The 72,089-nt window shown below is 36.1% G+C and overlaps 2 protein-coding genes across 4 annotated transcripts; one reads left to right on the top strand and one right to left on the bottom strand.

Annotated features, from left to right (window-relative positions):
• Positions 1-5,895: 5,895 nt before the first annotated feature.
• Positions 5,896-7,252, bottom strand: LOC117427205 (protein reprimo A-like). The gene has a single exon (XM_034045678.3). It carries the CDS (start codon positions 6,925-6,927, stop codon positions 6,601-6,603), a length of 327 nt encoding a protein of 108 aa, XP_033901569.1. The 5' UTR covers positions 6,928-7,252; the 3' UTR covers positions 5,896-6,600.
• Positions 7,253-12,249: 4,997 nt separating this feature from the next.
• Positions 12,250-59,473, top strand: LOC117426955 (polypeptide N-acetylgalactosaminyltransferase 13). 3 transcript variants are annotated; one of them, XM_059033797.1, is made up of 14 exons: positions 12,250-12,729; positions 17,233-17,513; positions 28,682-28,850; positions 35,543-35,709; positions 36,650-36,857; positions 37,302-37,472; positions 39,035-39,152; positions 40,963-41,143; positions 45,695-45,834; positions 48,718-48,816; positions 50,429-50,563; positions 51,828-51,857; positions 52,785-52,989; positions 56,206-56,339. In XM_059033797.1, the coding sequence occupies exons 2-13, from the start codon at positions 17,372-17,374 to the stop codon at positions 52,968-52,970; spliced, it is 1,746 nt and encodes a 581-aa protein (XP_058889780.1). In that variant the 5' UTR covers positions 12,250-12,729; positions 17,233-17,371; the 3' UTR covers positions 52,971-52,989; positions 56,206-56,339. The 3 variants fall into 3 exon arrangements, with proteins under 3 accessions (XP_058889780.1, XP_033901114.1, XP_033901115.1); XM_034045223.3 differs by lacking the exon at positions 51,828-51,857; XM_034045224.3 differs by lacking the exons at positions 51,828-51,857; positions 52,785-52,989 and having other exon boundaries at positions 56,206-59,473.
• Positions 59,474-72,089: the final 12,616 nt, after the last annotated feature.

Below are 72,089 nucleotides of genomic sequence, written 5' to 3'. Positions count from 1 at the left end.
TAATTGGAGACTTTAAGCTGATGAGAAGCAATTACCCTCTGCAGTACGAATTAAAACTGTGTGCTGCTTTTTATATGAAAAATGAGAAAAAGCAGGTTGCATAGGTTGCGATTTATATTGGACCCTGACACCCCCGATAAAACGAGGGAGTGATTGTACAGTATTTGTTAGCCTATGTGTTTTTCTATGGGTCTCTTGCTATATCGCGGCCCTCGATATCTAGCGGATTTATATTGGACCCTGACACCCGTGGTGTGTGTGTGTGTGTATATATATATATATATATATATATATATATATATATATATATATATATATATATATATATATATATATATATACTGTGACACAGCAATAGCTCTGCATGTAAATAAAGTCTGGGTGGTGTTTGTGTTTTGGTGGTGGTTGGCAGGGCCGGGGTTATTTCCTGTCCCTGCCAAAAACATATGAGAATGTGGCTGTTCCCAAACGAGATAATTGGTGTCAATTGGGAACAGCAACATACTATAAAAGAGAGCTTCCAGCTCCATTAGAGAGAGATCATCCATTAGAGGAAGCTGGTTTATGAAGTGCGGTGGTCAAAGAAAGGTATTGTGTAAAGTTACACTTGTGTTTGTGGCTGGTAAACGGCTTAGCTATCCAGTCTGATAGTTAGAGACTGTTTCAAGTGCAGTTAGGCTCTACGTTTGAGCTAGGCTTTTGTTTTGTTTATTTTTGTTTTGTAAAAATACATTCAAAGATTTTAAAATTTGAGATTTGAAAAAAATATATATAATTCAAGACTACTGAATCCTAGAATAAAGCTGCCCCTAACCATTATCATCCAGAACACTTTACTGCTTTGGTACAGTATATGTGCAAGAAATTAACATAGCAGTAAATTAGGAAAAATAGTTGATTTCACATACAGACTTAAAGAATAATGAAGGCTGACAATATAAATCAAAGCTGTGCTTCAAGGAAACATTTTTCATCAAATGATCTCATCCAAAAATATTATCACTTACTGCAAAAGTTATTTAGTATCTCTAAATCACAGCCTATTGCCTGAGAGATCAGCGAATGAAAGAGATAGTAAAGGATAAGTCTTCAATTAATTGCAATGTGACTGTCTATGACTATAGCTTGAAGCACAGTTTAAGAAGGATGTGTCCTCTTGTCACCTATAGTACTGAACACAGGTGGCAGCGCATTAAATTGGGCAATGGGGTGCAAATACAATAAGACACATTGCTGGTATAACACTATTCCTGTTTGCTGAGAACAGGGTCTAGATTTGCATACTGGAGAAGCTCAACTTAATGTATGGAATGACTGGTATTAGAATGGACAGAAACTAGATTTAAATTGATATAAAAGGAGAACAAGTGTAACATTTAAACTCGAATTACTTTAAACAGTTTGCTTAAGTTCGGATTATCATTTTTTTTTTTTTTGTTTAATAATTTAGTAGTTGCCAATTATTTTATTTGTATTATTATTTTCTCCCAATTTGGAATGGCCAATTATTTTTTATTATGCTCAGCTCACCGCTACCACCCCTGCGCTGACTCGGGAGGGCGAAGACGAACACACACTGTCCTCCGAAGCGTGTGCCGTCAGCCGACCGCTTTTTTTCACACTGCGGACACAGCCACCCAAGAGCTACAGCGTCGGAGGACAACGCAGCTCTCGGGCAGCTTACAGGCAAGCCTGGAGGCGCCCGGCCAGACTACAGGGTTCGCTGGTGCACGGTGAGCTGAGGACCCCTTGGCCGACCTAACCCTCCCTCCCCCCGGGCGACGCTCGGCCAATTGAGTGCCGCCCCCTGGGAGCTCCCGTCCTCGGTCGGCAAAGGAATAGCCTGGACTCGAACTCGCGACGTCCAGACTATAGGGCGCATCCGGCACTCTACGCAAGTGCTTTTACATATTTAATATACAATTATATCTTAGTTATATTAATTGTAGTGTATATGTAATTGATGAGCTATTCATTCATAATATGTGTAATGATTATGTAATAAATGGCCAACACTACCAGCCATTGGAGTAAAGTAAACATAGTCTCCATTACTGTATCGTGACAGTTGTGTGATCTACTGTTGGTGCAGAAAGAAATCCATTGCATTGAAGCTAATGGGTTTTGATTACTTTTGCATATGCATGGGATTGTTAAAAGCTGTTTACTAAGTTTCTCGCAGTGACAGTAGTTATTAGTGGGCTGTATAGACATTCTGTACTTTCAGACATACAGTCCTGGATCAATTAACTGCAATTAGTTTACCATTTTATTTGAAATACAGAGTCCATATATTGGAAACACCTAGCCCTCAAAAACCCAAAACCTAATCTCACACAATGTAAGTGTTATGATAAGCCTGTTGTATCACACATACAGTGATATAGTGGAGGCAGTCATATGTACATCATAAACTAACAACTCTACTTGCCTAAAGACAACAAAGGGGTAGATTAAATCTAATTCTCAGACAGATGTGCATTCTGAGAAGCTAAATGGTGTAGCTTTATAGCTTGTGGTTTCTCTTATGCAGCATAATGGGAGGAGAGATATAACCTGGGGATATTTTACCGGGTTTTTCAGGAATCAGACTTTTACCCTGGCTCAACAGTCAGTTGCTAGTATGCCCAGAGTGGGGGGCCAGACCACCAGGTTAGAGTTAGGGTTAGGTTTAGGGTTAGATTTAGGTTTAGTGTTAGGGGGGGCTAGGGCTAGAGTAAGGTTAGGTTTAGGATTAATGTAGGAGGCTGTGTGGTCCAGCAGTGGTTAAAGAAACAGGCTTGTAACCAGGAGGTCCCCGGTTCAAATCCCACCTCAGCCACTGACTCATTGTGTGACTCTGAGCAAGTCACTTAACCTCCTTGTGCTCCGTCTTTCGGGTGAGACGTAGTTGTAAGTGACTCTGCAGCTGATGCATAGTTCACACACCCTAGTCTCTGTAAGTCGCCTTGGATAAAGGCATCTGCTAAATAAACAAATAATAATAATATTTAGGCTTTGGGTTAGGGTTAGGTTAGGGTTGGACCTAGGGTTAGGGTTGAGCTCAATTTTTACTGCAAATTTACCATACCCATGGGACATTACACAGTATATCTGATTATAAGCTTATTTGTTAAAAATAAAAAGTATTTGTTTTAGACAAAGACTTAAAAATCGTGCTTGATTCCAAAATAGACAGGTTCTGGATTGTCAAGGGTATCTACCACGACAACAATCAATCCAAACCCTGTTTTGTTCCCTTTATACTTGTATAAGCTGCAGTTGTGTTTGGTGTTCTTTGGTATGAAATATTGCCCATTTTATATTTTGTTTATGTTGTGTTATTGTTTTTTTAAACATGGATCTTCAAGTGTGCTGTATAAGATGAACTTTGAAGCTAACTTTAGAAAATGCCCTGCGTTACCTAATATATGTTATTGACATTGTAATCCATTATAGGTTGTATGCATTAGATATGCTCTATATCTATATCTGTATCATTGAAATGTTCTATTTACGCATAAACCATTGTGACGGGATGCCCACCCCTTGTATATATAGGGGGGGAAGTGGCCTTTGAGGCCATGTGTGCTGCACACAAGGGGGGGGGGGGGGGGGGGGGAATGTAACAGGGAGCCCCACCCCTATGTATATATTGTGTGCTATTATTATGCTTTATTTGTGTTATATAATTTATGTAAATATGACGGCGAAAAGCCTATATTATTTGTATTGTATTATTAGTAGTATTATATATATATTGTGTTTTGTGCAGATGGATGAAAGCCGTCCGTCATTGTTATTTACTATTTGAGACTGGCAAAAAGCCGGTCTCATAAAGTGTAGCTGGTGATAAAGCCCATGGGAATGTGGTTGGAGCCTTAATAAGGTATTTGTTTAATAGGTAATTAAGACTCCAGCCACAGTGTAAAAGACCCACTCTAGGCTCAGAGCAGTTGAGAATTAAGAGGAGTTAAGAGCAAGAGCGAATGCTACCAGAAAGTGAACCCAGGTACTTGTTTTACTAAAAGTGTATTTATAGTTTGTGTTTGTTTTACTTTGGCCAGAGTGCCCTTTTCTTTGTGTATTTTGTTGAACTGTTTAATTAATAAAAAGCTGAGCGCCCTTGCGTCTCAGTTTAGCCCCGTACGTTCAGTGTTATTATTTCATTTCCCTGGCGTGACGTCACCCCTGCAGCCAGCTCTGCCGCAACCATTTATAATGGAGAACAGTTTTTTTTATAAATGCGTAATACATGTTATGATTTGCAGTCTCCTGCCATTGCTTTGAATGGATGATAATTGCTCATTTATTTAAACTGTTTCAATGCTAACTGGCCACATATTTTTGAAGAATGTATTTGTTAACACAATGCTGTGTTGTTAATAATATTATTGGGATCAGGTGGACCAGTCTAATTAACACCTGCTGAAATGAATCACAATGCAACAAGCTATTATCTGTGCCCACCTACAGTCACAAAATAATGCTCACTACACTGCAAACATGAGACAAGGATGTCAGCAACAGCAATGGACACAAATCTGAATTCAATTTTACCTGTTTAAAAAAAAAACGCAAAACATGACAACTTGAAACACTAGAATGTTCATCAGCAGAACGACTGAGATGTAAAGTGCAAGTTTTGAGATCCTTGGTAACACATGCCATCGTGCCTGCCGCTGCTGGATTCAATAAACTAAATAGTCTTCCAAGTATTTTGCTCTTTAAAATCTGCTTGGGGAGCTGCACAATCCAAACAAAGAGACTTTAAACACAGAAAAGGATAATAGTTTTGTCAAAAGCATTTCATATATTGTTTATATTACTTGACTTATTTGAAACAAAGGTAGATTCTATTCCACCGGTTTTCAGAGAATGGGAGCAAACATTGTTTATATCAGCATACCAGTTACTCGGGGTATTCTGTAAAATCAAATGTAATAATAGAATTATACATTCAATTATTCAAAATAACAAAATGAATCTCTCTTGAATCAAAAGCCTCTGGCAAATTATGGTAGAAATGACCTTCACCCCAAACACTAGTAATCTATAATGTATTTCAGGTGTCTTAGTTGATAGAAAAATATTCTTATCTTATGCATTTAGCTATTTTATGCCCTGATTCCTATGTATTGAACAAAAAATAAATATGGTTCACTTGACTGTACTGTACTTTTCATACATAATGGAACTTGGAACTGGATTTGTCCTTGAAGTCATCTTATAATTATAGTGTACTTACTTCAGACCTTATTTGCACACACACACACACACACACACACACACACAAGAGCTGTCCATGTGGAAACCAATCAATATAATGTTAGATATTATCAAAACAACTACTGAATAACAGAATAGACACATTAGGGTAGACTTTAGAATGAAGTTGCTTACATAACAAGAGCCTGACTTCAACCTATAGTGACCTAAAGTACAGTGCTAAAACAATAATGGAATGGTCATTTCAAAGTTTTATGTTTCATTTTAAACAGGCTAAACAACTATTTTTGTTTCTTTAATAAAAACACAACTCTTTGTCTTGTATTGCAAATACCATCCAACTGATAATTTTCTTTAAAACAAAGCATGTTTATTTCTATGAATTCTATGAATTATTATTATTATTATTACTATTATTATTATTATTATTATTATTATTATTATTATTACTACTATTATTATTTATTACACTTTCTAGTACATGTGTATTTTTTGTTGTTGTTGTAAGGTTTACTTGAATTTTAACGCTTATGCATAAGTATACAATATGTTTCTGTTTTATTAAAGCAAATGCTAACATGATGATTTTATATTTTAAATACTAATTCTTCAAATGATTTTGTTTACTAATATTGTATGTACTAAGGTGCCGTAAAACACTTACTGTACTAAAAAAAACAGCAACCAAAAAAGACATTTCTGAATATAATCTCGGGAGGCATTTTATTAAAATAGACCAGTAACATAAACGTTTTTATTCACAATACAATAGTTCGTGCAAGAATAAACAAAGTGACGAAAGCTCAGAAAAATACATGGTGCTGTGCCACCACAAAATAGTGAAATATTAAAATTGAACATTTTATAAAAATGCAATGGAAACATTCATCTTTTTTTCTGAAAAAGGAGAAAGCAAACATTGTAGTCAAATGACGCAATCTCTTACATCTCTTCGTTTAATAAATAAAATACACAATTATGATTAATTTAATAAGAAAAATAAATAAATAAATTAGTTCTTCCTTGCAATTTCCTACTCAAGTTTGTGTCCTTTGCGTTTTTCTTTTTTTTTAAATCTACATTCTTTACAATCTGCTTTGGCCAAAGGAAAACAGTTGAACCTTTCAGGAAAGAAAGGAGAGCTAACGAAGTCCTATACAGAATACCATAGAACCCATCTCCCGGCTTCAAATTGATTTCTAACATTCAAAGTTCTGAACAGCACTTCAGAATTCGCATTATCATGTGACTCTCGGCGATATCTAAAACAGATCTGGCTTTGTCCAAGTTTGTGGCTTCTCTACAATCATCAGGATGATCTTGCGGATTAAGTCATGGGAAAGGCAGCAAATGACATTTGCTTTCGTCCAAAATTCTCCTCAAATCAGTTTTCTAGTAAGGACCAACGTCGACTGCTTCCACTTCTTTAGAAAATCTTCTGTCCTTCACTAAAAAGTTGATCATCCCTTCCGACTTAATTAGTAGGTTGCAGCCCAAAAAGAAGATGCCAAAGACGACAGTAAGTGAGAGAACACACATGACTGCAATCTGGACAACTCTCATGATGTACAGACTCCTTTCATCTGGAGTTGTATTAACCACAAAACCATCATCTGTCACAACTGACGTGAAGTTACAGCATTTGAGAATACCTTCCAGAGTGTCATTTGTGTTCGAATAAAGCCCAGGATCTGTCTGGTTCACAAATGTAGAATTCATCTCCACTTACTTTAAGTGTTGCGCTGACGGAAGAACAAGCAGTCATGAGTTTGGATCAGAACGTTTCGTAAAATCAACTTTCTTCAACCGCCAATGTTGGACTGTCTGAGTAAGTAATGTATAACTGGCATATATCAAAGCTGAAGATATAGGACAAAGTTGTGGATGTCATCGGGTTTGCTGTGTCCTGTTTTGATTGTAACATCCTATCCCTAACAGCCGAGCGACGAGTAATATTGCAGGGTCTGCGTGGAAGCCCGTGGTTATTATACCTGTCTGGATGAAACCATTTCCAGAAAGAGGAGACGACATTCGTTTTCGAAACTGTGTTAATGGAAAGAGCGTGCACAACAAATGCAAAACTCGCCTTTCAAAGCAAGCTCTTGAGGTCAGACATCAGTTAACCAAGGTTACTGACGTGTCAATAACTATGGTTTGAAAGGTTTTTTTTTTTTTTTTTTTTATCTCACCACAATGGGAAGCTCCCTGGTGCTAAACTAACTATTGCAGTTATGACGTTCCAATACCATGAACAGGGGTACGCAATACATCCCTTTTTATTTTATTTTATTTTATTTTATTTTTTAAAAGCACTGTTCAACTCAAACTGATATATATATATATATATATATATATATATATATATATATATATATATATATATATATATATATATATAATGTGGTTGGCTTGGCTTAGCTGTTTCTTGTTTCATTCATTTGAGTACATGTCCATTCTTATGAAAGAGGGTTTATATGGGCGTTCTTTAAACATATTGGTAGAACCTTCTGTTGATTATTATATAAGACTAGTAACTTATAGAACTGTATCATATAACCGAACCGAATGCATCTTTTATTTATTCATTTATTTTTACCAGTAAAAGTGTTAAAAATAAATACAAATAAATACATAACTAAATAAATAAATGTTCAAAAGAATATAACGCGCACTGCAAAAAAAAAAAAAAAAAAAAGATGTTGATTGGGACAATACACAGTTTGTGTTACAGAAACTGTATTCTTCTAAATACAAACTGTCTTGGATGAGAAAATATTTACAGAAAATGCATCTTTTACAGACTGTTGCCAGGACCCTAAACAAGGTGCTACACTGACACCACGTGGACAATGTTATACTGTGCAAGTTGGTGGTTTGCATTCGAGTTTTCTTGTTTATCCCTCTCTGTAGTTGTTACTTATCTAGTAAACAGTTAAGTACAGTAAACTATGATGTAATAAGGTATATGAGAAGATATGTTACAGTCTTTATTAAACGTCATTTTTTTAACTAAATTACATTTGCTAACACAAGTGATCCACTACACATAAAACATTTAAAAGTAAATAATATACATAATTATTTTATTTTTGTTTCCGTTAAATGAAGGCATGTAAATGATACTGTGGTGAAAGATACATATAGAAATACAATTAATAAATATATCAATGCAAAGTGATCAGACTGTGTGCTTTCAGAATATGGTACCAGAAAACATTATTCAGAACACGTCTTTGCGGTTTCAAATTACAGCACAGATGATCCACAGATTGCACATTCACAACCGTGTTAATGTAGTTTAAAAAAAAAATTCTGTCACCTTTTTGGTTTCTGTCCCCATTGACATAAAATCACATAAAGAATTCAGTGTCTCCAGGATCTGATTTCCATGTGAGAACTGTCAGATGAAAGATCTAGTTCTGTTCTTCACCTTCCTTTCCATTTTAAAATGCAATAAATATATTTTAAAAAATATGTTTTCCTGGTTCGTTTCTCCAAATCTCTGTCTGCCTTTTCAGCACTGCATTCCCCCTAACCCCACTGGCCCTGTTGTATGTTGAAATTTGAATGAGCTGCAACCCAGAAATCAACTTATTTCATGATATGTATGGTTCCAACAAACCACATGCTTGCTGTTGCAATGCTTTTCATCATAACCGATTCTCTGTAAGTCATAATTATATTGCTTCTTATTTCTTATTTCTTTTTTTTGCTTTTATCTTTTTAATTCATATTTCTTTAAACTAAATAAAACATCTGTTTCAATTGATGTGCACCAGTGTGTTTGATACAGTGCCTTGCAAAAGTATTCAGACCCCTGACCAATTCTCTCATATTACTGAATTACAAATTGTACATTGAAATTTCGTTCTGTTTGATATTTTATTTTAAAACACTGAAACTCAAAATCAATTATTGTAAGGTGACATAGGTTTTATGTTGGGAAATATTTTTAAGAAAAATAAAAAACTGAAATATCTTGCTTGCATAAGTATTCAACCCCCACACATTAATATTTGGTAGAGCCACCTTTCGCTGCAATAACAGCTTTAAGTCTTTTGGGGTAAGTATGTACCAGCTTTGCACACAGTGATTTTGGCCCATTCTTCTTGGCAGATTTGCTCCAGGTTGTTCAGGTTGGTTGGACAACGCTTGTGGACCGCAATTTTCAAATATTATTATTATTTATTTCTTAGCAGACGCCCTTATCCAGGACGACTTACAATTTATTTTTTACATACAATTACCCATTTATACAGTTGGGTTTTTACTGGAGCAATCTAGGTAAAGTACCTTGCTCAAGGGTACAGCAGCAGTGTCCCCTACCAGGGATTGAACCCACGACCCTCCGGTCAAGAGTCCAGAGCCCTAACCACTAATCCACACTGCTGCCCAATGGGATTGAGATCAGGACTTTGACTGGGCCACTGTAGGACATTCACCTTTTTGTTCTTGAGCCAATCCAATGTTGCTTTGGCCTTGTGCTTGGGATCATTGTCCTGCTGAAAGGTGAATTTCCTCCCAAGCTTCAGTTTTTTAGCGGACTGAAGCAGGTTCTCTTGCAGTATTTCCCTGTATTTTGCTCCATCCATTCTTCCACCATACTTCACTGTAGGGATGGTGTGTTTTGTGGCATGGGCAGTGTTAGGTTTGCGTCACACATAGCGCTTTCAGTTTTGGCCAAAAAGCTCTATCTTGGTCTCATCTGACCACAAAACCTTTTCCCACATCGCAGCTGGGTCACTCTCATGCTTTCTAGCAAACTCCAGATGTGCTTTCAGACGGTACTATTTGAGTAACGGCTTCTTTCTTGCCACCCTCCCATACAGGCCAGTGTTATGCAGAGCTCTTGATATGGTTGACTGGTGCACCATTACTCCACTCCCAGCCACTGAACTCTGTAGCTCCTTCAAAGTGATTGTTGGCCTCTCTGTGGCTTCTCTCACAAGTCTCCTTCTTGTTTGAGCACTGAGTTTTGAGGGACGGCCTTTTCTTGGCAGTGCCTGGGTGGTGTGATGCAACTTCCACTTCCTGATTATTGATCCAACTGTGCTCACTGGGATATCCAACCACTTGGATATTATTTTGTACCCTTTCCCTAATCTATGCATTTGTATTACTTTATCTCTAACTTCTGTAGAATGCTCTTTGGTCTTCATTTTCCTTCAGATTCACAGCCTGACCAATGATCCTTCAACAGTGGGGTTGTTATCCAGAAAATGTGACAGCAACTTTAATGGTTCACAGGTGGAGGCCAATGGTAAGGTGATTGTATCCTTGTTAGGGCAATTTCTTTCATCGGTGTAAACTGGGAGCTTCCACAGCGCAGGGGTTGAAAACTTATGCAAGCAAGATATTTCAGTTTTTCATTTTTCTTAAAAATATTTCCCAACATAAAACCAATGTCACCTTACAATAATTGATTTTGAGTTTCAGTGTTTTAAAATAAAATATCAAACAGAACGAAATTTCAATGTACCATTTGTAATTCAGTAATATGCGAGAATTGGTCAGGGGTCTGAATACTTTTGCAAGGCACTGTATATTGCTCTAAAATAACAATCACTGTTGCTGGCACCTTACTGAAGACTGACCGTCACAGTGTGTGTACTCCTGAGTTTGATGTACAGCATTGGGCATTTCTGATCTTCTTGTAGCTATCTTTAGCATCCTACTCAAGCCACTATCTGGCAGATCTTCTTCAAGCTCCATGAAAATGTCTTCTCTGCTGTCAGTCTTAACATGCTTGCCATATTTCAAGGTTTGCTAGAATTCCATTTTGTAATTATCTTAATAATAAAAAAGACAACATTGCATAAATCCTTAATGTTCAATATTTACAGCACATGCACAAAATTGTAATATTAAGCTGCTACATTAGGAAAGTGTGTATGGTTGATAACCTTAGCAATTATTCATGGGTGTCAATACTATATATTATATAAACTATGTAATTCTGTCAAGACATGTAAAAAAAACCAACAAATACAAATATATCAAAATAAATCAATAAATAAATAAACAAGAATTATTTGTACCTGCATATTAGTGCAATCTACTGGTTCATTAATTTATATATAAAAAAAAAAAAAAAAAAAAAAACCAAAAAAAACAATACCATTTTGTTTTATTATGAATAAATTCCAGCATTCTACAGTTCTATTCCAAGGTTTCCATCCTACCTGTAATAAATTAATATTATTTAGATGACCTTCTATCACTGCCTCTACTTTAAAGCTCAGCTGGCTACGCTAAAAGATAAGTAAGTATTGTAGCAGGGTGAATGGTGTATTATCATCAGGGGTGGGGGTTCTTAACTCTGAGGCTTATGGTCCATAATTGCAGAATCTTATACCTAACAGTTTCAGACTTCAAGACTTTTAAAGTGAACACTCTATTACAGCACGGGGCTACAGCACTAGAATCCATGGAGCAGTTGGGATATATTTTTAATAAGGTTCATATTCAATTGAAATGATTTCAGAAAACGCCACAATCCTTTTTTGCAGTAAACTCATTTGTAAACTAACAGTATTCATTTTGTTTAACCATGTCTTTATTAACATTGTTAAGGTGTATGCTAATAACAGTTAGGAAAAAAAAAAAAAAGAAAAAAAAAGACATGTATTTACAGTAAAATTACACAATTAATTTTTTGGTGTCTTAATAGGATGTAGTTGCTGTACACATGCGCTGGATATTTTTAGACCAGTTTGTGTATTCAGATCCCAAGCAGTTGCGTTCTTAACAATACGGGGTATTAAAATTTGTGTGAGCTGCATTTAATAGCATGCAGCAAGATTTTGCTTCTGCACTTGTACTGGGGTACCCTACGCCTGATATTTCAATTCAGTGATTTGTAAAGCATTAGTGATTTTATAAAGCAAAATTTAAAAAATAAATAAATAAAATGTCCCATGTGCAAGTAAACATATTGTTACCTTATAAACTTCAATTACCAGAGTGCTTTGCAATTCAACAAAAGCAGGTAGTTAATGATTGACATTTACTGCAGCCAATTATACCATAGTGAAGGCAGTCTTTTCTTTTAGCCTTGCATTTTCAGGGTTGTCTGTGCCAGAGCGTAGCTTTGCTTTTTTCCGTTATCTTTTGGCTTTGGTCAAGCGAAGTCTATAGAAGTCGTCCAGATTACAGTATACTTATTTCCCCTGTGCATTGAATTCTTAAAGAAATAATGTGCGTGTTTTGATAATCGTGCTGTCAGTGGTAGATACGAAGGGATGGCGGAAAAGACGCAGAGTTTAAGGCTGTGTCTTGCAAGAACTGTCAAGCTTTCTTAGAGGAACGTCATTTTTGTTTCCGAAAGAGACCATGACGGTCTCTCCGCTTTTAACATCTAAATACAAACACAAAATCCTTTAATCTGTTTTTTTAATTGATTTTGCATTTAATACTTTTTTTTTTGTATTGCACCTTGGTTTTGCTGGTGAATAATGTGTAAAGATATGCAACACGTTGTTTGTTGCCAAGACTGTGTACTGCACCATTTAATCTTTTCCAGTAAGTATTACATACTCTATATTACTGTATAAAGTAAGGCTATAATATATACAACTCAATTATCTTTGCCATTAAAAGCAGGCACACTGTGCCTTTAAACAGGTTACCCCAGTATTTCTGTGAGTGCAACTGTGTGGCATCTGAGGAAGGTAAGATGTTTGATTTTAGATCTTGATGTTTGAGTGTCATGTTACATATTAAGATGACAAAGTTAACGTGGCTATTGGTTTAGTAGACTTATGGAGTGCAATGCATATGAGCATGACAAAGGAAAATATTAAGTTACAGCAAATAACTTATGATTTTAGCGAATCCAAAAAGGTAATTTTCACTGGTTTGCTGCATTTGCACTCCGGTTGAGTGTCTTTGAATACAATATGCTTTCACTCATTTTTAATTACATTTTATCATTGATGTTTTCATAAACGATGATTGGTCTGGCATTAAAAAAAAAAAAAAGTATCATTATCGTCACATAAAATGTAGCAGTATAATGTATTCGTGTGTCGCCTACTCTCGATTGTAGATTCTCTCTGCTGGCCAGACAGGTTTCATTTGATTTGTAGACTACGAACTGCTGTGCTTAGAGAGACAGATTATGGACCCATTTTCAAATTAATTGATGAAATATAAAAAGCCATTGTTTGGAGTAAAGTATTTATTTTCGGTGTCAGAATCTCGTACAGTAAGTGTTCTGTCAAGGGGGACTTCATGTAGCAGAACGTATACACCAGGACCAGGAGCTATGTACCGTATATAATATCATATGTTAGTTACTTAATGTGAACATGTATTCATATTTTATAGTTGTCCCAATGCAGATACTTTATTGTTTCATTATAATCTATATGCCCATCCCTAATCCATATATTGTTAAAAATAATTTGATGACCTACTTTTTCATGTTATTAAGACCTGGTTCCAATATATGAGAGGTGTGTAGTCTGGAAACCCTGTTATTCTTGACTAATTAAACCAATAATTGGTGCAATTAAGTAACTGAGAGCTTGGTTGAAAGAAAACCAGGAGACCCTGTAGCTCTCTAGGACCAGGGTTGGAGACCCCTGGTCAATGGCATGGGTGTCCAATCACAGTGCTGGAGGGCTATTCCAGTCTGGGTTTAACAGGTAAATTAAATGAACTACTTTAGGGTTTGGATGGGGGTTTAATTGGTTCAATTTAAACCAGGGTTGGAACTAAGACCAGGACTGGAAGTACCAACTTTGGCCACCCTGGTCTATGGTTATCCTCTGAAAAAAGTCAGCATGGTTGCAGATAGAAACCAGCGTAAAGTATTGTAGCAATTGGGTGGACAAAAGTTAAAATTGCAGAAGTTTGGGTATATGTAATAAATAGGAAACATTTTAAAACTTTTTTTTTTTTCCTCCAGATTTTCAGTTTTGATACCATTCATTTAGGAGAAATTCTGAAGTAGATCAATGAGTTACTGACAAAACAAATTGACAAACCTGTTTAGGATGAGTTATAGTGGGGATTGACACCTCTAGCACAATTACCCTGTCCACAGTAAGGGGTGAAAATACACCCCAGTGTGTTTAAATTGAACATATTGTATAACTCTTTGAAGATTGCAGGATAGCGTTACATATATATGATTAACTGTTAATTGTCCTTGTCCGACTCGGGGAAACATGAGTAATCCTTATTTAAAGTGTGCATGGTATATTCTTTCTGCCTCCCGAGGGTTGCAAAAAATATACGTTTTTCACAAACCACAATATTTGTCACATTGACATAATGACATACTGGTATTTATTTAGTGGTTTTAATTCCCAGGATTAATCACAAGACAGAAATAGGGTCAGATGCACCTGTTGCATACGATGACCAAAGTAGCATTGAACAAAATTACATTCTAATTCTGCCCAATTCTTTTGTAAGCTTTTACTGCCATACAACCATTTATCTGAAATCCTGATTGCACTGCTTAACAGACAAGAAACTTCACCTCTCCAGCTAATAAAGCTGTCTTTTTAAGGGTAGGCTGTTTGTTTGCAATGCCTGCAGCTAGGTTTATAGCACTAAAACCTTTTTGCAAATCTGTTGCAGAGCATGAACCAGATGGAATGAAAAGGCAGAGGAATTTGATTTGAGAATTAGAATGGAATTTACAGCTGCAGTCTTAAAGGTTGTTCATTATTGTCTCTAATCATTTACTGTCTTACAGTAATGTTTTACATTATTTCAGTGTGTTCCGTCGGTGATTACTTACTTACTTACTGTTCTCGATATCTGACAATCATGTATTATTTAGGTACAGTAGTATGACAAGACAAGCTATTGCAACCTGTGACAGAGCATAGGCTCTGCACATGGGGGTGCACGTGTGTGTGTGTGAGTTTGGAGGCTTACATGGTGATGGCATTGTGTGATTGTGTAAATGTAGGAGTGATTTGGTTGTTTGTTTAATTGTTTGATTGTGTAAGTGACTGGGAGAAAAGTGTGGCCAGGTGGTGATTCAATAATTAATTGTCAGTCATGGTATAAAAGGAGACTGAGTGGTTGGTTGGAGAGTGTGTAGGAGGAGAGTGAAAGCCAGTGTGGTACATTTATTTGGAACCAGTTATAGTTTATATTTTATGGCCCTCAAGCCAGTCTTTTGTTTGTAGGTTTTTGAAAAAAAGTCTGACTTTCTTTTGTTCCTGAAAACCAAACTCTGTACGTGTTTTTGTGTACGGAGCCCCTGAAAACTGCACTAGGCAGGCACAACAAGCCCTTTTGGAACTGACAACATCACAAACCCTACTAACACGACTTAAATAATGCATGATCAACCAGCGTTGAAAACATGTGATTGTCATTCACTTAATTTGTGTTTTTAACATGTGTTGATTGTGCTCTATTTAGGTAGCGTGAAAAGAGTTTTTGTTTGGTTTTGTGAGCTTGGCATAAAAAAAATATAATAAATAAATCTTAGAAAAAATGTAGCTCAACTGTAAGAACATAAGTAGCAATTTAAGAATGGTTGTCTCCTCAGGATAGTAATCAAATTAATAAAAAGAAGGACTCCAGTGCTCAAGATAAATACCAGTAGTACTCTCATAAAGTACAAGTATATATATTTAATACAACAGTGAAACAAAGTATGTTGTCTTACATTCTCATGGTGGATTACGGACATGAATGCAGAAATATACAAGAAGCCATCATTAGTTAAATAGCAAACCACAGAAATGCTTTTAAAGTGTGGCAAATAGATACCATTCCAACAAAGAATATTGTTGAGGAGATTGATTTGCATTAACCAGTACAAACTAACAACTAATGTTTTGAATACAAATAGTCATCTTCCAAGTGGATAAGTGTTAAGGTGTTATTGTCCTTGTGTATTTGCTTTCTGGAGCTTGGAGGGCACCATTCATAGCAATCCAGGGCCTTCCAGCTATCTGTTTTGTAGCAGGGGGTTCTTATGGAATCACAGGGCAACTTTAAGCAACCTGATCCTTCTGAGAACAGCTTCTTTGATTCGCATTAGCACTTTAAAATGTGATAAGGGGTAACCTAGATCAAGCGTGACATCTTCTCTGATAGGTGTATACCTCTGGAGGGGTCTTGTGGCTGTATGCTATCCAGGCAGTGCACTGCAAGGGGAAGATAAGGAAGCAAGGTTGTCAGAGCTCCTTATGAAAAACCCAGAGGGTGTCAATGCTATAATATTGGAGACAACACACATTGTATTGTACCTGGTGGTTATAGTTTAAAGGGCTCAGTTTTTACAGTAGGGGGCAACTATGTGTGTGCCAGGTTTCCCAGGTTTTAAAAGCGTATGCATTCTATTGCTGTTACGCAGTGAAAATGTGGTTGTCATTTAATTTGTGTATAATATAAGAAATAAGGAATGTACACCCAACAGCACATAACAAGGCTGTAATTCCATCAAGCATTTCTTATAATATATAAACCACAAGAATGTTTGCTTAATTTGATTAATATTTCAGATCTTTTTGTAATAATAATTATAATAATAATAATAATAGCAATAATTTATAACATATATTTAAAAACATTTAAAACTTATTTTCTGATGCTGTTCATGGAGTTACTGTAGCACTGTAGCTGGTTTCTTCTCAATTTAGAAATTTCAAGTAATCAAGGCATTTTTTTAAATGAACAGATTCTTGAAAGAACAATTCCAGATTATATTTTAAAAGTATCATTATTATTATTATTTAGATCACGGTGTGCTATAAGGCTGCATCATAGCACAACTGACCAGAAATGTTAAAATATGATTTCTCTATAGTGTGCAACTGGCAGTGTCATTTCTTATTACTGTAGGGTATGTACCAAGTGTCTTCTTGTTTTACAACTAAAACACTTATTCTGCAATGCATGGTACATCTTATAATTAAGAAGGATTGTACTGTAGAAGGTCACATTCTCTAGTGATTTTTGTGGTTGCTGATTATAGTGGAGAGGGGGTTGATTTATTAGTTGAATTATATTAGTTCTTTGTTTCTATAATTGTTTTTTCATTTTCAGACTGATGAAGCTTGTCCAACATCCATGCTCTGTGGCTCCTGTGTTGCCTTCTGTCATCACGGTACGGTTTCTCCATCCCAGAAAAGGAGGTTGCTGATGTGGATTGATTCCATAGCAAGCGTATACATCAACTAAAGACATGAGAAGATTTGTCTACTGCAAAGTGGTCCTGGCCACATCTTTGGTTTGGGTGCTTGTAGATGTTTTTTTACTCCTGTACTTCAGTGAGTGTAACAAGTGTGACGACAAGAACGACAGATCACTGCTGCCTGCTTTGAGAGGTAAGTATTTCCCACTTCAATTTCAGGCCCTTATTCAGTTTCTTGGCCCACAGCTGTGCACTTTACAGCTCATTGATGTGATGAAACATATAAGGAGTGCACAGTCCACGAAACAGGCATACCATCCCTTTAAGCTATTTCATTTTGTATTCTAGGACAAACGCTTCCTTTTATGTTGCTTAAGGGGTTTCAATGTATAATGGATTCTAAAATGATGCATATTGTAGTTCACTTCTGGATAGTTGAGTACAGCAAGTGGCTGTTGTAAAGTGCAATTGCTTCAAATATAACATTGCACATCACCTTTCTCACAAAGCCATATATTTTGCAAGTGTCTGATGTTTAAATGGATGAACACCTTACTTTGGATTGCTTTTCCCTAGTTTGTGTTCACTGATGAGGTTATGAGATACTACTTAAATAAATAAAAACACCCCTGCATGTTTAACAAATATCTTAAATGTGATTACTCAAAGTCTGCAAATCCTGCAAATGATGACACTTTTGTTGTTGTTTTTGCAAGTACTGTAAAATCTTAGTTGCTGACTTTATCATTTAAGGCCTGTTTTTTCTTTCTGTCTTCTTAGCATTACTTGTCTTCTTTACTGAGTCCAGTGCCATGTGGCAGTTAAGCTGATTTGCAAGGTTATGAAAGGATAGAAGTCTCGAGTGAAAAAATGAGAGATGTTGTTTTGCAAATGCTATTCTTGGTACTTGTGCATTATTTTGTTATGTGAATGTCCTGTCATTTCAGTTGAACTAAGGGCTATGATGTATGTCTGGTTACTGCTGTAGTACTATATTCAGAATCTAAATGTGTTTGTAAGCTTTTGCGAATTAGATTATGTCAAGTGAGGTCTAAGTACTAATTCTAGCCAGAAAAGCATGGGATTAGGCATTTGGCAGTCTGTCATTTATTCATTAAGTCTTTCATTCTGTGACCTGAAGGATACAGGAATTAAAAGCAATGTGTATATATATATATACAGTACTGTGCAAAAGTTTTAGGCAGGTGTGAAAAAATGCTGTAAAGTAAGAATGCTTTCAAAAATAGACATGTTAATAGTTTATATTTATCAATTAACAAAATGCAAAGTGAGTGAACAGAAGAAAAATCTACATCAAATCAATATTTGGTGTGACCACCCTTTGCCTTCAAAACAGCATCAATTCTTCTAGGTACACTTGCACACAGTTTTTGAAGAAACTCGGCAGGTAGGCTGGCCCAAACATCTTGGAGAACTAACCACAGTTCTTCTGTGGATTTAGGCAGCCTCAGTTGCTTCTCTCTCTTCATGTAATCCCAGACAAACTCGATGATGTTGAGATCAGGGCTCTGTGGGGGCCATACCATCACTTCCAGGACTCCTTGTTCTTCTTTACGCTGAAGATAGTTCTTAATGACTTTCGCTGTATGTTTGGGGTCGTTGTCATGCTGCAGAATAAATTTGGGGCCAATCAGATGCCTCCCTGATGGTATTGCATGATGGATAAGTATCTGCCTGTACTTCTCAGCATTGAGGAGACCATTAATTCTGACCAAATCCCCAACTCCATTTGCAGAAATGCAGCCCCAAACTTGCAAGGAACCTCCACCATGCTTCACTGTTGCCTGCAGACACTCATTCGTGTACCGCTCTCCAGCCCTTCGGCGAACAAACTGCCTTCTGCTACAGCCAAATATTTCAAATTTGGACTCATCAGTCCAGAGCACCTGCTGCCATTTTTCTGCACCCCAGTTCCTGTGTTTTAACCATAACAATAACCATAACAAGTAGTATCGTGCTGGTGCAAAGCCAGCATGTGTAGCAATTGTTATCTCTATTCAATCATTTTACCTTCTAACTCGTTCTCCACTCTCGAACACCATTCCGAATAATGAGCTTGGAGTGAGTCTTTTATATCTGTGGCTGGAGCCTTAATTATTCAAAGTGAATTAGCTGCAAGTGGGACTGGGGTTTCCATTTCAACTATAGGTCGAGTATCGCATGGTGAAGGTTTCAATAGTCGCAGGCAAAGGAAAAAGCCTTTCTTAGGAAAACGTCACAAGGACAATCACTTAAAGTTTTCAAAATGGCATTTGAATGATGGATATGAGTTTCTGGTCAAAGATTTTGTGGAGTGATGAAGCAAAAATCGAGCTATTTGGTCATGCTGATAGCCGTTACATTAGGAGAAAGTCTGGTGAGGCATACAAAGAAAAGAACACCATACCTTATGTAAAGCATGGAGTTGGTAATATCCTTCTATGGGGCTGTTTTTCCTCTAATAGCACAGGAAATTTAGTTCCAATACGTTGGTAAAATGTATTCCATAGCATACCAAAAGATGTTGGCCAATCATCTGAAACTCTCCGCTACAAACCTTGGTTTGAAGCGCAACTGGACGTTCCAACACGACAACGATCCAAAGCACACATCAAAATCTACTTCAGAATGGATAAAGAAGAATAATCAAGGTTCTGGAATGGCCTAGTCAAAGTCCTGATCTAAATCCGATTGAGAATCTTTGGTATGAGTTGAAGCAGGCTGTGCACGACAGAAGTCCTTGGAATTTGAATGAACTAACTGGTAAATCTACACGTTTAGCGGTTAATATATAGATTTACTGATTTTACACAAAAGTCTTATGGCTCTGACTCTTTGGAAATCTCCCAGCTTTGGTGCGTGATGCTCCCACCGTTTCTCGCTTTAAATCAACTCTAAAGAACCTCTTATTCTCGCTTGCTTTCCATGCCCTTTAAGCCTGATATCTGCCGTTAGCTGCTGTGCTGTTTGCTACTATTTCATGTATTATGCTGCTACATCATATATTCTGCATTTTCACTGTATTTAATGTATTATGCATTGTTTGTTTACTGTGTATCATGTATTATGCATTTCTCTGTATTTAAAGTATTATGGATTTTCTTGTTGTTACTGCATCTTGTAAAGCGCTTTGTGATGGTGGTCCACTATGAAAGGCACTATATAAAATAAAGATTGATTGATTGAAAGATTGATTAGACATGTTGCATTTTCTACTCTGATGCATTATGAGCATCAACAATTTACTCAAAGCCTCCACTAGTGTTTTCTACTATTATAACAACCTTGACTTGCATAAAGAAGAAAAAACTAAAATAGCTCGCATCACTTTATTTTCAAGGTGTGGTATCCAAAGCATAATCAAAAAGTACAGAGAAACATCATCTGTAATTGACAAACCCAGGACTGGAAGACCCAAAAAGCTGTCCAACAAGGATGAGCAATACTTGAAGATAATATCCTTAAGGAATAGAAAGAAGACAAGCGTTGAATCGGCAACAGAACTGGCAGAAGGCACAGGTGTCGTTGTCCATCCATCAACAGTCCAAAGCACCTTTGACCATTGTTCCATAGTCCAATTTCTATGTTCTTGTGCATATTTTAGCCTTTTAATCTTGCTTCCCTTTCTTAACGGAGGTATTCTTACTGCAACACATCCTTTAAGTCCTGATTTCAAGAGTGACCTTTGTACTGTTAATTTGATGGACAACGACACCTGTGCCTTCTGCCAGTTTGATTATCAAACTTTCTCCCAGTTTGATAATTATTTGTGAATTCAGATTAACACGTATATGGCATATGTGATGTGTTTCATATATTACAGTTCTTTACAACTGTCCACCTTCATTAACCACTATGGTATATACATTCATATTTTAACAATGACAACATTAGAAATAAACATGGATCGCCCGATTACAGTATGCAACAAATAATTGAGAGTTGGGGAGCTACTTTGATTTTGAAAGGAAATATGAAGCAGCTGTAATGAGAATAACAACCACATTTTTTTTAGAGCTGTTTGGGCTATTGTTTAACTTTCAAAAATGATTTGTGAACTGAAACTGAAAAATTGTGTCTTCAGTTCCATTTAAAATGCAGCATATGTAATTCAGACTGTACGTGATATAGAAATAGATTTCATGCTCTTTCGTTCTCAACAGCCAGAGCTGGCAGATTCTGACATGCTAAAATGAGGAGTAATTTGCATAAGAAAAGTGGCAATAGATTATGAACGAAACCGATTCCAGCAGCATTCTTCTTGTCCTTGGATTCTTTCTAAAAACAGCTGTTCAGCATTCACTTGTCATACAGACACATGTGTATTCATAAAAGTAACATGTAGTTTAGCAATGGCATTGCTTTATGTTCGATGATACAGCCATTTTAGTTGAGCTGCATTTCTGTGAGAAAATTAAAATATACTTGCTGTGAAAGAATTGTGGAAAAGAGGATATAGTCTGAGACATGGGGAAGTGTTGTATTATTCAATATTTTGTGAAAAGCATACCTGGTGATGACTTATTAAATAATTTTTTTTGCAGCTATGAAAAAAAAAGTAGAGCTTGAAGGAGGAAAGGAATGACTAAGCAAATCTGAAGAAAAATAAACATATTTGGACCATTTCTTGTACTGTGTTTTTATAAATGAAACTGAACAGCTGCAGCCTGGCACACAGAAAATAAATGTGAACCACCAACTCGGACTGTCCACAGGAAGGGCATGCAGTGTCCGAGTCGGTGAAGTGAGTTCTCTGTACAGCACCCTCCATCCCAGGTCCCCAGCTCCTCTAGAGACTAAGAGGGAATGCTACTACTACTACTAATAATAATGTACACCCAACTGTGCGTAATAAGGCAGTAATTCTGTCGAGGGTTTCTGGTGACATGAGAGTGCTAGCTCAATTGATTTATGAATGTCACCAGAAACCCAGACATAGAATTACAGGCTTATATGTGCTGTTTTGGTGTATATTATTTGTTATAATACATGGTGACATAACAGACAGCAATTGTAGAACTACAGTAGCAGTGTTTATTTTTAACAATTGAAGAAATTTTGAGAATAAAATTGGAAAACAGAATTTTAAAACATGTAAAAAAAGCTAATTTATTAACAATTCATTTTAAACTTCAGAATTTTTTTAAATGTACATTTAAAAAAAAAAAGGGGCAGGAGGATTACATGTATTATTACTAAGAGTCAAAGTAGAAAATTTGTTTGGCATTTTGGAGGGTGGAGTTGAATGATTTCTTCATCACTTAAAAGCCTCCCTCTGCTTTTTGAGGGCCATCAGTCTACAATGCCGAGCATGTCACAGAGGGCATGTGGCTCAGGTAATAACAGTTTATTACATTTTAATTTAAATAATAAGAAAATAGGAAAACTCTTAATGTGGGTTTACGGATTTTGCTCTCTCTTTATGAAGATGGAATGCAATGTCAGTGGTTTATAGCTTGTTTTTCTAAGGGAGAATGATATTGTACTGTCTTGTTTAGAACAAGGATTGTCAGGTTTAATGGATGCTATGGGGAACTAGGGAGATGGGAGATCAAAGTGGGCACAAGTTGAAAGGTATAGCAGAAGCATACTGGCGTCCCACTAAAAGTGAAATAGCTGCCTTACCATTACAGTGCAATTTTTTTTTTTTATGTTCAGAATACTTAATAACAAAATAACAAGGCATGGCAGGTTTAGAGTTCTGGAAAGGGAAAAGCATGTCAGGAAAATGAAAATGTTAATACTGTGTAGCTAGTGAACTTGACAGTAGCGGTTTTGCAGAATAAACCAGGCGAGTTTGAACTGGTACCTATTATATTGCATGGTTTTGCAATGCATAAATATGTGCTCAAAAATTAAAACTGAATTGGTGGAATCCACATGTCTTACTTACTCTTTTTGAATCAATACAATGAATATGTATTTTACCCCACTGTTCATTCTTTTCATTATTAATAGTACTAAGCATGGATTAGTGTTCCAGCTTTTAGGTAAGAGAATTATATTAGTACAGAAATGGTGGTAAATATGTTTCTAAATGATATATAATCTTTTGTAGCTAAAAGCATAGGTAGGCTATTCTTACAGGCTGTGCTTCTGCAATTAGTCCCAAGAGGCTAATTTTATGACGTCAATGCTTGAGAGAAATATCAAAGCTTTTTACTGTTGTAGACATTAAAGATAACTGCTCATCCCTGCTGTAAAATTCTTCATAAAGCATATACAATGCTATGTGAGGATACTAAATTGTGGAATAATAATAATAATAATAATAATAATAATAATAATAATAATAATAATAATAATAATTGTTTAAAGTAGACTAGTTAATTGCACCAAACAATCCAAATTACTGTATAATTTACATGTAATTTAGCAAATAAAAGCTATTATACTGCTCAAAACGCAGACAGAGACAGCATGCAGCATGGGCAGGTGCCTTTATTTTACAGCAAGACGTTACAATATCTACACGTTAAAGTAGAAAAATATCCCAGGAGTAAATATGTTGTGTAGGCCTTACATTACCCCAGTGAATTAACTACAAAACAAAGGATGCCAAATAGCGTTTCCATCAAGTTGGGCACAGTTTAAGCGAGGCATTTCAGAATGACTTGCCTTTTTTCTGTCCCATGAGATTCTGACTTGCACTAAACCAGCACAACGCCTTTTTGACCCAGATGGCATTCCATAGAGATCACTATGCGTGTGCACGCATAATCTGGTTTGTTTGCTTTTTGCTGTCTAAAACTTTTAAATAGAGGCTTTGTGTGGCTTTTTTGTATATATATATATATATATATATATATATATATATATTAATCTCACATATCACACAGAGCTCTTTTTCATTTGCCATTTTTAAAACTGTCACGCAACTTCTGGTGAGGAGATAAATAAATGCAAGGTGATTTAATACTTGCCAACATTTGGAAGCGTTCTTGCCTTTGTATAAGTTAGTGATCAGCAGATGTGTCAGCTGCACGAAGAGCACAGCGTGTGGTTTTCACTAACTACTGTGCAGAATAAATGATTTTTTTTTCTATGGGTAAATATCGGGACTCTCTTCCTATGCATCGGGACGCGGGACATTTGCAAGGAAATCGGGACTGTCCCGACCATATAGGGACTGTTGGCATGTATGTGATTTTTGTATCACTTGTATTTTGAAGAAATTATCGAGAAAAAAAGATTTTGTGACTTCTTCAATAATTAATCCTTCTTTAATATTTCATCATTCTGTTCGGTCAGAGCTGGTAGGTGGGTTTTCCACAGACTGCACACCAGGTTTTCCAGCAAACATTAATATCAGACAGAAATTGATCAAAATATAAAGCAGACTAAACTATGAAAGGATATATGTAGACTGTGCTAAACTTTATGCCCACTAAATTATGAAATGGATTATGTATGCTGTGCTATTTTAGTTTTTCTATATGCAAGTCTGGGTGACCTACTTTTTCATGGTATAAACTGCATACCACTGTCATGGCAAGAAGTGCCAGTATAGACTGTTTTCATATTATATTGTAGGCTGTGGAGTAGCTTTCTGCAAATCTATATGGTTAATGTAAATTCCAGTAGATCAATTGAGTTTCTTCCTTCTAATTGCCTTTATTCACAATGACCCCAACGCTACATTCTGTGTCTTACACTGGCCTGTAACCAAAGTCCCAATAGTTATCTACAATAAGTTGCATGTTAGATACAAAACTGTTTAAGGTTATTGTTATTTTATAGCGACAATGAACAGTTTTGCTCATACCTTTATGACTGGAGAATTGGCACAATAAAGGTTATAAAGAGTTTGTGTAGAAGGTATTTCACAAGCTAGTCTTGTGCTGGCAACAGATGAGGGTTTTGTATTGCCCTCAGGTAGTGATGACATAGTAATTTTCTGGTTTTCACACTCTCCTGGGTTGTCATGGTGATTAATGATGTACCTCCTGTTTGTATGTAGGGAATTGTACCAAAACTAAACAGCCCAGTAATTGATTTTGTCAGATTGCAACTGTACACCAGTGGTCTCTAGAGAAAAGTACATACTCTCTTCATACCGTAGGTAATCGCCTATGACTCAGCAGATTTTCAGTGGATACATTATTTTGAGGACAGGTCCTTTTACATTACCAAATTCCTTTTTAGCTATCAAATTTTGTAGGAGTAATAGTACATAATTATATATATATATATATATATATATATATATATATATATATATATATATATATATATCTATATATATATATCTATATGTAATATATATATATATATATATATATATTACACACACAGTATATACGTAAGGTGACATTGGTTTTATGTTGGGAAATATTTTTAAGAAAAATAAAAAACTGAAATATCTTGCTTGCATAAGTTTTCAACCCCTGCGCTGTGGAAGCTCCCAGTTTACACCGATGAAAGAAATTGCCCTAACGAGGACACAATTACTTTACCATTGGCCTCCACCTGTGAACCATTAAAGTTGCTGTCACATTTTCTGGATAAAAACCCCACTGTTGAAGGATCATTGGTCAGGCTGTGAATCTGAAGGAAAATGAAGACCAAAGAGCATTCTGCAGAAGTTAGAGATAAAGTAATACAAATGCATAGATTAGGGAAAGGGTACAAAATAATATCCAAGTGTTTGGATATCCCAGTGAGCACAGTTGGATCAATAATCAGGAAGTGGAAGCTGCAGCACACCATCCAGGCACTGCCAAGAAAAGGCCGTCCCTCAAAACTCAGCGCTCAGACAAGAAGGAGACTTGTGAGAGAAGCCACAGAGAGGCCAACAATCACTTTGAAGGAGCTACAGAGTTCAGTGGCTGGGAGTGGAGTAATGGTGCACCAGTCAACCATAACAAGAGCTCTGCATAACACTGGCCTGTATGGGAGGGTGGCAAGAAGGAAGCCGTTACTCAAAAAGTACCATCTGAAAGCACGTCTGGAGTTTGCCAGAAAGCATGAGAGTGACCCAGCTGCGATGTGGGAAAAGGTTTTGTGGTCAGATGAGACCAAGATAGAGCTTTTTGGCCAAAACTCAAAGCGCTATGTGTGGCGCAAACCTAACACTGCCCATGCCTCAAGACACACCATCCCTACAGTGAAGTATGGTGGTGGCAGCATCATGCTGTGGGGATGCTTCTCATCAGCAGGGACTGGGCATCTTGTTAAAATTGAAGGAAGAATGGATGGAGCAAAATACAGGGAAATACTGCAAGAGAACCTACTTCAGTCCGCTAAAAAACTGAAGCTTGGGAGGAAATTCACCTTTCAGCAGGACAATGATCCCAAGCACAAGGCCAAAGCAACATTGGACTGGCTCAAGAACAAACAGGTGAATGTCCTACAGTGGCCCAGTCAAAGTCCTGATCTCAATCCCATTGAGAATCTGTGGCACTGTTTGAAAATTGCGGTCCACAAGCGTCGTCCAACCAACCTGAACAACCTGGAGCAAATCTGCCAAGAAGAATGGGCCAAAATCACTCCGACACTGTGTGCAAAGCTGGTACATACTTACCCCAAAAGACTTAAAGCTGTTATTGCAGCGAAAGGTGGCTCTACCAAATATTAATGTGTGGGGGTTGAATACTTATGCAAGCAAGATATTTCAGTTTTTTATTTTTCTTAAAAATATTCCCCGACATAAAACCAATGTCACCTATTTATTTTGAGTTTCAGTGTTTTAAAATAAAATATCAAACGGAACGAAATTTCAATGTACCATTTGTAATTCAGTAATATGAGAGAACTGGTCAGGGGTCTGAATACTTTTGCAAGGCACTGTGTATATATATATAAAGTTATTATAGTAATTAATGGCTGAACTCCCGAAACATGATACATGGCACTGTAGCTGGTGGAAGTCTAATCACATGGTAAAACATATTTGTAAAGTGTTAAAAAAGACGAATACAAACTCAATGTCTGGGGGCAGATATACTTATTGTCACACCAGGTATTCCTGTCAGTATTCCTGTATCAGAACCTGCAGAAATGTGTACCCTGCAGGTAATAAAATATAATCATACATTGACAGTAGCAACAATAATGTCAAGCGTGTACATAAAAATATTATAAGACAGACTACAGATACAGAAAGCGACAATAACATTATTATCACTGATTCTGAGCATATGAGCTATCCTTATTGCCCCATTGGTGACATTTCAGCTCTCATAAGAACCCTCAAATAATGACATTGACACTCTTTTCAAGGCACAATACAGTAACCTGACAGAATGGTCAATAACAGCTAAGTAACACCCTCAAGGAAAAGCAGTTGGTTGCAGTGAGAATCCTCAGTTTCCATGTATTACTCCAGGGGGTGTAAAACAGCTGCAGGCACTTACAGATACTTGTTCAGATTAGAGCAGTACGATATTGTATATCCTGTATTAAAATAATATATATATATATATATATATATATATATATATATATATATATATATATATATATATATATATATTTAATGGGCTAATCAACACAATTATTATGCTGGTTTGTGCCAGTGCATAATGACTAAAAGACATCCATATGTTTTGACTAGCAGAATTAGGAAGTATTGAAAAATACAGAGGCTCCTCAGTATGATTGGTTTGTTTTCCTTGGAGACAAGCACCAAGAGAGTATAAAAAAAGAAAGAAGTCAGGTTTTCTCAGGGGCTGAAACAGCACCACATGATGATGTAATTGTTTTAGCCAGACAGGGCAATCAGCCAGCAGAGAGGAATGGCTTCTGTGGCTTAGCTCATTAATCAGAAGGGGTAAATGTCAATCACGTGGACTAACTAATGCTTGTTGGATGATCTACAGAGGCTGGACAAAACATTAGAAATACCTGCAACATGTAGCACACACATGTGATTAAATGGAACCATTTAAATCACACTTTTCCATATTGAGTTGTGAAATACACAGATTTTTTTGCTTGGAGGATAGTGCTGAATGTTCATGAACAGACTACTGCAAAGACAAAGCCAAACCCGACTATGCACTAGTAACTTACAGACCAGAATCAGCAGCACTTCACAAATATTAAACAAGGGAAAGAAGAATATTACACTTATACAGTTCTGTTATCTGTGCATCATTTTTGCAATGGGGTCAACAGTTGTGTCATTTATCTTTCAAAAGGTTACTATAGTATTGGATTGTGTTTTTAATGCAACTGTTCGACTTGTACGTATAGACAAAATAAACAAACTTCCATCATTCAAAATATGGCTCTTTTAGAAAGTGACACTAACATTATTATCACTGTTTTTGACCATTTGAGCTATCCTTATTGTCTCACTGGTGACATTTCATCTCAAGTGTACCGATGTACTCAAGTGTTATTGAATCTATTTTACAGCTGTCATATCAAGAACACAGGAGGGTCCCGGAGAGATGGGAAAAGCTGTCATTATATCAAAAGATGACCAGGAAAAAATGAAGGAGCTGTTTAAAATCAACCAGTTCAACCTCATGGCCAGTGATATGATTGCCCTGAATAGAAGTTTGCCAGATGTGAGACTGGAAGGGTAAGTCTAGAGGGATACCATGCAAATAAGGTTTGTTAGTAAATTAAAACATAGCATTTACATTTTGAAAAACAAACCACAAATATTTGGTGTTATCATTACAAGTATAAACTGTTCAATATTAAGTACAATTATTGCCATAATAACTCTATAGTACTAGGGAGATAGAAGCAGATTGTGTCCTACCCTTTATAATTCATTTACCTGGATTTCTAATTGATGTGTCCCGTGAGGACAGTGACTTATCGTTCTTTATCCCTTGCTTGTCAGGATTGAGAGAAAGAGTTATAGCAATGTTAAGTTCCTAACATTCATTTAAAAATAATACATTTGATTCTTGCTAATACATTTCAGCACTATGTAAATCTAAAAATACATATTCTGCATTGAATGTGGTTGTGCATGAGAAGCAGTGTCTGTCTTTCTCTCAGAAGTTGCTGGTTTAAATTTCAACAAGAGATTTGCTGACAAGATTAGAGGCATTCATCAGCATGTTGTTGCAACTGGATAAAGAAAAGTGGATGTATTTTAAAGGGGAAAATGATACTAATTAAGAAAATATGTAGGCAAAGCACCTTTTCCTTGCTGCGCATATTTTTGATGCTTACAGTATATATCCAAGGACTCCTCCAAAGGTGACACAGTTTTCCTCATTCACTCAAAGTCAGTGCAGTAATCTGTCTCGTTTCCGCCCGTCACATATCCCCCCAAACCGTTTACCTGCCATGATCAACCTCTTCTGCAACGTTAGTTTATTATTGAACTGGGAAGATTAGTTCAGATATTGTAGATCCTACCAAGGTTTTCGTACACTGTGTTGTATGTGCTCTGTGCGCTGCCATTGCTGATAGTGTCAGGTGAGCTGTTCAGTGTGTTGACTTTATATGTAAATATATCCTGTTCGCCTGCGGGGTGTATCAACTTCAACCCCGTCTCGATCTCCTGTCTGTCACTCAACAACGAATGCACGCATCCACACAGCAGACGGCTACTCTGTCACAAACATTAATCCCTGTATCTTTCTAAACAAGGGATTTAGGGGAGCCCCTTAATAAAAGCTGAATCTCAAAACAATAATTATGTGAATATACTAATTGGTACAGCTGTGTATAATGGTATTTAAAACAGGATTCATTCATCTGACTTTTTACATATCCTCCCTTACTCTGAAGTTTCCATTGGATTTTATTTTTCCAAACGAGACTGCAAGAAAAATAAATGTATTGACAGGTTCTTGCTAGTGTAATGTACTTTTGATAAATTACAGTTGTTTAGCCAGCTACTGGGGAAAAAAAATCGGTATGCAGTTTTATTGAAGTTGAATTTCACTTTTGCTTTTCCATTTCTCCATGTTTCTCTCATTTCCATAAAATAGCTATTTTTATACAATCTGTCACTGCACTAACATGTGCTTGGGCATATTTATGGAAAACTGACGTTATTAAGAATGGGAAATGAATGATTACAGGTTTATAGGGCAGAAACATTTATTTATCATCCCAGCTTCATCTCCATCACTGTTTTTATCAGTAGCAAAGCATTAATCATTTCTGATTTTGATATTTGATCAAAAAGATGAATCTGCCCCCCCCCCCCCAATTTGCATAGAACTAAGTGAAATTCTATAGGGTGTATTAAGTATTTAAAGGAACAGCACTACAGGAACAGCTAAGTTTCTTGGTACTTTCCAGTATTTTAATTTCACAATACTATAGTTTTGATACTCTTCCATGCCAAAGGTAGTTTTACACAGATGCATATTTTGATCTGATCTTGCTCAGGTTCAACCAATGCTGTATTGTATCAGATTAGTACAACCATTATTATTATTATTATTTATTTCTTAGCAGACGCCCTTATCCAGGGCGACTTACAATTGTTACAAGATATCACATTATACATTATTTCACATTATACAGATATCACATTATTTTTACATACAATTACCCGTTTATACAGTTGGGTTTTTACTGGAGCAATCTAGGTAAAGTACCTTGCTCAAGGGTACAACAGCAGTGTCCCCCACTGGGGATTGAACCCACAACCCTCCGGTCAAGAGTCCAGAGCCCTAACCACTACTCCACACTGCTGCCCCCACTGACCCCAACCATGCCCTGTTACACTTCTATACACATGTATGTCTGGTGCGTATGGGCCATGGGGATTACCTTTCCATAATACTCATAGCTCTCTTTACCGTACAGCCCTACGTACCGGTACGTTACTAACATACTTGTTTCTGATTTGAAGATATTTGTTTTGTCCAATCTAAGATTAAGCACAGTACAGATTAGATGCTCTGTAGGTTCTGTCTTTGATGTCACAGTTCCTTGTCTATTCTAAGAATGGTTTGGAAATAGGCACTGTTCAGGTCATTTTGTTAGAACTGTGTTCCCTTCCCGGGTTCATTTATCATTGTCAGTGGTGTCAGCAGGAGTATTAGATTTGATAATGATAATAGTAAACCTTGGCGGTCTCAAGAAGGTTGATCTCATTGTGGATTGCATCTTCTTAACTCATCAGTGTTGACGACAAATGTATTATTTGATTCATGATTGTATACCTTTACAGCATATCTAACTACAGACCATCAGTTTATCTCATACTTACACATTTTAATTGTGCTATGATGACATTTAGTGTGTCTTAATACATTTGTAAGAAAAAGAAAACACTTCAATTTTTGCAACACCTAATATCTAATGCACTTCCTGTGAGTTCTGAAGTAATTCATTTTGAATTCAGCCCTGTTAATTCATCATGATTTTAAAACATTAAAACCCTTTCCCCTACATCCATGGCTAATTAATTCACTGTTTATTCATTACTTGTCCACCAGGGAATTGAGATGTGTTCATTCATTCAATCAATCAATCAATCAATATTTATTTATATAGCACCTTTCATAGTTGACCACCATCATAAAGCTCTTTACAAGATAGTGAGGAACAATGCATAATACATTAAATATAGTGAAATACAGGGCATAGTACATTAAATACAAACAGTAAAAAAACAATGCAAATACATTAAATACAGGCATAATACATGAAATACAAGGCTAGGATGTGAATTCTAAACATTGTGGATGCGTGTGTCATACAGAATCATACGAATAAGATGGAGTGAAATACCTGAAATAGCAATTTAGACAACAGTTAATAACAGATATCAGGCTTAAAGAGCATTGAAAGCAAGAGAGAACAAGTGGGTGTTGAGAGTTGATTTGAAGTGAGCAACTGTGGGAGCTACATGCACTAAAGCTGGGAGAGAGTTCCAGAGAGTCGGGGCCACGAAGCTAAAAGAGCGCTGTCCGAGTATGGTGCACTTTTGCTTGGGTATAACAAGCAAGCCAGTGTCCAGAGGACCTCAGCTTGCATGCAGGGACATAGCAGGTCAGCAGGTTGGAGAGATACTCTGGACCTGTGTGATGAAGGGCTTTGTAGGCAAGCAAGAGAATTTTGAAAGTAATCTTGAACTTTGCAAGTAGCCAGTGCAGCTGGGCAAGACAGGGCGTAATGTGATCATGTTTTTTACATCTGGTAAGGATCCCAGCAACAGCATTTTGAACCAGCTGCAATCTGTTTATGCCGCGTGACGGAAGACCACCAAGAGAGAGTTGCAATAGTCGAGTCGAGAGGCGGTGAATGCATGACAGAGTATCTTTACTTCTGGGAGGGAAAGGTAGGGACGGACCTTTGAGATGTTTCGGAGGTGGTAGAAGGAGGATTTGTGCAGTGGGGGAAGGCAGCAGCAGACAGTTTCCGAGGTTCAAGGCAGCAATATTGAGAGTCTTGAGTTGAGTTTTCAATCCTACTAGAAGTTCAGATTTGTTAGTAATGGGTTTGTGGCAGGAGAGTAATGGGTTTGTGGCTCTGTCACATGATAAAAGTTTGCAATAGTTTAGCAAGTGATACTAAATAAAATGCGTTGTCTGCCATTTCAGAATTTTTTCTCGCGTACGCCGAGGGGTACGTGTACCCCAGTTTGAAAACTGCTAGAAGAAACCACATTACAGTTTAATAGTAGTAGTATTTAAATGCAATTGTCCTGACTGGTAAATTCTTACCTTCCAGCTTCCCCTTTATTTTGACTTTTTTTTTTTTTTGTTTACATTTTTCATTCTTAGCCCCCAAGTAAATATTTTGGACAGTTCACAAAACAATTGTTGCTTTATTTTTACAACACACGTTGGTGGTGTTGATATGATAAATGCGTATATCTGCTTCAGGTACTGTATTTATTTTTTTTGAAGGTTAAACGATGGCCCGTGTTACACAGAATACTAAAAATAAAATGTCAAATATACAATATATTTCGTTTGTTTTGTGGATGTGCTATATATTTTTTAACTTATTTTAATACTGCACATAATTATATGGTTTTGAATATGCTACTTACCAAAACTGTGGCTGCACGTGAACTGTATTTACATAATAATTTCCTTTATTCCGATTCCAGTGGTTTTCTCAGTGCAAGATGTATACAGTGATGTATAAAATCACATACACTCTATATATATATATATATATATATATATATATATATATATATTACAAATTTCACATATTTTATAACGTTACCGTAGGCTAATTTTTTCTTTCTTTTTTTTTTTTAGTCAATGATGCGGTTTTCGTTTTGCAAATCTACTGCACACAGTATTTTTAAGCACAAATATAATAGCCTGCATTTCAAAAGTCACTGCCAAAGCTGATTACTTATTCTTCCAGAAGCAATGGTGGGGTTTAACAGGGATACTATTTGCGCCGGGCCATGTTATTAACAAGCCTGATGTCGTCCAGGCTTTACTGTGAAACTGACTGTAACCAGTAAACAAACAAGTAAAAAAGATTAGCCTGTCGTCAGACATGTCATGGTAATACAAAATGCATTAATTTACTGCGTATTGGTATTGCGTCTGGTCTGGGAAGGGGGGACACACGGGCGCGTTAAGAGAATTTCAGCTGGACATTTTTTATTTCAGGGGGGCATTGGCGCAATGGCGCGGCCTAGCGCGAACACTGGAACGGCTGGCATTATGACACTGTTTGCCAATTTATACTATCCTGTAGGCGTAGATCTGTTTACTTAACACAATACTCTAATCAACCTCACAATTCAATTCAACACAGCCCAGCACAGTTAACAAAACTTAATTACAATTATTAAATGCAGAGATAGTTACTAGCGCAACAACAATTTTAACTATCAAATTAACTACAATCCACTGGTAATATGTTGATTCGCCCAGCAGCACGGAGTTCAGACAACGAGCATAAACACACAGCACGTGTGTCCTCAGTTACAAAGTCAAACATGAATGCCCATCGTCTGTGATCAACATCATTTGTTACTAACAAACATGGAATGAACACGGGTAACGAAATCCGCATGAATTAACAGGGCTGAATTCAAAATGAATTAATTCAGAACCCGGAGAAACTTCATAAGATATTCAGGTTTTATTACTGTGGCATTCAACCAGAATTAATTATGAATTTGCGGCCATTATTTTAAAGTGTTACCGAAACATCTTACCTATGAAAAATGACATACTATATTACTTTGATATTCCAGTTTACAGAATGTTATTACTAACAATGACAGCTGAAGGTGGGGGAGAAGGTCTTTGTTCTTGCAAACTGAAGACCTATTTATTCTGCATAATGAAAAACCAGAGAGCTATTTGCTTGATATATTGCCATATCTGTCTTACCCAAGTTTAAAGATGTTTGTCTTATTTTTCCCTTGAAGGCAGTGCACTTTATTTGAAGGTGTGATCCTTAACAATAAATAATTCACTGATTTAATATGCTTAGTTTACCATATGCAAAAGGCGAAAAGAAAAAAAGCTACGTCACACTGCTAAATTAGTTTCTGGATTTTCACCATTTTTTTGCACAGATAATCTAACTGTACAATACAGAAGGACTGTGCACGTTTGGGCCATTCTTTAATACAGGTTGTTGCTGGAATGTGGTGGTATATGAACCACCTGTTTTTATTTCAAATTTATATTGTTATACAGTGGATATAGGTCATGGTGATTTTTCATGTTGCTCTAATTTTGCATTTACAGCCGTGACCCTAATGTCACTGGCATGCTTGTACTATTGGCAAACCATTGTCGGAAATATGCTGAATATATTCTAATCACGGTAAAGTTTAAAGTATAAGCCATGTAGGCTTGGCTTTGGAGATGGAGTTGCTTGACTGTCTCAGATTATTTACTTTTTTTGCAGTGTCCTCATTCTGTCATTCTTTTGACTTTGAGATCAGAAGGTAATTCAAGATGACTGAATAACCCCAGTTACTGGTGCTACACTGTATTGAAACTGATAGGCTGGCTCTACCGTAAATATTACCTTACTACTGAAAATGTCTGTCATTCATTTAGTGTGATGGCTTATTTACCAACATGGACTTCTGATGGGACACATCAATAGAGAAAGTGATTTTGTCACTTATGTGAAGCACTGAACAGAATGCCCCTTTTCAGTGTGATTATGCATTATAGATACTACAACAATAGTAGCTTATTGAATTTTAGATATTACTCCTTTTGTAGTTGTCAACGCCCCTTTGTTTGTGTTATTTCCCATTCCCTGTTGCAGCACCATGCAGTTCAAAGGCTGCATGAATCCAAGTCACTATAAATCCAAGGATGTAATAGTTTTTACTTTCTCACACAGGTGCAAGACAAAAGTTTACCCTGATACCCTCCCAAATACAAGCATTGTCATAGTCTTTCACAATGAAGCCTGGAGTACTCTACTTCGAACAGTCCACAGTGTGATAAATAGGTCCCCAAGACATTTACTTCTAGAGATACTGCTAGTGGATGATGCAAGTGAAAGAGGTATGTATGCGGTGTGTGTGTGTTTTGTAGGAGATAAATCCCTTTCATATGAAAGCATAGCAAATTGTAATAAAGCATATTGAAAGCATGGTAAAGCATAGGTAAGCAATGCCATGATATACTTTTATAAGGGTGGTTATCTCCTAATGTGTAGAAGACAGACATGGTGAATAGATTTTTCAGAAATTGCCTGTACATTTGAGCTAGCTTTAGTAAATTAACTGTTACTCGTATACAGCATTTAAAAACATTTTCACCACGTTAAAGGTTCATACTGTTGGGTTGGGAAGCCTTATTTTACATAATATAATTCTAATTAATTAATTAATTAATTAATTAATTAATTAATTAATTAAGTAAGTAAGTAAGTAAGTAAGTAAGTAAGTAAGTATCCAATCTTACTATTTTGTGTTCTGAAATGTTAACATGAGTCTGTTTTCTTACAGATTTTCATACTGTTGGGTTGGGAAGCCTTATTTTACATAATATAATTCAAATTTATTTATTTATTTATTTATTTATTTATTTATTTTATTTTATTTTATTTTATTTTATTTTATTTTATTTATTTATTTATTTAGTATCCAATCTTACTATTTTGTGTTCTGAAATGTTAACATGAGTCTGTTTTCTTACAGATTTTCATACTGTTGGGTTGGGAAGCCTTATTTTACATAATATAATTCAAATTTATTTATTTATTTATTTATTTTATTTTATTTTATTTTATTTATTTATTTATTTATTTATTTATTTAGTATCCAATCTTACTATTTTGTGTTCTGAAATGTTAACATGAGTCTGTTTTCTTACAGATTTTCATACTGTTGGGTTGGGAAGTCTTATTTTACATAATATAATTCAAATTTATTTATTTATTTAGTATCCAATCTTACTATTTTGTGTTCTGAAATGTTAACATGAACCTGTTTTCTTACAGATTTCCTAATGAAAAAATTAGAGAAATATGTTCGCAATTTGGATGTTCCGGTGAGAATCCTCAGGATGGAACAAAGATCTGGACTGATCCGTGCTAGGCTTCGAGGGGCGGCTGCTACTAAGGGCGAAGTCATAACTTTCCTAGATGCACACTGTGAATGCACTAGTGGGTGGCTAGAACCACTAATGGCAAGAATTAAAGAAGACAGGTACCATAGTAAAATATACACCCAACTCTACAGCCTCATCTGTGTGTTCACAATAAAAAACATAAACATGAATTGGATTTGCAATGTATGTGAGTATTTTGAAGTTATTGCAAATATGTATATTATATATACAGAGAGAGAGGGAATATTTTAATTGTGTTATATGATGAATGGGATCTCATTAGGGAATAAAAAGGTCAAAGCAAAGTTTTATTACGAACTCCCACCAGATCCTCAAATTGAATTACTGCATTAAACAATGAACAGCACTGAGAAGGAAATGACTCCACTCTGACTTTGGACAGCTCTTGGTATAGATCCAAAGGACAAACCTGCAGATCTCTAGACTGGTCTCTCCCATACAAACACTGAAACTGTAGTACATACTTGTAAATTACGTTTTGTTAAGAATGGATATTCATTAATGTTTGTTTTGCTCCACAGAAGGATAGTTGTTTGCCCTATTATTGACGTGATCAGCGATGACACATTTGAATACATGGCTGGATCTGACATGACTTATGGTGGCTTCAACTGGAAGCTGAATTTTCGCTGGTATCCTGTTCCACAGCGAGAGATGGACAGAAGAAAAGGGGATCGAACATTACCTGTCAGGCAAGTAACAACTAAACGATTTTTCATAACTATATTCCCATATTATACATATACATAGTACATATTTCAATATTATTACATTTTTAATAAGCTGAAATAAAAATACAATCATATTGCAGCATACTTTATTACCAGCCCTGTTGAAGTCATGTCACACATGTCCACTATGAAATCAACTTTTGCTGGAGCAGTTGCTGGAATTTTCAACAAGGACAGAAGGGAAATGAATACCATTAAATGCTACTCAATGTAAAGCCTTTTAAAGCTTTGGACCATGTTCAGTTTTTAAAGCTGTATAAATCACTGTAACCTGTAGCTGATAGAAGTGTTCCATAAAGCTCAGTCCTTCTCATGATTGTGAAGATATGCTCATGGATTTACTTAGCTTTGAGTGACATATTGTCTTTGAGATACGAAACACAATAATAGTTGCACCTCTGCTGTCAAGGTCATCAGCAGCATAATGATAATCTAAAAGTCTACCGTTGTTCTAGCAATTAAAGCACTTCTTTCTGGCTGCAGTATAATAATCATTAGTCATTAGACAATTTATTAGACAAAGAAAAGGAGTATTTCATTGTCTAATTATGTAATCGTTTTATTTTAGAAGCAGAGTTCACGGGACAGTTCTGATTTATCTAATGTATTCAAAAACATTAAAAAATAATTGAAAATCTAATTTCAAAGGGGCAGTTTTATACTGAAAAGTGTTTTACTGTTCTTTCTCTCTGGCACATGCTGTGATGATTTGTTGAACAGAAAAGTGAGTCCATTTGGTGGACATGGTTGTTCTACAGTAAATTCCATCATTTTCATTTCCGTTAGGAATGCACAGGATGTAAAGAGCAGTATTTTATAAATACTCCTATTACAGAGTTTATTCATTTTTTTGCTTAAACAACCTCACTGATAAGGCCAGACTTATCTTATTCAGCCTGTGGTATGGAACCAATTAGAGATGTCTACAAACAACATAAGCCATCTGTTTATGTTTATGACTGCTTCTCATTAAATGATAGAAGGTCAGTGGTGTTGTTCATAGCTAAAGAAAACAGAATCAGCCTATCCGCTTTCAAGACCAAGTGACACATTTGTAATTATCTTTAACCTTAGGACAGAGATAACTTGATAGCTACAGTATGGAGTAGGTGTCAGGGGTATGATAGGTCTGTTGCTTGGGGATTACAGACATGTTAAAGCTGGTCTCTCTAGGTATTTTGTGGAAACAGTAATGTAAAAAGAAAGGGCACTCTAAAATAGTCAATGTTTGTTTACAGTGTTCTGAGTTTGCGATAGGAGAATAGCGTTCTTCATCTACATTTCTTTGAACATTTACATTGATTAGATGTTTTTGAATATTTTCCTCAGGCTTGATATCGCAATAGCCAATAATAACTACACAGTGCCAACATAGTGATAGTTGCTAAAGGCTTATTTTTCTTTGTATCTCACTGGTCCCCAGTGTCTTTGGCAGTTTGTACAACATTTTATTTCTACAAATGTGACTGGTAGTTCTATTTGTCTTGTTTATTTTATTGTCTGTTTTTCTACGTTTTCCCTAGGACCCCTACAATGGCTGGTGGTTTATTCTCAATTCACAGAAATTACTTTGAAGAAATTGGAACTTATGATCCAGGAATGGACATTTGGGGTGGAGAAAACTTAGAAATGTCTTTTAGGGTAACTGTCATCTTTTCTTTCTAACTACGTTTGTATGAACTAAGGCCTTCTCCAGTAGCTCATTAACAATACAGCTACTGTGTTTTAAAGATGCGTGTTAAGTATCTTTATCTCACCCACAGGTATTCAATTAATGTGGGATCTCCATTTTAACCATTGTCAGCAAGCAATGTTGAAGTGTTTGTTAAATAGTAGTGTAAAGGCTATTGAAGCTTTAGCTGTATCTTCTAAACATCCACAGCAGCAGTGCCAGTTTCTGCACTACAGAAATATAGCTGAGAGAAAAGAAAAATATTTTGATTTGTCAAGAAGGCTCTGCAGTCTGATTCAAGCTGGTAACACCCTAATCTTCAAAGGGAAAACTAAATCACCATTGGCTTTTATTGAATGTTTGTAAAAGGAGATTCCGACTGAATCCTGGTTAGATTAATGCATTTTATCTAGCTCAGTCGGCACACTGAATCTCCTCCAATAACCTGAAGTTAGTGGTCAGATCTACGTGACTGTTAGCTAAACTGGGCATGCTTCAGCCTAGGGTGGGAATTTCGAGTAATTTAGTGCTCAGGTACTTGTGTACTCGAACCTAATGCCAGACAATATTATTCTACGTATGCGCCACAAAATTTACCACGTTAACACTAGAAGCGCCGCGTTTACGCTCATATCTGAAACGCCAACAGTCAGTATGACTGTTACATTTTAAACAACATCAATATTCAAATGAAGGACAACTATCCGATACAACTCAAACGTTTTATTCAAGTACATCATATCAAACATCTGCACACCCAAAACGCTGTATTTAAATGAACAATTAAACATAAAAGGGTTTATTTTCTAACTAACCACAAACCACTTCAAAAAATGAAAAAAAAAATGAATTAAATAAACATTTTAAAAGAATCTAGTGTGTAAACAGGTCTATGTACATTCAAAACTGTAAAAACGAAAGTAGTTTTTAATTGAATATGAAAACAACATGCATTAGCTCTTGCGTGTGTCATATGGTACAGCACAGAATCCAGGTTGAGCTGCTGCAGCCTGCTGCTTTGCAGTTTTCTGATTGAAATGTTTCTGCTGAAGCGCTGTGGCTAGCTTCAAGATGAAATCTCTCCTACTGATATTTTCCACAGTGCATTCCTTGTACAAAACAAAGGAATTGATGGTCCAGTAGAGATAACAACAGGATTGTATGTGTGTGTGTCATATATATATATATATATATATATATATATATATATATATATATATATATATATATATATATATATATACACACACACACACATTAAAGTACATTGTTTGACATTGCACCTGTGACCTTATATAACAGGACTTAGCTGATCCAATTTTTTTTAAGGTTTGTGTTATTGAATTAGTGGAATTAGTGGATTAGCTTGAGTAAAGCCAAGAGAAAACACTTACGTTAATGAATTGTTACAATATTAAAATGTTGGTTTTGAAAGAAGAAGGTAGGGAGTCATGAGCCTTTTTTTTTCTTCGTTGTCATTGATTTGTGCTAGAACTATATCCTCGCTCCCCAAACACTTAACAAAGCTTTTAAAACTATTGGTGTGTGTAAGAATGCTTGACACGTATCACGTCCTGCACAAAAACAACAGGATTCCAGTTCTCTTTTCTGTCTGGTGCAACAGACACTGTTATTCATAAGAAGGGCACTTCAAATCATGATTAACCATCTAAGCCTGGATTAAATCAAAATAATGTTGGTGCCTTAGCCATTATAAAGTATATGGCAGTGCCATAAATGTCTAACTGAACTGTTACATTGGGCTTGTTATTTGTTTAGATATGGCAGTGTGGAGGGTCATTGGAAATTGTTACATGTTCCCATGTTGGTCACGTCTTTCGCAAAGCCACTCCTTACAGTTTTCCTGGAGGAACAGGTCATGTCATCAACAAGAACAACAGAAGGCTAGCTGAAGTCTGGATGGATGAATTTAAAGATTTCTTCTACATCATATCACCAGGTATTTGAATGCTGCTTCCCTAGTATATGTTTTAGATTCCTATTATATGTTTGTGACAGTATAACGTCACGGCTCAAGATGTTACCAGCAGGAATTAGAGACTCGGAGACAGAAGATGCAGTTTAAAGTGCAAAGCACACATTTATTAAACAAAAAGACACAAAGAAAAAGGCACAGGAGCCAAAACAAATGGTTAACATAAACAATATAATATAGGTTGGGTCTTCGCCTTCACTATACGGTTCACGAACATCTACACACAGGTTTAGATATTATTATTATTATTATTATTATTATTAACAAACAAATGCTTTCTATCTTCTTTTATAAATGTGGCCACTCCCCAGTTCGTACCAATTACTGGCACCTTTGAATGCTGGCAGGGATAGATTTAACCCCACCCCTCCCAACCTTACTTTCCCCCACACACACTATTTACAGCAGCAGGGCTTCTGCCCTGCCACAATGTTAGATGTTCAAAACTAGTTTGCTGAGATGTTGTAAATTCAGCAGTTTCTGAGAGACCAAGGTCGGATGATCCCAAAGAGTGAGACTGGAGAGCTGGAGGGTGTAAGGAAATACAGAACGTGCACAGTCATTGAGATGACAAAACCAGGAGGAAATCATTTCAAACTGAGCTGTTTTAGTGTCATTAAAACAAAATACAGATACTGTATCTGTAGCACAGATCTTCATATTTTTCTGTGTGGATAACATAACATTTGCATGTGCTAACTTAGTAAATGTAACAAAGGAAATAGCTATGTTTTGTTGATATTTGGCTGCTGTTAATTAAACATGCAATATGAAAGCAGAAAAAATAGTTCAATATTACAAGGACATTGTAGCTACCTGTATCATGAAACTAAAATGTAAGTTTGAAATACAGACTCCGGTTTCCCCATATATCCTTCAGAATAGTTTTCTGCTTTGCTTGAAGTTCTCATCTATGTTTTAGCAAATTTGGCGTGTCTATTTCTATATTTGTATCTGAAAATGTTCCCAAATCTCTGAATGTGTATTCCAAGGTGGTCCTGCAATTAGAAAAATGTTCCTGCAGTTCTTTGTCTGTTTAATCGAAGTGCCACTGAGCCATCCGCATGTACATCAGTCTCTCTTGGAAAATCCAGTAGTTCTCATTCCTAAACCTCTCCATGAGACTGAGATGTTATCTCACTGTCTCTGGGTGTAGGGGTGTCAGCACAGTAGACCACAATTGACAAGATGTTGATGTTCCTCAAATAAATCAGCCTTCAGTTGAAATAAACTAGGGTACAAGCTGGCAGCAGTGAAAGCTAGGATGCCTCCCACTGAAGAATCAGCCCCAGTTGATGAGCCACAGATCCTCCCCTAGAGACTTGGCTGTCTGAAAAAATGAAGGATATAAATTCAGCCGCTGCGCTTTGTTTGAAGTAGAAATAGACGTGCAGTAAAATGATGAGTTTTATTATAGGCATCTGTATGTCTTTACAGCATCTGGGAGTTTGGAATAATAGCTGCCATTCTTTCAGTTCATATTCTTTTTTCCCTCGTAGGCAGCAGTGAAAGTTTGCTTTCCTGTCCACTCCACTGAGCTGCGCAGTAATTTACATTTCTCCAAGCTTTTGCTTCCATTGAATGACTTGAAAGCTCTTGCCAGTTTGCTCTGTGTTGAGGTAAAATATTTAGGAAACAAGGAGGCTTTGTTTAGAGCTGATGAATATATTTTATAAATATATTCATCAAAATATATTACTTAATTAGACCAATAATTGGTAATAATTGGTCCAATTAAGTCATTTAGGGCAAAGTTGGAACAAAAGCCAGGAGGGACACCGGCACTCCAGAACCGGAACTGCCCACCCCTTTACTAGAGGGATGGAAATAAGACTCCCATTGTATAGTATTTCGATCCATTTATGATGACATTGTTAGTTCAATTGGTACAGTATTGCTTTGGAAATAAATCCATTGCACAGCAAGCCCCTTACAGTATTTGATCAGTAGCACAGTCTCTTATACAAGAAAATATCAAAGTCAACAGTGTACTACTGCCAATGAGGCTAATCAGATTGAGGCAACAGAGGAAAAAGTGATGCCAAGCATGACCTGTGAAATGAAACAGAAAATTGAAAATGTCATCCTTGTGATCGAGATTCAGGCTGAGTTTTTAAAATAATTTTCACTGACACTGTCTGAAAGACACAAATATAGAATTTGTCAAAGTTACCAGGAAGGATTAACTTTGCCACGAAGAGCCAAAGTGAATAGTTACAAAAAAGGAGTTAAGTTTCAAAGCATTTTCTCTGACTTTAATTAACTCCTATTTTTTTACATTCATGGTACAACATTAGAAACAAAAAAATTGAAAGTGCAAAGGAGAAATTATATTATATTATTTTGTTGTTTGGACCTTTTTTATTTACTGAATTGAATGCACACATTATTATTATTATTATTATTATTATTATTATTATTATTATTATTATTATTATTATTATTACATGATTTTTTAGTTAATGTATTTAAAATGCAGCTCAATTGTGAATTACCCCACTTTCCACCATCTAGAATTAAAAATGCATTATCTAAACACCCTTATGCTACATTTTAAAGCTATTTCCTGCGATTATTAGAATGGTGGTGGTGTGCTAAAATTATGTTTTAGTATCACTTTTCAATGAAAAACTTTTTTATATTACCCACAGCAATGTCTTTTCATGATCAAAAGGGTCCATCTGGTGGTTAATGTTTGTAATGCAGCTAGGTCATACATATTCTGCAGAACTACATTACAAATCATGACTGCAGCATCTATACTGTGCTTGCTCTCCTGGGTATTTTGTTGTCAGATGCACTGCAATAACAGTGTTGTTGTCTTTGTCCATTACACAAAGAAGCATGTTGCTGTGTTTAAAGATGTTGCCTGCTATTACGAGTGTATAACTCCTAATGAAGTCTGCCAGAATCATTTATTTCTCTGTAATTCCTTGTGATGATTTATATTGTGATGTGGTTTTGATGGTTATCAACGTGGCAAAATACATTATTTTATATAAATATGATTGTGCCATCAGTGTTTTAGTGTTCTGCTAATGCTGCATGTATTTAAAGTTAAAGAAGAATCACTGACTTAACTCATCCCTGGCATATTCAATTGGGTTTAAATCAGGTGAAAACAAAGGCCAAAGCTGCACAGACTTGCGTTTCACAGGTATCTTGTTGCAGGGTGGTGACACCTCTATGCATTGCCACATACAGTGTCTAACAGTTTGTCTTGAATGGAGTAAAATATGCTGATCTCCATCTTTCTATGACAGCCTGCTCGGGCTCTGTCCAGTGACCTTCACTAACAATTTATCTACGTAAGACAGCTTTGGAATGTTATGTAATAATCGTGAAAACATAAATATAAACAGCATGCCAGAAAAAGTGTCTGACCAGTCACTATATGGAGCATCTAATGCACCATACCACTATTGTTGGTGATTTGCAAATTATCGATGGTAGCAGGTATAAAAGGTTGAGCCTCATCTGATACAGACAAGTTCTAGCCATGCTTTGGCTGTGTGGTCCAGTGGTTAAAGAAAAGGGCTCGCAACCAGGAGGTCCCCGGTTCAAATCCCACCTCAGCCACTGACTCATTGTGTGACCCTGAGCAAGTCACTTAACCTCCTTGTGCTCCGTCTTTCGGGTGAGACGTAGTTGTAAGTGACTCTGCAGCTGATGCATAGTTCACACACCCAGGTCTCTGTAAGGCGCCTTGGATAAAGGCATCTGCTAAATAAACAAATAATAATAATAGTTTGAAGCAGAGAACTGTCTCAAGTGATTTGTGATAGTCATGCCATATTGGTGGGAAGAGCAAAAGGGAGACCAGTGAGCGAACCAAATGAGAAGAACTATGTGGAATTTAATATCACAGTCTTGGAAGGGAAGGGATAAAACATTTGCTGCTGGCACACCGAGGAGGGTGAGTACTAATCCTAACTGTCCACACTAAAGGTGGCCCCTAAACATTTCCGATTATGTATGGTTGGGTAGAGGTTTAACACTTTCCAGGATGGTGTATTATGATCCAAGGTTCCATATTGGCCTCACATTTGATAGGTTAGGTTGATACATGTGGTGTTTTTTAAAATGTGTTTTTATTACAATAAACCTTGACACTTTAAACTGCTTTTCTCTGCCTGTCATTTAAGACTTGAAAGACTTGCTAACCTAAAATCATTGTACAGTACTGCACCTTCGCTAATGACTTCGCTTAAACTTGAAAAAGAACTGTTTTGGTCAAAATGAAGATGTACTGTAGGTTACAGAATTACTAAGTATTATGGACACTGTAACTTTGTAAATGATCATTACTGTGTACTGTAGTACCCTGGCTTATTTTTTTTTTAACTGCCGTTTGGTGTGTTACCAAGTTGTTTCTATTTCCTTTCTACTCAGACATTTAGAAAAGGCTACTCTGTGCTGTGATTGTGCTGTAATAAATAAAAACATATACATTTCTTTGTGGCACCAATAAATCGGGGTAATATTAAAGGAATGCTTGATGTATTTCTGTTACAGGTGTAGTCAAGGTGGATTATGGAGATGTGTCACAGCGGAAAGCCCTAAGAGAAAGACTCCAGTGTAAACCTTTTTCATGGTATCTGGAAAACATTTATCCTGACTCTCAGATCCCAAGAAGATATTTCTCACTTGGTGAAGTATGTATTATTTTTTTATGTATTATTTTTTTCAACCATTGCACTGGTTTGTTTTGATTACCAACTGAATGACGTTGTATAGTTAAATAATGTAGTCATGCCAATGCTAATGTTATTCAGCAGAGTAAGAGCAGGTCAGAAGCCAGAAATGCAAATACATATGTGTAAAAAAATTCAAATACAATAGAAGCATGTTAAACATTAATAACGCAGCAGAATATTGTTTCTTTAAGTCTTGGCATGGGATAGGTTTACGAAAAACAGTTTAAAGTTCAAAAAGTACAGTTCTACCCCATTATAATGCGATTGTCGGGGTCCATAATTAGGAGACCGTGTTATTTGTACTTCACCTTATAACGAATATTGGCTTTCTTGTTCCTCAAATGATTTACAATGAACACATTAATATTGTTATGTACGGTGGAAAATGAAGGAAGGTGACACACACAATTCGCAGGTAATCGAATCCACGGTTTATTGGGATGATTATTCCTGGCCCGTTAACCTGGGCCACACCAAAAACAACAATCTTGCACTCTCACAGCAGCACATTAATACAGCAGCTGGTCTCACTCTTTAGCACAGCACATTTTCTTCCTAGAGCAGCCCTCTTTGGAGTCAGTCTTATCAAGAAAACCTCTTAGTTTTTCTTCGTCTTTTAGCCATCCACACAATGTAGATTCTGCAACATTTATGTCTTTTGAAACTGCTGCTTGAGTTTCACCTTTTCTTACTCTGTCCACCGCATCAAGTTTCATTTTAACAGAGAAAGATTTTCGTTTTTTGCTGTCTGCCATGCTTCGTACTGTTTATCAGGAACGTTCACCCAACGTTTGTGAGTCACATTGCATTATGGGGGAAATGGGAGCGACCTTACCGTGTTATAACCGATTTCACACTATAACAGGTTGCATATAACGGGGTGGCACTGTAATATCTTCCTAAAAGTACACCAACAACAACACACCTCTTATACTGTATGCAAATAGAGTTTATTGTTCTCTATTGCTAATTAGCATATTCTTCAGCTTGTCTTCCATTGATCATCGTATTTATGAGAAGACTTAGCATTACATTTTCATTACAGTTGCTCACCCAAATTTCGCACTAGCCCCCCACCTGTGAACACTTAGTTAAAAGCAGGGCTTGTTCTTCATGCATGAGTAAATTGAGTAAAATCAATGCACATTTAACAACTACGACCATTAGTTTGTATGTTATTCAATTATGAGCAGTGTGATAGTAACATAATATGCTGGGGGAAAAAACATAGACTGTAATGGTTGAAAAAGTGTGTTATAATCGGATACAAATTCTGATTTGCCTCATTAAATATTTGCAGCTATGCATAAGATGGTTCATTAATTTAAAAAGTCATTACATTGGTTTCTGAAAACATTTTCAAGTTTCTAATTTACATACTAATTTGCAGAGCAAAATGTTGTTTCTAATTAAATGAGTTCCATTACGGAATATCCATGTTGAAATCCATGTAGAAAAGTCAAAGATACTCTTGAACACAAATACTATTTGGTTAAAGGGATTAAATGCACATGTAATATGATTTAGAGAAAACAAGTTATTTATAACGCGTAATATATTGATTATGTAAAATTATAATGACTGCAACTCACACATAGCAAAACAGCGAACGATCAGGCACTAGATAATGTTGAATACTCATTTGTTGTACCAGATTCTTGGAATGCAGATTTGTATATTCTTTATTCTGAAATAAAGAAAACAAATAATTAGGGCGAACGTATTTGACACAAGTATGTGTAAACAGTTCAGAAGATCAAGAATGAAATATTGCGGTTCATACAGGGTTTTATTGGTATCAAAGCAACATATGCAACCCACCCATGGTGGATTGCATATGTTGCCAGTGGGGCTTCTGGTGTGTTTTGTTCCTGGCAACCATGGCTTCTTCCTTAAAAAAGGGTTGGACTGTTACACACTCCTGACAGTGAAATCTTTGTTCATGGACAAGTGTAACTGTATTCACAAGTGTATAGAGCAGTGACTGTTCTAGCTGCTAGACAGTGTCAGTGGCATACTTACACCTTCCAATGACCTGTATTAGTGAATTATACTGGAGGTGAGGCTGTTAAACCAGGAGCATTTAAAAATGTTACGCTGAATGCCATTATAATCTCTAACAGGGATATGCTGGAGGCACTCGTTCATTTGTGTATATGTCACATTTACATTTTGTACCTTTATCCTAACAGTTGTGGTGAAATTTGGTATGGATATTCTTTAGTAAAATGGGCTGATTGGTTGGGCTGAAGTTTTGTATTTTTTTTGGCTGCGCTGTCGCTTGTTATCGAATGCTTTTCTTCTTGCTCTCAATAGAGGTCCTGGGGGCCTGTTTTTCATGTTATTGCTTGGCCAGGCTGTGGAAGTCTAAATAGTGAATTTGGACTTGCTTGTCCAATGTCATGTTTTTTTTCTATTCCAGGTCATCTGATTCAAGCATTCAAAATCCTAAAAGGTATAGACAATGTCGACCCAGGGGACTTTTTTGACCTGAAAAAAGAAACAAGGACCAGGGGTCACAAATGGAGATTAGATAAAGGGGCATTCAGAACAGAAAATAGGAGGCACTTTTTTACACAGAGAATTGTGAGGGTATGGAACCAACTCCCCAGTAATGTTGTTGAAGCTGGCACCATGGGATCCTTCAAGAAGCTGCTTGATGAGATTCTGGGATCAATAAGCTACTAACAACCAAACGAGCAAGATGGGCTGAATGGCCTCCTCTTGTTTGTAAACTTTCTTATGTTCTTATGTATGGTTCTGCTGTTGTAATGTGATATGTATATCCTTGCCAAAAGAAGCTCATTCATTTGTTTGTTTGTTTATTCCCTCTCTGTATAGATCAGAAATGTTGAAACCAACCAGTGCTTGGACAACATGGGAAGAAAAGAAAATGAAAAAATAGGCATATTTAACTGCCACGGAATGGGCGGAAATCAGGTAAGAAAATTGTTTTTATGAAATGAAAATGTGAATACTGTTATGTCACCTTCATATTGCTTATTGGAAAAGCAGGGCATTGGTTTGCTGCTAGAATTAAATACTTTGTTTCTGTACTCTAAAGAAGTCTGATTTCACTGGCATATTGGTAAACATTAATATTGTATATGTAGTGAATCAGAAATCCTAATAACCAGCAAAACGTTCTTCTTCAGGTACACCACCTTGTGTACAGCTGACACTTTTGGAACTGTACGTTAAATCAGGATGAGGGAACGAGAGGCTCTTGTGCATTTACTCTGTAATATAGAAAGAACTGCTTAGCTAATGCATGATATTTTGGATACATATGCAGATAACCATTTTCCTTTTGCACTACCCTCTATAAACAATACTTAAAAACACTTTTTTTTTGTGACCAACAAAAAGAATAAAAAGAAACCTAATTTGCTACTGTACGTTAAGCCCCATTAATCAAAGTATTTGCAGCAAAATGCAATTTGGACCATTATTGTATACTATAAAACTGTTGATGTTAAAAACAAAGCAAACTTTGATTTAAGGACTTGTAGGGTTAATTCAATGCAAGCTGTTTGTTAATAGTAATGTAACATCAACAGTTTATTTTGTACTTCCACAAATAATGATACAAATTGCAGCTTCAAACCATTAATGCACAATGACTACGTTAGTATGCTTTTACTCCATTAGCATGTGCGTTAAAATAACTTTATATTTATCATATACAATGTAACCTTAAAACAAATTAAAACATGGAAAACAGAAGGATAATGAAAATGGGCTGGCAAGTTTATTCCATTCAATTATTGATTTAATTCAGATTTTTCACAGCTTTTTAACCCTGAAAAACAAATAATCTTAGTAATGTATTAGTTAATGTTTTAGATACAATTATTGGACTCTCAAGTACACGCATGTTGTTTTCATAACAACACATGTATGCCTTTGTAATAGATTATTATGGCAGTTTCACATGAAGTGCTATTTGGTCTTGATTAAACAAAGGTTACTATATGGGCATTCGAGTGTGACAAATATAACTATGGTGGCATCATGACAAAGAATGCATGGCAGTAAATCAAGTTCCAAGACCATCTTAAACCAATGTGTTCATGCAATGTCTATGAAATTTAAGAAAATTATCCATTCATCAAAAAATATTGTTTTATAAGGATTTCTTCTGATAACAGCCAGCAAATATTCATGATAGAATGCCATTCCTGATTCATAAAAAAATACCAAGATTTACAATTCAAACTCAAACTTTGCTGAATTAGTATTTAGAAATAACTTCAAAATGTCCACAGCTATTTCCGAAATATGGTTTATGCATTATGTCAAGTCTTTTTTTTTTTAATATGTGGAAAATGTGTTTGAAGCTTCTGACAGGCTTTTATTTTAATAATTGTGTTCATAATCGGACTAAGAACCCATACATAAAACTTAAATTATATGCCTAACATTGCTAAATGTATTTCAATGTCACCTATGTATTTTAAAAAAAGTTTAGAGCTCAGTCTCTATATACCATGTATTATATGTAATGATTACATGTAAATGGTAAGTTCTGAAGAACAAATGGCTTTTGTAGGTATTTTCCTACACAGCTGACAAGGAAATCCGAACAGATGATCTCTGTCTGGACGTTTCTAGGCTTAATGGTCCTATCGTCATGCTGAAATGCCATCACATGAGAGGAAATCAGCTGTTTGAGTATGATGCACAGGTATGTATAGGATCTATGTGTTGCTTAGCACTACAATAACTGAAGATGCCCCAGCATTCACTAGCTAAACATGGTAAGTTTTTAACATATGTTTTGAATACTTTTCCAATCGTCATTGCGTATTTTTCTTGTGTTTATTAAAAAGCAATAGGAATGAAACATAACTGTAAAAAAGAAAATAATCAAAAAAAAAAAGTAATACTTACATTAATTTGTTCCACCAGGTGGAGCTAAAATACAATTGTAGAAATTCAAGGAGCAAAACTACTCATGACTCCTGTGTTGTGGGTTGTATACTTCATCTTAATTATACTGACATACTGTGGGTAAAATAAGAGGAAAATAATAACATACATGAGTTTAGATTAAACCAGTCCTTAAAAAATAGAACACAATACTACAGTGAATGTCTGCTTAGTTTTTGAAAAAACAAACAAACATACAAACAAACAAAAAAACGACATGGTAATTTCTGCAATTTGTGGTAAACACAGGCCCTACCCATACCAGCTCAGATGTGTTGTTATTCAATAGCTCTAGCAAATTGTGTAAGTTCTCGGATAGTAAAGTAGTGCCTGGTTAACACTTGGAATGGAGATCAGCAGAAGATCAGTCTACTTTGTGTTCATACAAATCCTGCTGTCTCATGAAGAAGAAACAGGGTGTTCGTTTGTTGTCCTGTCCAAATTCCAATATGGATCAAATTCTTATCTACCGGTAATTAAATTCAACACATTCTGACTAGAGGCTTTTCAATTCCCCTACCTGTAAATGTTATGTTTCACAGTGACATAGCAAAGTATTCAAACACCCCAGCTGGTTACTCTACCTAGACTGCTTTCTCGCTAAATATATTGCTATCCCTGAATACATTAAAATACATGCAAACATGCAAGACTGCACCCCAAATTCAAAATGACTTGGTGGAAGATTATTCTTCTGTTTTTTGCTGAAAACGGGTTTGACAGTCACCATCACAGATGCTCTTTTTTGGTATGCAGTATGGTACTGTAGATGAATATACATGAAACAAGCGCATTAACCCTATATTATCACATATTCAACCACTCATGCAACGTTTGTATACAACATGTGGAAAAAAATGCTAAAATATATCTAGAAAAATACATGAGTGTGTTTTTTTTACACTGGTAACGAATGGCAACATGTTATCACATACTGTCAAACAAACTACTGACAGATACATTGAGGGTTTGGTTAATTTTGTAAAAACTGAAGTATTATATATTTTCTTTTCAAACAGTATGTAGGCAAATGGGAATATGATTTTAAGGTAAGTTTTCTTATCATTGTCATTCAGGTTAAGTTGAGTTTCCCCTGTGGCGTGTTTTAAAGTACTAGAAACCTCCCAACTACATTCAAATATTATATTGGTAGAATTTCGACCAATGGATGTTTTTATGCTTCAGTTATTCACATAATGAACGTTGAATATTTTATGCTTAAATAAATTAGTATTTAAAGTACAGTATTTGACAAGGCTAGTGTAGCCCAATTATTTTCCTGTCAATCAGATACAAATTTTGTATGAATAGGAAATAAGTGGCACTGTTGCTGAGCAGACATTATTCTTTAAGAAAGATCATAAGACCCTATATAGTTTGGAACACAAAAATTGAAAAGGTTTTAACATACCCTGTATTCAGCTGCTTTGAGCTGGATTAATTAAAATGTTTACGAGCACGGTTCTCGAGATCGGTTATGTAGTGTGGACAGGGCCTGTTTAGATCAAACAGGTCATATGTAACAACACATGGCAACATAACATAAAACAATGAAATAAACAAATACATTTATTCTGTAATACAAAGACATAAAATGTGGATGAACAAGTTTTCTAAAGCTACAGTATTGCCACTAAATAAAATACAACCCCCTAATTATGAAGTTTTAGAGTGTGTATATTTTAGATGTGATAGCAAATTATTGTTAATAAACCCTAATTGGAAACCAGTGATATCACAAGGATTATGCAAAACAAGTCTCTTTAGTTTCAATATCCATAATTGTCAATGTTCTATTTAACTTTTTTTCACATCCATTGTTTTGTATTGTGTGTGTCTCTTGTTTTGTTTGAGTGAAATTATACAAGTAGTTTAGATATCAGTACAGTACTATTGAGTCTGTACACATTTCAAACAGCTTAATTTCAGTTCCATCATCCTTCACTTGTTCTGTTGTCTCTTTTACTGTCATCCAGACACACACTTTTCTTCATATCATCACCCAGTCATGTCTAACAATTAGCAGACTGTCGGATGGGAGTTATAGTCCTACTGTGGAGGACTGTCGTGTCAGCCCTATACAAACATGGATTCTAAGAAACTACACAAGATATGAAGTGTTTAGGAACATCTTTCTCAGTCCTACAGATTATTTCCTTTAGCAGTTCTGTATCGGTCCAGGTCAGTATTCTAGTCATAGTCAGTGTGTGTTGTGGTATTGATTTAGCCAATTAGTATTGTTTTACTGTCTTGTTTTATTGTGAATGTGTAATATTTGGTCAAGATTTCACGTCCCGTGGATGTTTCAGTGTTTTATAAAGAGGCAGTTGGCATGCTCAGTAACAAGGTTTCTTGTTGCTACAAAACATAAATTAATCTTATTCTGGAATTGTATAACCAGTTCACATATGTACAGTATGTGTTTTTATCTGTATGTGTTGGTTTATGCACAAATGGGTACAGCTGCAGATATAGGTAAAAGTGGTAGGAGTAGTGGTTAGGGCTCTGGACTCTTGACCGGAGGGTCGTGGGTTCAATCCCAGGTGGGGAACACTGCTGCTGTACCCTTGAGCAAGGTTCTTTACCTAGATTGCTCCAGTAAAAACCCAACTGTATAAATGGTTAATTGTATGTAAAAATAATGTGTAAAAAATAATGTAATTGTATGTAAAAATAATGTGATAGCTTGTAACAATTGTAAGTCGCCCTGGATAAAGGTGTCTGCTAAGAAATAAATAATAATAATAATATTAATAATAATAATAATAATAATAATAATAATAGGAATTACATTACTCGCTAACCCCTTAGTTCTTTTAAATAGTGCTTTAATTACGAGTTTGGGTTCAATAATCTGGGTTCACTGGGTAAGGCGAGAACAAAAACATATTGAGCAAATGATGCTTGAAGTAATAAGCTCAGAAGCTGCAGATGAATCTTCATTAATAGCTGTGCTTTTTACAGTGCATGGAAAGATAGCAAATGGACCCCGGGATTCATTATACAGCAAGGCAGAATGAAATTTAATTTATATGTTCAGTAGTCGGATGCTGTTGAGTAATATTTATGCAGCCACACACTTATATATGCTTTTGAAATGAAATAAAACCTTTTGTTGGCTTTGTGACAAAAATAATCAAAGCAGATATGGAGAGAAAAAAACCTCATGGCTGACAACAGCCCTGGTATCTAACATTTCACGAGGGTTGTTGCTAGGCACTGTGTAATGTTTTCCATCACCGCTGCTTTTTGCATTTTTGTGCTTAGTGTTTGTTAAGGTGGGGGATTGATAGGCTGGCACCTCAGTCCATCCATCTGTTGGAACAGGTGGAGAATAGGGAGGCACTCTGCCAGACTCCCCCAACACCCCCACTGTGCTGCAGCCCAGAGCAGGTGGGACTAATAATTACTGGGGTGGTAGGTTAATGAAGTACTTTTTTGGGGTCTTGGCTTCCAGTTGTGTATTACCACTATCACTTCAGGGCATGATGTAAGATAAACAGGAACAGTTTTTCCTTACTGCACAGCATAGTAATTTGATTGTAAACTGAACTTTTTATGAGGTCCAGTACAGTAGACGTGATGCGTTTGCTGTGATGAAAGCTAGAGGCAATACTCTTATGTTGTGGGATGGCAGCTGTGCACACACATATGCTAGGTTTTTAATAATTACTTTTTTTATTACCATTGGAAAGAAATACAATAAGAAAGTGTCCCTTGTGTGTTTTAATATTATGGAGAAATGTACCACATATTATTTAATACTTGCCAACATTTCTAAGGTGAAGACATAGATGAGCTTTAATTATAAACATCAGGACAACAAAGGTGAAACACAGACTTGTTATTTGATCATGCTTGCTTTTACAAGTCTGAATACAATTTGTTAGGGCAGTGCATTGCTTGTACATTTATTCAGGAAAAATAAAACCATTTTAAGGAATAGCTGGTCATTGTTCTGAAAAGATCATGATGTGATTATTTTAAAGCACACTGACAGAATAGTAAGGATGCTTGATCTTCAAGGGTAGATGGTATACTAAAACAGTATGACCTGGGGTATACGAATACACCTGTCATGGACACTAGACAAGTCTCAATTTTTTGGTTTGTTTTTGTGCCTATTGAGGTGTTAGCTAGCCTTAGTTTTTATATTGTTTAATTTAGTTTCTATCATACAGCGAGAAAATAGTGCACTAGCATTTCCTAAACAAAAATACACAAAGGTGTTAAAATGATATCCTTGGATTTGTCATTTTATTAATTAGACCTGCCTCTTTAAATCTTTATAGAAACTATGACGGCTGAGGCTGTTTACTGCTTTAATACAAAGAAAAGATGCTGTCCAGCTCTGGCAGTGGCTTTAGTTAATTCCTAGAGCAGCCAGGGACGTCAGTAAGTCGTGTCATTATTTTCTAATGCCAGTGATAAACAATTAGCTCTTGAAAGATTTTAAAAAGCTGTTACTTCGAATATTAGACACTTATTCAGTTTATGATTCTGTAGTTTTGTAAAGGACACAATACTCTTTATACAGTAGTTGAAAGAGGTGTGGGCCCTGTTTACTGCTCTTTTTAAGATCAGAACCTGCAGCTTATCAGATTGGCACATATATCTAACATTTAGGTTCTCGCTCATAAACCATGAGACATTCAAAGGCTGACCCTGTAGAAACACGATTTGATATGAATATCACAGCACACACACATCACTCAAGTTTTTTTTTTTATTATTTATTATGAAGAAAATATATTTCCTCATCTCTCATTTTTTCTTACAAAGACACTCACACCAATTGCTGTTACATAGCAGCACCCAGTCATTGGAAAAGGAAAGGTTATACAAATAACACAGCTATTCACTTTTACCAGAGATCACAAAATAAAATGCCAAATATGAATGGTACAACCTTTTGAACATTCTCACTGACGTGCTTGAAATTGCATATTTTTAGACTGGTTATGCTGTCCAAATAAGTGTCACAAGTAAGTGACCCTTTCTGAATAAAACGTTAATTTTATTCCTGGTTCTGACAGCCTCTTAGGATATGGTAGGGAAAGCCACCAGCTAATTGAAATGCTAATTTCTACTGACTTGCAGTAGCCGCTGTTTTAGTAGGTTAGTTCTCCGGGGCAGTTGATTGCCTGGTGCATGACAATGTAGTGTGAATCTGGAGGATGCAATGCCTGTTTCACAGGTAAGTGTTTCTATTACAAGACAATTAGATTTTTTTGAACATTCATCAAGGGAATACTTCTCTTCTGACAGCACCGCCAGTACGGGGGAAGGGGGGAACATTTGTACTGTTAATTAACAACATGTAATACAGTGCATAACGTGACAATGTTGGAGTACGAAGTATTGTTGAGGTGTATCTAAGATTCGTTAATTTCACAGAGGCTGACGCTCCGACATGTCAACAGTAACCAGTGTCTGGATGAGCCATCTGAGGAGGACAAAATGGTGCCCACCTTGAGGGACTGCCGTGGCAGCCGATCTCAAGAGTGGCTGCTGCGGAACATGACCTTGAGTGCCTAAAGCCTGAAAAGACTTCTTTCATTCTGACAGTATCTACAGGGTTCCATACTACTACAATGTGTGTGGGTTTTCTTTTTTTCTGATGAAGCGCTGTCAACCACCTTGACCTTCTTGGAATCAAAGAAGGCATTTGAGCGATATAGAGTAGCAGCTGTAATCAAATTATTATTATTATTATTATTTTTTTTCTCAAGACATGCTTGTTCATGCTGGCTCTAAATCTGCATCTGTTCACTGGAAAAGAAAAACACAATCAGTGCAGAGAAATGTGGTACTGCGCACTGTAACAAAAGCTCCTCTCTTAGACTTTATTTTCCAGTTGCTTAGTGACATTCATTTCAGCTTGGGAGGAACACAATACAAAATGTAATGCCTTAAATAAAGTAACTTAATAATAATACAAATAATTAATGCAAGAAATAGCTTTGACACTGACCTGAAAAAGAGAATGTTCTTGCGAAACTAGTATATTTATTTTAAGGGTACAGTATAACACTGTATATAGATTATGATTTCAATTGATCTAAAAACCTATTTAACTAATTTACTGTTATTTATGACAAGTATCTTGTGGTAACAAATAATTAATAATGATATAATAGAAGCCTGCATATATATTGCATACTGTATGTTTTTAGAGAATGTGGACCAAAACAATGGAGAAATTGTGCTTTTGGAAATGGGGGTGGGTGATGGGGGGTGGGGGGGGGATGATTTAATCTAGTGACATTCAGTTAAACTTTCTAGAAGTGCAGTATATATCTGTTTTAAATTAAGGGCTTGTCAGATGTTACTTTTTTGGCCATTGTTCTTAACACAGTAGTGTGTATATGGCAGTTTGATTAATTACACCTAGAATAAGAAATACAGTAAGACAGGTATTAGGTTGGTCTGTATTTCTGATTGAACCCCCAGAGGACATGTTTTAGTGAGATAAATACATCACTCAATTGCACCACTAAATTATTACATTTTATGTGAAGCTTTGTTAGCTTCTGTATCATTTTAATGTTTAATAATATGCATATCACTAGTTTTTTTTTAATTATTATTTTGTATGCTTAGGTTTACGTAAATTCGAAAAAAATCAGGGACTATACTTTTTACTGTTCCTTGTTTAGTTTCAAGGGAAATTTCCAGAAATCTGAGGAAGCTTTGCTGTCAAAAGTACATTTTGGTTTTGCTAATGCCCTGGTTTTCTATAAGCAGTGGCAAACAAGAACATCAGTATACTGGGAAAAAAAAAAAAAACTTCCATTTTGTATGTATGCTGCAATCCCCAGAACACAGAAGAAATCAGTTGAGAAGCATTGTAGTGTTTATGTATTTTATTTGCTGTAATAATTTCAGAAAATACAATTGTTTTGACTTAATCCCTGGTTCTGGAAAGTAGTTTTGAAGTAAACTACTGAATGTGAAGATTTTCTGAAGCAATGTTTAAAAACAGAATGTATTGTATTTCCACAGAACAGCATACCTGTAACCAGAAGGCTGCTGTTTATTACATTTATAATATTAGTATGGCTTTTTGTTAACCTTTATAATCTGACCTGCCATAAAATGTAAAACCTGTGCTGGTTTGTGCTGCTTATGGGAGGGGCATTTTATTGTCTGTTTAACTGCTCGTTTCTTTATATCTTGGTATCCCTGGATATATAATTATCTGCTCTTCAAATATATGCAAATTATTATAATTATCAAGATGTCCCTCAAGTGCAACGGTACTCTAAATGTTATACATTTACAACCATTAACCTCAAGCCTTGTCTGGGATTTTATATAGAGTACCTGCCCAGCGCCCAGTAAAAGGCTGTTTAGCTCAGCCCAGTACCACAAAACAGCGCCAGCACCAGCATGTGTTTGGTAGGCCAGGGTGTTTGTTTTGCCTGTAATGCTGCAAAACATGAAATGTGGTAAGAAGCATAGTTTAACACTCTTAATGCTCCCATTTAAAACCAGTAAAATAGTTGAGCTGACTTTAAAATCAGTTTTCTTAACAAAAAAAAATCAATGCATTACAAATAGAACCCATTTTTCCAATTCTGCAATTAATGTATGTACAAAAGAATATATTTTTTAAATAAATCTTATCAGAAAAAGCAGTATGCAAGCCCAGCAGCAAAATATTGTGATTTAGCTGTACAATGTTAACTTACATTGTTCTTTTAAATGTTAATTACACTGTTCATTTTTAATGCCTGATTCATAGGAATTTTGTTTTCTTAATTTACAAAAATAGTTCAGAATAGTTTCATCATTTAAAAAAAAAATCTACAAAAACATAATCATATCTACAGTATTATGAGTAATATAACCAGTCAGTACAATTGACTTTAATACAGTTAATTTCTGCATGTATTGTACCCTCAAGTTTCTTTGTTCTGTTGGAGTTTGAGACCAGTGAAAAGGGTTATAATGTTGGGTATTTTAAATGACCCTTCATGCTGCTATTGTCAGTGCATGGTACAGAAAATAAACAAAAATAGCTTGTGTAACAAGAATAAAACAATAAGTCTTTATCTGGTATTAGTTATCCTACCTGTAAAATGTAATATTTGTATACAAAATGTGTAGAATTAAAGGTTATCAGTTTAGTTTCTCTTCATCTAGCTTTAAGCTTCATGGACTGTTTAAAGAATTGTTTTTAGGACTTTTTTTTTTTGGTAAGTGTTTATAAAATCAGTGTTTTGAAAGATTACTATACTAAACCCTCTATAAAATGGTTAACAAAAGTTGTAAAAATGCACCAGTAGACCTGTTCCTAACACTGCAGGAGGGCAAGCAGAGGCGGCTAAAAGGAAACAGCCGCTAACACTTGTTTTAGTTAGCAAGGGGGAAATCTGGGCAACCCTGTCCCAGGTATAGTGAGGGGACAATAGAACATTATTCTCTCGTCCTTTGCAGAATAGTGGAGGCAGCAAGACACTGCTAAAAGCAGAACTTTTCTTTGTAGTTTGATTTACAGTGTTTATTTTCCCTTTTTTCTTTCATCATTTGTTTTTGAACTTTCTGTTTGCTTTCCAGCACTTGCAGGTGCAAAAGAACTGTGTCAGTAAACAGAAAACAAAATACCATTGTTGGTAAAAAGAAAATAAAGCGGGGCACCTGTGTGGTGTTTCAACCAAAAGTCTATGTCTCCACTTCTATCAGTGATTCACCCACACACCTCCTCTCACAGGCCCCTATATGTTACCTGGGTTGTTTCTGACTGGTTTGTATACTGGAACCAGTAATCATTTAATGGCTTCTAAAATGACAGGTGTGCCACAGAAACTCGCCTTTAGACTGGAAGTTAGGTGCCCCCCACATAAGGGAGATATGACTAAAAGAGGCTGAGGGGAGAGAAAAGAAATAACAGATTAAAAGAGGTAGGTCCCATTTTTAAGTTTTGGAGCCTGCCACCTCACATCTAGAATAGCGGATAGCATTTAATTGTTCCCTCGACCTATATAGTACTTACAGTAGGTGTTATTAGTTGATAAGTTCTACTAGTTTTTTTTTTTTTAATGGTTAATGATAAATCATGCCTCTATATTCCTAGAAATGTAACCAAAAAAAAAGTCTTCTCGAAGGGTACATATTTTATATGTGAATCAGTCTAGAAAATAAGTGAGGCAAGGTTGGACAGGAAATATGACTATATATTTTGTTTAAATATAGCTGATACAGCATAAGTAAATAAATAAATAACAAATAAATAACTCCTAATCAGTTTATTTTATTTTATTTTTATTTTTTTTGCCGTGTAGCTCTCCGTGTGGCATGCTGACTGCTGCATAATCCAGTTTATATCCTGGCCATCTTGTTTATATCATCGAGTTGAATTTCAGAAAGTTAGAAAACAGTGATGTTTTAATCCCCATTTTAGTGTTTGGAGCATCTTTCTTTTGTAGTATGCTTTGTCATTCATTTTCAGTTAAGTCACAAAGTCGCTATTCAGCAGTTTTGTTCACATCTCCCCTACACTCCTCACAACAAGAGAAAATGGTGTTCCTTTGAAAAGGGATGGGACTGAGTGATGTGAACCATTCACATGACATATGGAGACTATTGCCTGGCGGTGTAAGGATGTTAGGGCAATAGTTCTATCTGTTTTTTCTCCTATGATGAGGTTTTAACCAATCACAGGCCAGAATTTCCAACCACTGATTCAACTATATATTTACAGCCCACACAAGCCCCTGAGCTCCACAAGCTACAGATCACTGAATACCTGGGAACTGCTTTTGTGATATCTGTCTCTTGGATTTTATAACGCCAACACATATTACATTCCATGCTTTCTTTACTGCATCTGTGCTTCAGCTACAGCCCATAAAAATAATAATGTAACCTTGGATACACATGCTTCAAAATACATTGCAGTGGCTCTGTAGGGGCAACCTGTTCCAATAAACATTATGTTCAAGCCCCAAGCCACCACTGAAAAGAGAAGCAGAGGGAATATATTTTCCACAGAAAAGCTTGGTGTAACACTCACTGAGGTCCTAATTCTACATATTTACAATCCAAGGAATCGAGGACGATAACTAGCTTTAAAAAAAGCCAGTTGTAAACAACACATTTGCTTTCTTTGTTGTCTTTAATGAAGCATTGATCGAATCAGTCAATGCTTTGCAAAAGGACTAGGGAAGGCACTGTTTATAATACCCTGTAACCATCTTTGGAATGAAGTAGCATAAATATACTGTAGCTTTGATAAACTTTCAAAATCTAAAGCATATACTGTAATGCAAGTAAGTCAGCTGAAATATAATTTTGTCTGACACCTTTTGTAAAGTGTGGGCATTATGTAAATAGTACAATCAAATTGAAAAAAGTGCCCTTGTTTCAGAGTTGTGTGTGAATTTCTGTGTTCCAGGGAGAACAAATCTGCAGCATCAGTAAGTATAGATTTTCATTAAGGTTATATTCAGTTAGAACCACAAAACCTAGGAACAAAGAATACATATCTTAAAGATTAATTTAGCACCATGATCATGAAACAGTAGCCTTTTGATCTCTTTTTTGAATTACATTTATTTAAATATAAAAATCTGAATGCTACAGGCACATTTCTATTTCAACTTTATCATGTAAAATATGACTTTGTTGGGGTTGATTTCCACTTGACCTTTTGATTCCTGCCTCATTACTTCAGCATGGGGAGGGGGGTAGAATGTATAATTTTTCATTTAGATTCCTCTGGGTAGAAATTAACTCACACACCCAGCAGAGATTATTAACACCTACTGTACAACCTACCACACGGTTCCTAAGAATAGCTCAGGCTTGATATCTAGAACACACTGTATTATAAAGCAGGTGGAGCCAACAGAGTGAACAGGTCACAGCCAAGTAGCCATTTTGGAACTGGGAAACAGCCAACAGGAAATGTAGCACTGGATTACAGTAAGATATGATATTATAACAGTTCAGGGGTATTTATTATTATTATTATTATTATTATTATTATTATTATTACTGTGATTCTGACATTTAGCAGCATTTGAAATGATATTTTTTTTGTATCTTCAACTCAAAACAAGTTGGAAGGAAGCAAGATAATTATTATGGAATTAGTCATTTTGAATAATCTAAATATAGGTAATAAATCACAGTGAATTATGAGCAAATGAAGCTCCCTAACACAAACCAATATTTCTCTATGCATAATTTTTCTGTTATGTTTATTATTCTAATATCCTGTATTTGTTTTACATTGTATCAAGTACAATGTAATAACATCACTAAAGGTTCATTGCAATGCAATTAACAAACCAGTAAACATATTTAAAATGCCCTTAGCTGTAAAGGTTGCATTTGTATGACCACTTAACCTTTAATTTCCAGTTTGTAGATATTTAGTTATGGGAATGGAAAAAAAATCCTATGAGAATATAGGCAGTGGTGTTAATGCCAAATGGAACAAAAATATGGAAGCACAAGCTGTCAAAAAAAGATCTGACTTCAGGTAAAAGAAAAATTCTGGAAGTCATTTATAGTGCTATATAAAACATCTCAAGCTTAGCAAAAAAAATGTATTGTCCGTCTTAACAAAAAAAAAAATGCAAAGGACTGCTGCTGTCAGCAGTACCTTCAGTCACCTTAGAAGCATACTCACTAAGGCTTTTAAACTATTTCCATAACCTTCATTGACCCACAGACTGTAAGGGACTTTATTCATAGAACACAATAATAAATCAGGCCAGAAAAAAATACTAATTTCCTACAGTAAAAGAGTACAAGATTAAGAACCAAAGTCAAATGTGTTTTTTTTTTGATTATCCAAAAAAAATAGCACAATTCTGAATAAATTTTGTTCTGCCTAACTGTTTAGCACCATGTGAATACTGATGCATTAAAAAAAAAAAAACATGACAAAGATCTAACAGATGAATAAAATAACAGAAATACGTTTTAGCTACGCTTTCAAGTTTTGTTCACATTCTAGCAAGTTATATTACATTATATTAAATACCAAGGCCAAGAATGTATTGGAACGCTTGAGGTGCTTTGAAGGTTTATGATGATAAAGCTCATTATTTAGCATACTTTCTGTTTCTTAAAGGCTCCTAAAAACTGAATTCTGAAGTGATGACTACTGGGAGTGTTCAGCTGTAACTGCAGTTCCCTCTGTAACTTTCATTTTGTATACTGATTTGACATTAAGTAACACACAGTTGCCACAGTTACAAAGGGGCAGAAATGACAGATGCCCATTTTAATCTGGCAGGGATCGGTAAAAGACACAGTCGCTGAAGCACAATATTGTGGGAAAAGTGTCAGCATAATGTAGGTTTTATCTCAACCTAACATCTCCCTCATGATCTGAAGTTTTCTATCAAATGGTAAATGAAGCGATGCAAATTTTGTAAGCACATTTTTGTTGTTGTTCTTCCTTAAAGTTTCCATTTAACATCTGTAGTGCATGCTTTGTTTTCACCATGCCTACGCTAATAGTGCCTTTACACTTACAACTCTGACCTGGGCTGCCTGAGAGACAATTGGATTAAAAGGTTCTTATCAGCTGGGCCATCCGTTTACACTAAGCCCAGTATGTGTGTGCCTAGCCAGCTAACACAACAACAAGGTCCCAATCATATCCTGTACTAAAACTCAATAACGGAAGAATTTAACAAGGGAACCCACCCCAAATATTAATGACATGTCATTGTATCCCTTCTGGCTGGCATTTACGCTGGCCAAGCAGGGATGCTATACCTTCAGTTGGTATACAAGCGCAGTGCCACACGACAATATATAATACAGCCATCATTGTTACATTTCTTTAATAATTTGAGAAAAATACATGTCTACTTCTACTTTCCTCTAAGCACCTATTATTAACAGATTTCTTGTAAACCCAGTTATCACTGATGACTGGATTTTTCCCATTATAATTATTCTTCGATACTCATTCTTTTTTTTTTTTTTTTTTTAAATTTAGTTGTTGCCAATTAGTTTTTATTATTTTCTCCCCAATTTGAAATGCCCAATTATTTTTAGGCTCAGCTCACCGCTACCACCCCTGCGCTGACTCGGGAGGGGCGAAGATGAACACACGCTGTCCACCGAAGTGTGTGCCGTCAGCCGCCCGCTTCTTTACACTCTGCAGACTCACCGTGCAGCCGCCTCAGAGCTACAGCGTCGGAGGACAACGCAGCTCTGGGCAGCTTACAGGCAAGCCCGCAGGTGCCCGGCCAGACTACAGGGGTCGCTGGTGCGCGGTGAGCCGAGGACACCCTGGCCGACCTAACCCTCCCTCCCCCCGGACGACGCTCAGCCAATTGAGCGCCGCCCCCTGGTAGCTCCCGTCCACAGTCGGCTGTGGAATAGCCTGGACTCGAACCTGCGACGTCCAGACTGTAGAGCGCATCCTGCACTCTAGCGAGTGCTTTTACTGGATGTGCCACTCGATATTCCACTCGATATTCATTCTTAACAGCTTGCTTTAATTGTAAGATGTGATGTAAATACATGCATGTCATCACGCATAACTAGAAGTGCCTATATATTGCAAGTAAGAGAAAGAGACAAAGCTAGGCATACATGTGTAATAAGTTACCGCTGTCCTGGGACCATGTAGCCTACACAGAGAAATGTTTAGTGCATTCTAGAAAACCTAGCAATATATAATAGCTGGCAGAACAACTCTAAAACATCCCTATGGAATCACCTAAATGTTATAAAGAGAACTGCAGTGTGTGGGTGTGAGTGAGTGAATGTGTGTGTGTACATGCAGTTCTGTAAAACCCCTCAGCTAAGGCCTCAAAGGCAGAGCATATTCACAATTTCAAATGAATTAGCCATGGAAAATCCACACTTTTTGTGGTAACTATGCAGTTTTTAAGTTGCAGTGTTTGGTATGCACATGTATTTCGCCACCTACTGTTTCCACTGACATTTAAAAGCATGTTCTTCTAAACAGCTTTTAAATTGACATTGATATGAAACACATATGTTGATATATCACAGCAGCAAGATAGCATTTTATCTGATACCATTTGTAAATCAATAAGATATGATCTAATAGTACATTTTTACGATGTTTATGATGTTGCTGTATTTGGTTAGATATATTTTTTCTCTTTCTCCTTCTTAACCTGGCTTTGAGCTTTCTGTAAGCTTCTGGAGAATCCCAAATGACTGGAATAAAGCACTTCATCACTCTGCTCAAGTCATGTGACAAGTACGTGGGGCCACCAGATTTGAAATGTTACATGGAATTTGAACAGAATGAGAATATATGTACAATCCCAGGCCCACAGTCAAGTAAAGATATACAGATATAGATGATGAGAAAAACTCAATATTGGATCAACAGAAGTAGCAAACATCTCAAAAAGGCAAAGGAAATGTGATACAATTAATCAAATTAAATAGGCTAACAGTTGTTTTGACATTAGCATCAGTCTATGAATAGGACATATTTAATCAGTGCCAGCTAGGCTGTAAGAAGATGCCAAATATTGCTTGCTGGATGTATGTGATGAGAATTTAGTTGTTTTTTTGAAGTCTGCAGCCTAGAGCATGTACTGTAATTTACTATATTATGCAACTGTATCATGTGTTAAAAGAATCATCCAATTACCTTTTTTTATGATTTCTAATCTACTGTATTCTCGTACAGTCTGATTTCAGGATTTTTTGGATTACTCCAAAGTTGTCAATTTCTCTAATCGGGTTTATTTCAGGTAACAGAAAAATAACGCACCATTAAACACTGGCACAAGGGTTTTGAATCCCAGACGTGTGCTGATCACCATAAGGCATTTTCTATAGAAATTGCATACCCTTTCTTTCTTGGCAGTGACCACAGTATTCCTTTCCTGGTCTATTAATCCAATGACACCGGGTCATTCGCTTTGTTCTTTGTTCTTGTTCAATAGCTTTTTCTAGAGATATTACTCTAGAGCACCAAAGGGCATGAGAAAATAAATAGAAGATATTACGCTATAACCAACAGTTTACTTTTCATTTCATGCATGAGGGACAACTGTATAAGTCAAGGGGTACTCAAGACAAAACCAAATTATCCTTCCTAGCACATGGTAGAGAATACAGTTAGTTTGCATTTAAAGAAAAACTTTTTTTTTTTTTTTGAAGCTCTAGCGAGCTTTTCCTATTCAGCTCAGCACAGCACAGCATTTGGCATTCCCAGGCGCAAAGTGAAACTGACTAGTATTCTTACACAGTGAAAAGGAAATGTACATGTGCATGTAGTGTGAAAGTATCAAATACAATTGCGGTTATCAGCTTCACAGTGTGTACAGCAGGCAATGTGATAAAAAGAGCTCTGGAGGAAGCAGAAGCTGTTGAATGATGATCAATGATCTGAATGAATTTAATCCCAAAATTATTGTGTGTAATTAAGCACTCTTCAGGGTGGGATTTAAGTGATGCAGCTAACCAAAGAAAGACTGATATGATTTTTCTTTCAACATAGGTCTTTGCATTATTTTAATGTTCAAAGACTACATTGCACTCCTATTTATTTTTTTTTTTTTCATTTTAGTAGTCGCCAATTAGTTTTTTGTTGTTTTCTCCCCAAATTAATAGTGTCCAATTATTTTTGTTTAACTCAGCTCACCGCTACCACCCGTGTGCTGACTCCGGAGCGGCGAAGACGAGCACACGCTGTCCTCCGAAGCGTGTGCCGTCAGCCGACCGCTTTTTTTCACACTGCAGACTCACCATGCAGCCACCTCGGAGCTACAGCGTCGGAGGACAACGCAGCTCTGGGCAGCTTAAAGGCAAGCCCGCAGGCGCCCGGCCAGACTACAGGGATCGCTGGTGCGCGGTGAGCCGAGAACACCCTGGCCGACCTAACCCTCCCTCATCCCGGGCGGCACTTGACCAGTTGTGCGCCGCCCCCCTGGGAGCTCCCATCCTCGGTCAGCAAAGGAATAGCCTGGACTCGAACCGATGACGACCAGACTATAGGGCGCACTCCTCCATGAGTGCTTTTACTGGATGCCCCACTCGGGAGCCCTCATTTATTAGTTTTCCACACCAAACAGAATCCGACATATCTTGGCTGGGAGGTCACTAGTGACTAGCTGTCAGACTTGTGCTCGGATTCTAATTGAAAGGCAAAGACAATGGAAGAAGAGGCCATGTATTCAACCCACCATTTTACATACATACAGGCAATTGCTGTACCTTGAAAACTGCAATAATAATATAAAAGTACCCAGAGCATTTGGTTCAATATTGCCTAAGAGTGGATACTTTTCAGATACTGTTTGAATTATAATATTTGCCTCAACACTAATTATCAGAAAATGCTAATACAAAGATCTATATAGTGAACAATGTGTGTGGTTCTTTGCAACAACATTTTTGAAAGATGTTTTTTTTGAATGGGTCTATTACTCTCTCATATAATATTTTTTGTTCTATGAAATCAATGGTGATACATTAGGGTTAAAATCTCAAACTGCCTGGAGTAGCAGAAACTATTGAAATAAATAATTGGTTAGTAAATCAATATTAGTTTTTCAGTAGCCTGTTTGTGCTCTGGTCTTTTGAAATTCACAAGACATACTATTATTATTAAATGACATACCACATCTCAATAAATCTTTTCCTGCAAAAACAGCATATTTAATAATAGTCATCCACAGGATGATTAATACTCTTTGTTAAAGGCACCAGTTGAACTGCAAACCTTGCATAGGTGGGTCACAGTCACAATCATGAAAATCTTGATTTGTTCATGATTAGAAGCAATTATGTACTTTACAAAACCAATCAACCAAACACCTAGTGGTTTTCAGGATGAATCCCTTACCAAGCTATCATTATAGATGAAAAGTGAGTTTACCATCAGGACTATCTGACCTTTGCCCTATAAAATAGGTGAGATTGACTCAGAGAAGACATCTTTTTTTAAAGGACATTATGAAAAGGAAACCATCACATTGTTTGACTGACCGTGAATGAGTTAATACAATGTGACATTTTGCTTAACTGCATTTGAATGCAAACCACCCTAACTTTATAGCACTACATGATACAACACCACTATAGCCTTTACACGTCAATTCCCAAAGAGTCTCTTATAAAAATAAATAGGAATATCCACAACCCTTTTTATGACCTTAAAACAGAACCTTAACATCAGACAATAAAACACATCCATATTCCTCATTAAGGAAGAAAGACGTGAGGACTTGGATGACCCTATATTCATTATAAAGCTATTGATTACTCCACAGGTCATACAAATTAGCTTTTTTGTCTTCTTCTGTATTGCAGACTTCTGTTAATAATGTTCTGTGTTTATAAACACAATTAATGGCATTTTTTTACAGCTGGTGAATTGTTTTCTTCACTCGTCAAAAGGATAGTCCTCCGTGCGAACACTGGCATAAATAATGGTTACTTAAAGTGGATTGCAGATGTTATGTATAATTCTTCAGCCTTCAATTTTGATGGTGGTAGATCCTTGTAATACAGTCTATGTAGCATACTGTTTAGTTAACCTAGAAATATGTTGCACAATGACTTTTGTCTTATCGTTATTGGCTCAGATGACAGCATTGTCAAGGCACCTTTCTACCCACTTCACTGTCCTTTGATAAATTAATTCCTAGAAGCCTCCTTGTTATGACAACGTCAAATGCCCCAAATAAGGAAATGCTCATGTATTATTTTCAGATGTGCATAACATCTATATTTCCCCCTGTATGGCAAAACTGGACATAATGGCATAATAATTATCATCACTGTATGACTTTATACTTCAGTGAAATGTAGTAATCAATCACAGGCAATCAAATCAGAGACTGTGTAGTGGCACCACATTTCTGACATAAAGTCAATACTGGGATATTTATCTACTGTTGATTAGATGGGAATAGGCTACGGCTAAGGTTGGTAAACAGAAGCCTTACATCTTTACTGATCAAGCTCACTGTCTTTTATACTTTTAGTACTCTACTGAAATTGCTGAAATTTTGAATTCATGCTGCATCTCAAAGTTCACAAAATAATGTCAATTGCAATAATGTTTGGTTACGGGAGAGATAAAAAAATTAACGAAGACACTCGATTATAATGAGAACAGTTGTGAAACAAATTGATACAGGGTTGATTATAACTATTGTGTAGCGACCGAATTGCCATTTTTCAAAGTGACAATCAACAACATTTCACCTCATGAAAAAAACAACATTTACTTTGAACATAACTAAGGTTATTACTTATATGGCCCACCAGTGCCATAGATTTTAAATAGGCAATAATATTACAATTGAATAATGAGAAAAGGCACATGATATTCAGCTATTTCATATGCCTACTGTTGTTTAATAACCATGACACGTACTAAGATGTATTGATTAAAAGTGACAGAGTACTTACCCCCTTTTATATTACCTCTCTAAATACATTAAAAAAGAACTCTACAAATAAACAACCCAGTATAATATAGTTTTAAGGTGATAAGCAAAAACTTCTAGGCATCACTGTCTATACAGAATACATAATTAATTGGAGTGATCTAGTTTCTAAAGGCATTTCTAACCTAAAACTTGTGAATGATGTCTGCTTCACCTGTCCAACAGCTTGCTTCATCTGAGGCCCTGAGGGAACATGCTCCCTTTTAGATGTTAAATTAAGTACTGTAAAACATGCTAAAATATAAATTAGAAAACAATTCACTGCCAGCTCTAGCGACCTTCTATCAGACAGTAGATGCCCGTTGCTACATCACAGCATCAACTGTGAATCTTAAAATCAATCTGCACAAGAACTGGTTTTTCATTTTGACTTGCCCTAATGATAGCTCAGTTCACATCTATTGGACAGCAAATACTAAACAAAGACACAATTGGTCGCCTTTGGCTCAGGGTGCATAACTCCAATCGCGGTCAACTACCAGACAGAACAGCAGGGCTTCCCAACCCTGGTCCTGGGGACCCCATGTGTCTTTTGGTTTTCATTCCACCTGAGCTCTCAATTACTTAACTAGACCCTTAATTGAATGAATAATTTGCTTAATTAGACCTTTTTAATTGTTCTCAGCTCCTAAAAAGTTGCAGAGTTCAAGTTACTTATAAAATGTTATAGCTTACTTAAAATCTGCAACTGTTTAAGAGCTGAAAACAAGTCAAAGAGGTCTAGTTAAGCAAATTATCAGTCCAATTAAGGGTGGGCACTATTGTTTAAATAGAATAAAAACAAAGTATGCAGTATCTTTGAGGACAGTGGTGATTAATTACCTTTTTTCTTCAAAGGTGGACCAAAATCATTCAAATAGTTTTATGAACATCTATATTTTTATTTGATGATTTAAGATCTCAGTAAATGAACAAATCCCAAATTGATAATGATCAATGTAAAATGAATTAATTGATTTCTTGAAATAAATTATTTTCTTAATCATTTCAACCTTTTATGTACATCCAAAACATTTGTTTTCTTTTTTTTCATTTTTGTGCACTAGTTATACCTTCTTTCACACATATATACATGACCATCACAGACCGAACCCTGGCGATCTGCAGATATTTTCCTGGTCACTGTACAAACCAGGCCCTACTGTATGATACAGACTTTCAATGACTTCATGCCCAAGCAATGACAAAGGACAGAAACAAGCATAAATATGAACCTTTTCTGGTATAAAGTAGCCTTTTAATGTAGTCAGTCATCAAGGTTCTGACTCTTTGCATGACTATTATCTAGTCAGATCTGTATTATTATTGTTTATTTCACAAAATCTGCCTATGGAATAAAACACGACCCAAGAAACGTTAGGATGCCTTTTTTCACTGCACAAACTCAAGCTACTGAAGCATAAACAATTGTTGTACACTCCACTCCCTTCCTTCCAGCTACCTGTCAATTATCATCTGTCAGTTTCAAGCAACCTTACTCTATTAGAAAATCCCAGAGGAAAGATTTCTTTATAAGATACTAATGATAAGAAAGACAGTAAAATAAATACAGATCACAGATTTCAAAGCCTTTAAAGGGCAAACCCACTAAAGTAACTGAATCCAGAAATTAGATCAAATTAGCAAGCAATTTATGTGCTAAATGATACATAATTGGCAGAGTTTTGTCCCTAAATATGTGGACAAGCCACTAATTAGTTTCCTCAGGAAATTAGATATATTACTACAATAAATGGATGCAGCTGGGGTTGATTATCTCAAATAAGTAATAGGGTCAGATGTGTTAAACAGTGAAACATTTCTGTTAAGACAAGATGAATCTAATACAAGAGGCATTACATAGGTGAAATGTATTTGCTTGTTGTACAACCAAGACCATCTACTTGCTGTGCTAAGACCATTTTAAAATATTGTAATACACTTTGGGTATCCCGATGGGTTTACAGCTAGGTATCATTAGCACCCCTGATATGAAAACCGCAAACTAGCATTCTCTGCAGTTTGGATTGTATAATGTGACATGTAAGGAACTGTGACTGAATAGACAAATGTAATGTACCTAAATATTACATTGCATCATAGTATATATTCAATTATGTCTTGTCATTTTCTAAGACCAGGAATAATGTTGATTGTGTTGTCATAGCAACCCTATAGCCATTTTTTTCAATATGTCAACTCCTAAACAATATAATTGGAGGTGAAGCTGGACCTAAATGAAAACAGAAATGTACAGCTTCAACTACGGTTTATGTCGGACACGGCTGTTAGCAACAAAATAACAAAGTCTGGCATGCCAACTGGAAATTAGAAATCACCTAATATAAGTATAATGGATCATTTATAGGCTTTACTACACATGTGGCTCTTTCAGTCTGTTTCAACACATAGCTTTGTTCCAGCCTGGTCTTTTTTATTTTTATTTATTTGAACCTACCGATTCAGTTAAACAATCAAAAACCTGGCTTTTGACTAGAACGGTCTAGAAGTGCAAACCCTGTTGGCCTCCCGTGTAATCCAATATTCTTTGTTTTAAAGGTGTCGCCTTTCTTGTCACTTTCTGTACGAGTACATTATAGAACCGCATAATGAAAAACAAGAACTGCACCAATTTCTATGGGCTGTGAAAGGAAGGATGGTCCAGAACATATTTAGGTCTGGTTTCAGTGTAAACATAAAAATAAATATAGGGCAACAGATAATAAAAAGAATACTTACAGGGGAATGTTCAAGAACTTGAGCAGAAAGTGTCAAAAGGAGATTGATTCAAGAATATCTACAGGGAAAGCCGTCAGCACCACCAGGAATCACAGTGTGCTGTCACAGTCAGAGGTGGTAGGGTTTCCTAGTATGATG

This window comes from Acipenser ruthenus, chromosome 11 (assembly GCF_902713425.1).
Source record: "Acipenser ruthenus chromosome 11, fAciRut3.2 maternal haplotype, whole genome shotgun sequence".
Lineage (NCBI taxonomy): Eukaryota > Metazoa > Chordata > Actinopteri > Acipenseriformes > Acipenseridae > Acipenser > Acipenser ruthenus.
This window is presented reverse-complemented; position numbering and strand designations above follow the sequence as displayed.

Excerpts from the sequence above, each read along its gene's own strand:
- LOC117427205 (XM_034045678.3), bottom strand. The coding sequence starts at position 6,927 with ATGAATTCTACATTTGTGAACCAGACAGATCCTGGGCTTTATTCGAAC.
- LOC117426955 (XM_059033797.1), top strand. The coding sequence starts at position 17,372 with ATGAGAAGATTTGTCTACTGCAAAGTGGTCCTGGCCACATCTTTGGTT. Across the intron at positions 39,153-40,962 it reads ACTTAGAAATGTCTTTTAGG|ATATGGCAGTGTGGAGGGTC; the intron begins GTAACTGTCATC and ends TTATTTGTTTAG. Across the intron at positions 51,858-52,784 it reads AATGGGAATATGATTTTAAG|ACACACACTTTTCTTCATAT; the intron begins GTAAGTTTTCTT and ends ACTGTCATCCAG.